Genomic DNA, 72,089 nt, shown 5'->3' with positions numbered 1-72,089 from the left:
GTCCAGAGTGCAAAATGTTCGCTAATTTACACCACCTTCCACCATCCGAACTATACAACCTCACTTCCCCTTGGCCTTTTTCAACCTGGGGAATTGACATAATTGGTAAAAATTTCTCCAACAAGAGCAAGAGGGCACGAGTATATGTATTAGTAGCCATCGATTACTTTACCAAGTGGATTGAGGATTCTTCTTACGTGAATATCACTTCTAAACATGTCGCAAAGTTTCTCGAACTAAACATATTTAGTAGATATGGAGTTTCACATGAACTAATTAGTGCTCAAGGAACTCAATTCAAAGCTGAAGTTGAGACCCTCTTAACTCGTTATAAAGTAAAACATCATCACTCAACTCCATACAGTCCTCAAATGAATGGAGTTGTAGAATCGGCAAACAAAAACATAACAATCATCACTAAGAAAATGGTAGAAAATTATAAAGACTGGCCGAATAAACTATACTTCGCATTGTGGGGTTATAGAACATCCATACACACATCAATAGGGGTAATTCCATACTCCTTAATTTTTGGAATGGACACAGTTCGATCAGTTGAACTGAAAATACCATCCCCACGCATCGTACTCGAAAGTAAGCTACTGGAAGCTGAATGGGTAAGAGAAAGGTATGAAGAGCTTTTATTCCTCAATGAACGACGATTAAGACCTTTGCATCATGTACAAGTCTACCAACGGCGCATTGCGCGTCATTTTAATAAAAGCGTAAAACCCAGAAATATCAAAGAAGGTGACTTTGTACTAAAGGAGGTTAGGGGTCCACCAACCGATCCAAGAGGGAAATTCAAGCCTAATTGGATAGGTCCCTACCGCATAATTGAAATCCTATCAAGAGGAGCCGTCAGATTAATGGATATTGGAGGAGATGAAATTCGCCGATTAATATACATTGATCGACTTAAAAAATATTACATATGAAACCCAGATAAACTCGTTAATTCATTAAATAAATCATTTTTAGCATTCAATCGAAAGATTCTTAGTGTTATGCACTTTACCGAATATCACGGCAAAGCACATAACACTTGGGGGGTAATTTAAATTAATAAGATTATTCTAAGTGTTAAGTTTTTTTTCGAACATCACGAAAAACTCTTCACACTAGGGGGGTAATAGTTGCGCGCGGATGTCACGCGCAATAAATTTCGTTGCGCCCAAGAGGCTCGCGCAACCTCAGATGTTGCGCGCGCCGCCTGACGATGAACTACGAACCCGAATTTTGTATGCTTGAAAAAAGTTTTGACTTTTACTCGCGAAAGAAAGAGGGCGTTTCTTAAATATAATATATACTCGGGAAAATAAAAAATTAAACTTTGATTTGAATGTTTTTTTTAAACAATGTTTGATTAATTTTTTTCATTTAATTTCTATTCAAGAGATTAAAGAACAATTTTAAAAAATTAAAAAATATATACAATAAACAAAAAAGAAGAACTACGCAAAGACCTGATTTCGTATTACGAATACGTGGGCAATCTTTATGATTCGGTCATATCAAAATAAAAAAATATAAAGCTCAATTTTATTTCATTCAAAATCCAAAAGAGAGAGACATTATTGCATTAGATAGTGAAGTAAAAAAAACATAGTAATGATTACACTTTATTCAAATTAAACTACTGATAAAATTGTGTAACACTCTAAGGTTTTACTATGTCCTCGATTGTCATGGATGATGGAGGAGTAGTGTAGACATCTACTATTAGCCTCATGTCCCGACAGAAAGTACAATGATGATAAATAAACAATCTTCGTGTTGGATCAAAGTGAAGAATGCTTATGGATAACTGGTTAAGCTACAAAACACAAAGACTAGCCCAAATTAAAGATAAAAGCCAAAACAAAGGTCCAATTAACTAAACCCGATCATAATTAGGCTTAATCCCGTGCTTAAAACCTAATAATGACGGATTTAGGAGCGCATAGGTTAAATCTTAGTGATGCCACAGAAAAAGCCGCGCGCAACTAATTCAGTTGCGCGCGACACCCAGTGCAACCTCCAGAGTTGGGCTGTGGAAGATTCAGAATTATACGGAAAACATAAAATCGAATCTTACCATAATGTCGCGCGCAAGACAATTAGTTGTGCTGCCCATAGCAGCGTAACCCAATCACTTGCGCTAGGATGCCGCGCGCAACTCATCCTGTTGCGCGCGACACCTGCTGCGACAGAATGCTCAAAACTCTAAACCTAATCATTTCCTATGAATAAGAGCTTAAACCAAGGCTTAGACAGACAAAAAATAACCTAAAACTCTGGCGAAATACTTGTGAACTTGTGCAACCTAGCCTCTCTTGTCCTAAACACTCACCTTTTTGGTATTTTGTTACTACGGTACCGAGGTTCCCCACAAGAAGGAGTCCATAAGTGTTCTAAACGGAGATCTAGCAAAGAGAAGTTGTAAATTCTCGAGCACTTAGTTAAATCATTTTTATTTTCTTGTTTAAAAGAACCTTAATTAATTAATTAGTGTTGTTTGATCACCTTTAAAATAATTAATTTATCAATTCCACATAGTATCTTGCATTAAATAAAGATTAGAATTGAATTAAATATTTGTTGGTTGATCACTTAAGCTAAGGCGAACATTGTTTATTTTCTTGTCCTCTTCACGAATTTGATTAAATAAGAATAACGACATTACGATGTAATTCCTGCGCGAATTAATGCTTGTAAATAAAATCAACTAACATAGTTTTAGGTATCGCGTTGCATATATTGTTTGGTGATGAAATTGTAAAAAAGGATGAGTTAGTAAAGGCCGCACTAGGGCTAGGATAACTATTTCCCTCTAAAAGGAACGTTATTTTAGTACCCTCGCTCCCAAACTCATTTCTGGTTTATACACCAATTTGGGCATGGGTAAACTTATGATTCGTGCTAATTATTCCATGAACTCCACATGGAAGAAAGGCATGAACGAGGTTTAAGAGTTTTTCCTCAAACACATTGGTGACTCCCTACTTGTTTCTTACAAAAAAGCGTAATGATTGAATCAATTCTAATTCAAGGTCCCCCAAACAGTCAGGAATTCAAATCCTACTACACCCTAACAAGTGTAAAGTCCTAGGCTTTTAAGTGGCCATGGGAATTTAAGGAAAGTACCCCTTACGATGGGATCACCCTCCTTACAGTGGCGACTCCACTGGGGACTTAGAGGTTACATGATTAATTCGTAGTTATGGTCCAAGGTTTCCAACACTAGGTTGCCTATGGGTTGTAACGAGAATTAACTTGGATAATCTCTAATTAGAGAGCGAGACTTGAACGCATAATATGTTCCTTTTGCACAAGATTAAAAACCAAACAAGCAACATTGCATCATGCATAAGCATAGCACACTTAAAGCATTGGGGATTGGCTCATTGACTAGGGGTCGCCAACACTAGGCTTCTATCCCGAAATCAATAACAATCATCCCACCCATATCGCCAACAAAATGTTGGGAGGGCGATGTCATGAGTCAACACGTTGGGTGATTGATTTGTGCGTCGTTTCTTAAGATATGGTACCTTTGGACACCCAAGCCTTTTTGACCTTAGAATGGCATTACGTGAATCTTGACTTATAGCATGCTTATGTGACTATATGCAACGTGTTAGGATAGTCTTCTTTTTCTCTTTTTAGTTTGGTCTAGGTTCCCAATTATGAAGTTGTCTCTTCGTGATTTAGCGTCATATTCAAAGGATAGCATAAAAAAATCAAATTAAAAAAAACATAGAATAAATAAAAACGATGACAAAAAAAAATGCTCGAATTAAAAAAAAATTCTACGAGCAGGTGGCGCGCGCAGCGCGACCTTTCCCAGCGCAAGTGATTCTGTTGCGCGCGATAGTCGCGTGCAACTGAGTCACTTGCGCGCCCACTGGACGAATAAATTTTGATTTCTCAAAAAACAAATTGACTCGTCCGAACAATATCTTGATTGAAGAATTGTTAAGGGTGATGTTATGCGTTTGAATATATTTTGCGTCCTTTTCTTTTTTTTTCTTTCTCCCTTTTTAAACAAGCGTATCGATTTACTTATCCTTTCGTACTCCTTTAGGGCCGGTTTCCAAACCTGGAAAAGAGAACCCCCGGGCACTCGCATTCTACGTTTACCACCCAAAGATCAACCCCTTCCAAACCACTTTTCTTCGCACTACAAGAAAAATGAGAATAGGCAAAACTTAAAATTGCAACACTTACAAAAATGATACTGTTAGTAATCTAAAGCGACAATATTTATTTGTTACCTTGAACTAAAGTAACAGATAAAAAGTGTTGCTCTAGACTATATAAGGCTACAGTCGCTTAAAGTGTTACCTTTTTCTAATCTAAGACAACAAACATTATAATTGTTGCATGAAAAGATAACAATAACAAAACTATAGCTTGAAAATGTAACATTAATATCTATGTTGCCATCTACGGCAACATTTATATATATGTATATATATATGTATATATATATATATATATGTATGTATGTATGTATATATATATATGTATATATGTATATATATATATATATGTATGTATGTATATATATTTATATATATGTATGTATATATATGTATATATATTATGTATATATATATATATATATATGTATATATATATATATGTATATATATATGTATGTATATATATATATATATATATATATATATAAGTAGTTTGGTGGAGTTGGTGTTGAAGTCACCTTGTGACTTTGTGGTCACAAGTTCGAGCCCTATAACCTACTAAATGCTTGGGAGTGGCAACATTTAGAAACATTTTTGAATTGTCTCCTTAGATGGCAACATTTTTCATTTGCTGTCTTTGTAAAAGTGTTGCCTTATATATCATTTTACCTTGGTTTTCAAAATTGTTGGCTTTGAATAAAAATGTGTTGTCTTATGAATAGACAACGGGGGCATATACTACGCCTCATATTTGTTGCCTTTGCTATAAGAAAACACTTTTTTTATATTAGGCAATAGTTTTTCACTGTTACCTTTGCTTTATTTTGTTGTAGTGTCGACAACTAATCCTAGTCCAACAACAATTCCAACCATCGAAGAACTTTAACAAGAGATTCTTCGTTTGAGAGAGGAAAAGGCTCAAGAGGCCGAGGAGAGAAGAATTAAGAAAATAGAAAAGGCTGAAAAGAAAAATGCTGAAACCTTAGCCTTGCAAGAAAAGATGGAACAATTATCCATCAAAAAAAAGTTGTTGGAGAAGCTAGTTCTTCGTTCTGCAATGGGAAACAAGTACTTTGACGCTGAAAAGTTTGCTTCTCCCCCAGGACTTGCTTTACTGGAAAAGTTCGTAGCTACGAACTTGCCAATATTTAAGGTGACCAATAATCCGCAAAATTATTTAATGTGTTTTATTGGCACTATGGCACTGAAGGGAGTTGATCCTAAGCTTTATGCTTTGACTTTCCCTTTATCCATAGACCAAACCGCGAGAGAGTGGTACTATGGGCTAGATCCAAAATTCAAGGCAACATGGGAAGATGTAGTTTCGGCTTTCATCATCCTTTATTGACGTATTTGCGACTTCCACGCAATATAATAACACAAGTCGATATGATGATCCTAGAAAAAGGTGGACAAAAGAAAGAAAATTTACTCCATTTCCTATAAGCTATAAAGAATTGTTAGAAAAATTAAATGAAAAAGGCTTACTTTCGCCAACAGGGCCAACACCACCCACTCCACCAGAAAGAAGATTTCCTCAATTGAATGGTAGTGCTTATTGTGCTTATCATAGAGGCGTTGGAAATGATACTGAACATTGCTATGTTTCAAAGCACAAAATACTAGATTTAGTAGACGATGGGAGAATTCCCACGCCTAAACCTAACAATAATGCATCCCCATTAGGGGTGTTTCACATCGATGAGGACCATATGGGAAATGATATGTTCAATCCTTTGGACTATATCACACCTATAGGAGAACTTCTATCCACAATAATCATAGGGGCAACTAATGAAGTATGTGGGCCATGGGACGACGACTTTCAAGACTTATATGTCTCTAAGTATGCCGCCGTCCCACCTCTATCATGTTTAAAAAATGAAACAAATGGAGCGCTTGATTGGGATCATTTCTTGGGGAAGTCGCAAGATTTATCGAATCTCTCCTTGGATGAACAACGGCATCAAGCACAACTCAGGGAACATCTTGAAATGGAGGCACATCCAAAGCCTCTAGAAGAAAGTTGGTTTGTGAGTCCTACAACTAACCCAAACGAGATAGATCATTTAACTCATTCTGGGCGAGTCTACCAAGCACCACCACCAAATGGATATTCGACCACACAAAATCAAACTCAAGGTCAAGTACAAAATCCGATACCACCTCCACTTGAGGTGGAAGATCCATTAGTCAAACAACTTTGCCAATCCAAGGCGAATGTTAGCATTTGGGAACTCCTAATTACTTCTAAAGAACATAGGAATTCGCTCATGAACGCTCTAACGGCTTTGTCTGTAAGCACGGACACAACCCCTCAGGATCTCGTTAGCTTGCTTACTAGCGAGAAATCCGACAAGTCAATCATTTTCACTAATGATGATTTGCCTTCAAAAGACACTACCCACAACAGTGCATTATACTTAACTGTGGGAAGTAAGGGATACAACATCCCTGTAACTTTGGTAGACAATGGGTCAGCTATAAACTTATTCCCATTACGAACGGCAAAATACTTAGGCCTAAATCCAGAAAAAGATTTTCAATCAACAACATAAAGCATTAGGGCCTATGACAATTTGGGAAGATCGGTGAGTGGAACTGTTAAGCTACCAATTACCACATGCCCAATTCAAAATATGGTTGAATTCCATGATATGGACATAAAACCTACATTCAACCTTTTACTTGGACGTCCTTGGATACATGAGCTTGGTGAAATACCATCCTCACTTCATCAAATGATTTGGTTGAACTATCAAGGGCTTCCTGTGACTATACATGCTTCTCCACTCAAAATAACAATAAATGATCAATCACTCTTAGAAATAAACCATGATAATGATGAAGAGGACATGTGGGGATTCGCCGTGGAGCCAATCTACACATTTTAAATGGAAGAAGACTTTAAATAACCATTCAAGCTTGATCCATATTCCACTCGGATAGTAAACAACATCTTACTCAAGAGTAGTTACTTTCCTAGGATGCCTTTGGGAATAGGAATGAAGAAATGCCTCTTACTTCCTATCCCAAAAAAAGATTTTCCTTTGGATTGGGATATAAACCAACCAAAGAAGAATTGGAGTCTCACGATGCAAAAAAAAAAAGCACGTAGAGACAATAATAAGAAAGGGATAATCACTTTACTCCAATCCTATCAACAAACCCTTAATGGGCAATTCATTAGGGAGGGAGAAAATTACCCATGCTACGACTTTCAAGAACCCTTAGTTCTGGAAGGAATAAAGAAGCCTGGATTTGAAATATTTCATGATTGCTACTTCTTGGATGACGATCTTAGTATCGTTAAGTCAAAACACCCAACTCTAGGGTGCTTTGATGGGCAAGAATTTAACTTGCTATTTAGAGTAGAGCAAAATCATGTCGCTACAATCACCAATCAAAACGCCATTCAAGATGAAGCTTTTGACCCAACCTCGTTGATCACCCTTTCAAATGAAACTTTTGAGCATGGATGGAGGAAATCTTTCAAATGGACCAATCTCGAAGGCGATAAGCTGAAAATTGTCACATGCGAAGGGAAGATGGTTGAAGAATTAGACGATGAATCTATCATAGACTCTAGGGAAGTTGAAAATCTAGGCCTTGTGGCCATTACTGAGTCTTTATTTTCTAGTTTTAAGGACAAAGATCCCAAAAAGGATTCTTCTCTTGATGTACTCTCTTTTGATTTTAATAATATGAGCTCTATTTCCGAGCATATGCCTTCTCTTGAATCTTTCGAATGTTATAACAATCAATCTAATGAAGATGACAACATTAATAAATTGGTTAAACTAATGAATGAACGAGAACAAAAGAACCCTATCGTTGAAGAAACTAAAATAGTTAATATAGGAACTAACGAAAATAAAAGAGAAGTCAAAATTAGCTTAACTCTAAATCCAAAAAAGCGATTGACCCTCACATCGACGATCAAAGAATTCGAAGACGTGTTCGCTTGGTCATACAAGGACATGCCTAGAATAGATAGGTAAATTGCGGAACATACCATTCCTTTGAACCCTACCTCTAAACCAGTAAAACAAAAACTTTGACGAATGAAACCTGATGTCGCATTAAAAATAAAAGAAGAAGTGCAAAAACAATTAGACGCAGGTTTTATTCGTTTATGTAATTACCCAGAACGGGTAGCGAACATCGTCCCAGTCCCTAAAAAGGATGGACGAGTTCGCATGTGTGTCGGATTTAGGGATGTTATTAAAGCTAGCCCTAAAGACGATTATCCTCTACCACATATTGATATATTGGTAGATAACACGGCTGAACATGCGATGTTATCCTTTATGAATGGATACGCAGGTTACAACCAAATTTTAATGGCAAAAGAAGACGAAGAAAACACATGCTTTATTACCCCTTGGGGTACGTATTGCTACACAGTCATGGCATTCGGTTTAAAAAATGCAAGAGCTACGTAACAAAGAACGGCTACGACTCTCTTGCATGATATGATGCATAAAGAAATAGAAGCTTATGTGGATGATATGATCGTGAAGTCCAAAGATAGAATGGGACATATAAAAGCTTTACGCAAATTTTTCACTCGCATAAAAGAATACAAAATGCGATTGAATCCACAAAAATGCGCTTTCGGAGTAACTTCTGGCAAGTTACTCGGATACGTAGTAAGCACACGTGGCATCGAGATCAATCCCTCTAAAATAAAGGAAATTGTTGACATGCCTCCCCCTTAAACATAAAAAGAAATTAGGGGATTCCTTGGTAAACTACTATACATTAGTCGATTTATCAACAAATTGACTATGACTTGTGCGCCAATATTTAAAAAATTGAAAAAAAAAGGAGAAACATGAATGGGACGATCAATGCCAAAAGGCCTTTGAGAAAATCAAAGATTATCTCAAAGGTCCACCAATTTTAGCACCACCAGTACCCAAATTACCTCTTAGGCTATACTTTACTGTTACAGACACAGCCACAGGTGCCATGTTAGCACAAGAGGTACTAAAAGTCGAGCGTGCAATATATTACATAAGCAAAAAATTCATCCAATATGAAACAAAATATAGCACCTTGGAAAAGACAAGCCTAACATTAGTGTGGGCAACCAAAAAATTACGACATTATATGTTTCCACACACTACTCATGTGATTTCTCAACAAAATCAGATAAAGTATTTGTTTGAACAACCACCTATACAAGGAAGGATATCTAAGTGGTTGGTGATTTTGGCCGAATTTGAGTTAAAATATATTCCTGAAAAATCAATAAAAGAGAAAGTAATTTCCGACTTTCTGGCACAACATCCAATTCAAACAAGTCATGCGGAAACTACTTATCTTCCGGATGAAGAGATTCTCATGACACAAGATGACAAATGGGTAATGTACTTTGATGGTGCGTCCAATCAAAAGGGATGTGGCGTAGGAGTGTTACTCATAAGTCCAGAGGGAGCACATATTCCAATCTCTGTTAAACTAGACTTTGAGGTTACTAATAATGCCGCAGAATGTGAAGCGGGCATTATTGGATTAGAAGCACCAACTAGCATAGGTGTGCAAAAATTAGAGGTATATGGAGACTTAAGTTTGATTATAAATCATATACTAAAAAAATGGAAAATAAAGAACTCTACAATGATATTATACCAAGCACACCTAGAGAAACTCATCGAGCATTTTGAGCATATTTATTTTAAATATCTCCCAAGGGATGACAATCAATTTGCTGATGCGCTAGCAAAATTATACTCAATGATCAACATTCTAGATCACTTAAATATGATGCCATTATGCGTTGATAGAAGAGAAGAACCAGCGTATTGCAACGTAATAGAGGAAATAAAAAAATGACATCGAAGGAGACAGTCCTTGGTATGATCATATCCTTCAATATATTACCCATGGCACGTATCTCGAAAATACTTCATCGAAAGACCAACGAGCCTTACGAACACTTGCAGCCTAATATGGTCTATTAAATGGTCAATTATGCAAAAAAGGATCTAATGGTCAAAGTTTATTATGTATAGACCAACCGGAAGCCGCACGCCTTATGGAAAATACTCACAATGGTGTTTGTGGACCTCACATGAATGGTAAAATGCTTTCAAAAAAAAATTCACGACAAGGATACTATTGGTCCACTATGGAACATGATTGCATACAATATGTTAAAAAAAGTCCAGAGTGCTAAATGTTCGCTAATTTACAACACCTTCCACCATCCGAACTATACAACCTCACTTCCCCTTGGCATTTTTTTACTTGGGGAATTAACATAATTGGAAAAATCTCTCCAACAGGAGCAGGAGGGCACGAGTACGTATTATTAGCCATCGATTACTTCACTAAGTGGATTGAGACTGCTTCTTACGTGAATATCACTTCTTAACATGTCGCAAAGTTTCTCGAACGAAACATATTTTGTAGATATGGAGTTCCACATGAACTAATTAGTGATTAGGGATCTCAATTCAAAGCTGAAGTCGAGTCCCTCTTAACTCGTTATAAAGTAAAACATCATCACTCATCCCCATACAGACCTCAAATGAATGGAGCTGTAGAGTTGGCAAATAAAAATATAACAGTCATCGGTAAGAAATTGGCAGAAAATTATAAAGACTGGCCGAATTAACTACACTTCGCATTATGGGGTTATAGAACTTCTATACGAACATCAATAGGAGTAACTCCGTACTCCTTAGTTTTCGGAATGGACGCAGTTCAACCAGTCGAACTGGAAATACCATCCCTACGCATCGTACTAGAAAGTAAGCTATCGGAAGCTGAATGGGTAAGAGCCAGGTATGAAGAGCTTTTATTCCTCGATGAACGACGATTAAGAGCTTTGCATCATGTACAAGTCTACCAAAGGCCCATTGCGCGTCATTTCAATAAAAGAGTCAAACCCAGAAATATAAAAGAAGGTGACTTTGTACTAAAGGAGGTTAGGGGTCCACCAAACGATCCAAGAGGGAAATTCAAACCTAATTGGATAGGTCCCTACCGCGTAATTGAAATCCTATCAGGAAGAACCGTCAGATTAATGGATATTGGAGGAGATGAAATTCGTCAATTAATAAACATTGATCGACTTAAGAAATATTACATATGAAATCCGGATAAACTCGTTCAGTCATACAACCAATTTTAATTAGCATTCAATTAAAAGATTCTAAGTGTTATGCATTGTACTGAATAACACGGTAATATATATAACACTTGGGGGGGGGGGGGAATTTAGAAAATAATAAACCGTTCTAAGTGTTCAAATTTTTTCGAACATCACGAAAAAATCTTCACACCTGGGGGGGGTAATACTACAGAATTTTAAGAAAAAAAATTTCGAGACATTCGTAGAACAAGTGTCGCGTGCAACCGGAATAGTTGCGCGCGGATGTCACGAGCAAAAAATTCTGTTGTGCGCGACAGGCTCACGCAACTACAGATGTTGCGCATGCCACCTAATGACGAACTGCAAACCTGAATTTTTACGTTTGAATGAAGTTGCGATTTCTACTTGCGGAAAAAAGAGGGTATTTCTTAAATATAACATATACTCGGGAAATAAAATTAAACTTTGATTTAATTGTTTTAAACAAGGTTTGATTAATTTTCCATTTAATTTCTATTTAAGAGATTAAAGAAAAATAAAAAATATACATAATAAAAAAACATTAGAACTACGCAAAGACCTGATTTCGTCATGCGAATACGTAGGCAATCTTTATGATTCGGTCATATCAAAATATAAAAATATAAAGCTCATTTTATTTCATTCAAATTTCAAAAGAGAGACATTGTTGACCTAGATTGTAAACGAAAAAAATAATGATTTACACTTTATTCGAAATAAACTAATGACAAAATTGTGTAACACTCAAAGGTTTTACTATGTCCTCGATTGTCACAGATGATGGAGGAGTAGTTTCCATTGCAGTATTTTCAGAAGACTTGGAGCTTTCCCCTACACTCTTCTTTTTCACCCAAACATTGTTTTTCAATTGGAGCCTTTGCAACCTGTTTTCCTTTCCCTTTGACTATTGGATCTTTTCTTGCGAGTATTTGGAGAAGGTTCTTTGATTTTCACACCTTGTTGCGCGAGTTTGGAGGGAGCTTTCCTTTTTGTTTCCTTCGAACGAGCCTTAGAGGATGAGAAGTCTAATTTTCTTCTCACTCGTTTGTTTTGGCCACTAGGAGTAGTAGTGGTTTAATGCATCAAAAGCTTAGGTGGATTACGAGCGGTGGCGGCTTGAAGTTGAGATCGACCCTTGTTTAATTCGCCCTTATCCGCCGCATTCATCCAAGATTTGTAAAAGGAAGATAATGCAATATTCATGGTTGGATTTTGTATTACCCACCTAGGAAGACTTGACCAATATTCCACCCAACGAGGAATTCTTTCGGGTTTAAAAATTACATCTTTAGGGGCATCACAATCTTGCGGGGGAATAAATTATTTCATCCCGTATTGTCTCATTACCGTGCAAGGAAAAATATAAGTAGTACTAGATAGGCCTAAAAGCCTAATGTAAGGCAATTGAGACTATTCCCAATCATACTATTTATGTTCCATCAAGGAATCACAAAATGTATGTTAGGAACCCCATGACAGAAAAACGACGTCCATTCCTCTTCGTTCTTATACTAATAAAGGATTCGACGTCCAGGGAATGTCCTTACTCCATTAGCCTCAAGTTTTGTGGCTGATTAACAATTTGCAAGCACTCCATGAGCCAAATCTGAAAAAAAAAAAAAAAAATAAATCAGTTTGCGATTTTTTACACAAGCAGGTGGCGCGCGCAACCAACCTAGTTGCACGCAGCGAAGAAGATTGGGCTGGTCATGCCAGCGCAACTTTGTAACTTGCGCTGATAAATGCCGAAAAAAAACGTACGTGTAATAGGAGTGACTTCTTGTGAAACCGTTTTAGTTAGGGTCTCCTCTAAGGCGATTCAAACATAGAACGGTTTCCGTCCAAGCCAAAGGAGCGGGTGAATGACATCCCTGTATTTGCTCTACTATGGACACCATGGAATAATCTCCGTATTCTTTGCCTGTCCTAAGTAAACAATTAACAACAAGACAATAACATAAAGCACGAATTTCAAAGCGTTATTTAGTCATGTTGTCACGAGGGGCGACGAAATGTTCAATAAATTGAATCAAATTCACCCCTTCTTCAGTTCCAATATTGGTCATATCATTGTCGGACAAGCCAAAAAATTGGATTGCAGAACGTTCTGAATCATTCTCCGTCCCTATCGATACTTAGACTTTTGTTTTCGAAACTTGCATATCTCCAAACTCAGTCAAAGTGGGGGCTTCTGTAGAAACCCATTTGTGTCTCCCCATAACCAAACCCAGTGATGAGTATCTTTTACGTCAAATCATTGTCGAATGAGGTGAAAGTAAGGAATGTCTAGTGTTGCGGATAGTTTTTATTTCTTTTCTTTCTCTCTGTTTTTGAAAACCTATTTTTAAAAAAAGTCAATCCGGTTTGGTTTGGTCCATGGAAAGGGTCCAATAATAGTGTAGTTGGGTTGGGTTCAAAAAGACCTTTCCAACGATATATTATAAGCCCAATTCCGATGAATAATGAGGAAGTTATGGCCAAATTACTAAACTGGGCCCGGTTTGATCTTTATATGCGGCCCAATGATCTAAAGGAGGGTCTAATATTGATTTATCATTCCTAATGCAATTAGATTGATTATAGTCTTCTATATACTTCTAGAAGGTTCTTTTCATTCCTAATTTAATTAGCATTGATAAATTGACTTTTGACTTTTTAGAGTTTTAATCAGAATAAAAGAAGTGTTTTTAAGGAAAATACGATTTTGCCCTCTGTACGACTAAATTTAATCAAAATTAAGAAAACGCGTGTGTAGGGAATATTTCAAGCGTTATCCCTAGCTTGAACCCCACTGTGATCACATACTAAAGTACGGTGGCGTCCAAAGGGAAAGAAGATAGAGCAAAAGAGTCGTCAATAAGTTTTAAGAACTTGTAAACCGTTCACGAGGTAAAGGTTACACCCCTTAACGATCCAGGAGATCGTCAACTCCAATAGGTCTGGAACCATGAATGGTAGTTCGGGGATGAAGATACAAATCCAACCTAAAAGAGATTGAACCTGCCTATTCTGATAATATTCATGTGCGCTTTCTGACTAACATGCAATCAATAGGTTAACCCTAAACCTGTTTATCTATGTTGGTTGAATATTAATGCACAAACAAAACTATTATTGGCGATCACTTGAATTATAATCAAACTAACCCTAAATAAGATTATTAATTATCTTAATAAGCGTGATTACAAGTACAAATTCCCTTTAAACATGCGTAAAAGGTGTGATCAAGCAATAACAATAAATGTAATTAAGCAACATAATAATCATCATCAAAATAATTATGATCATAATTAAAATAATAATAATCATAGAAATAAACATGTTCACGTTAAAGCATAATAATAGCAAGGTCATAGGCATGATACTAACAAGATTAATAACAAACCCTAGCATGTCACTAAACAATAAAGGTCAAAGCTTTAACCCTAACATGATACTAACACGAATATTAGGAAGAAAATAGGAAGCATCATAATAATCATAATTGTCATATTTGATATTAGAAATTATAGTTATTACCCTAAACATGATACTAGGAAGATCAAAACGCCCTAACATGATACTATGAATCAACGTAACAACCTAGACATGATTTCTAGGAATCATAATATCAATAAATCAATTAAAGCACTTACTTGGATGCCTCGTACCTCTTTCTAATAACAAAATACACGCGTTAGTAACTTCAAGGAAAATAATAATCAAACAATTAAATTAAATAATTGGAAGAGAGATTTGGGACCAAACCCTTAGAAATTAAAACCTTTCACGTCTAGGGCGAAGGCAACTTCGAACTTGGCTAGGTGTTTGTAAATCTTGTGAATGCGGAATTTTGTGTGAGAAAAGCTAGTTTAGAATAAGAGAGAGAGAGAATATCAAGAATTCTTGATGAGAGTTGGTGATTGAAAACGGAGATTTTAGGAGGCTATTTATAGAGAAAATCAGCCGCACGGATAAAAAAACAAATCAGATTTTCGAAGAGAATTAAACAGATTAGCGCCAGACGCTGGACATTAGCGCCAGGAGCCAAGCATTAGCGCCAGGCACTAATTTCACGCGTTTTCTTAATTTTGATAAAATTTAGCCGTACAGAAGGGCAAAATCGTATTTTCCTTAAAAACACTTTTTTTATTCTGATTAAAACTCTAAAAAGTCAACTAAAGTCAATTTATCAATGCTAATTAAATTAGGAATGAAAAGAACCTTCTAGAAGATTCTAGAAGACTAAATCAATTCTAATTGCATTAGGAATGACAAATCAATATTAGGCCCTCCTCTAGATCATTGGGCCGCACATAAAAATCAAACCGGGTCCAGTTTAGTAATTTGGCCATAACTTCCTCATTATTCATCGGAATTGGGCTTATAATATATTGTTGGAAAGCTCTTTTCAAACCTCATCCAACTACACTATTATTGGACCCTTTCCTTGTACCAAACCAAATTAAATTTGATTTTTTTTTTAAAAAGGTTTTCAAAAACAGAGAGAAAGAAAAGAATTAAAAACTAACCGCAACGCTAGACTTTCCACACTTTCACTTCATTCGATTATGTTTCAACGTGAAAGGTACTCATCACTGGGTTTGGTTTTTGGGGAGACACAAATGGGTGTCTATAGCGTGGAAATTATTTTCTAGCTCCCGACGACAGGATTAGCGCCTGGCGCTAATGCTTGGCGTCTGGCGCTAGCCTTAGCGTCTGGCTCTAATGTCTTCCATCTGGCGCTAATTCGTTTTATTCTCTTCGAAACTATGATTCGTTTTTTTTATCTATTCGGCTGATTTTCTCAATAAATAGCCTCCTAAAACCTCTGTTTTCAATCATCAACAATTTTCAATTAATTCTCAATTCTCTCTCTCTCTTCAAGAAACTCTTTATTACTCTCTCTCTCTCTCTCTCTCTCTCTCTTTTCTCTCTAGCTTTTACATACAAAATTCCGCATTCACAAGATCTAGACACACCTAGCCAAGTTCAAAGTTGCCTTCGCCCTAGACGTGAAAAGTTTTAATGTATGAGGGTTTGGTCCCAAATATCTCTTCCAATTATTTAATTTGATTGTTTAATTTATTATTTTCCTTGAAGTTACTAACGCGTTATTTTGTTATTAGAAAGAGATATGAGGCATCCAAATAAGTGCTTTAATTGATTTTATTGATATTATGGTATAAAAATCATGTCTAGCTTGTTATTATGATTTCTAGTGCCATGTTAGGGCGTTTTGATCTTCCTAGTATCATGTTTAGGGTAATAACTATAATTTCTAATATCAAATATGACAATTGTGTTTCCTGCGATGCTTCCTATTCTTTTCCTAATATTCATGTTAGTATCATGTTAGGGTTAAAGCTTTGATTTTTATTGTTTAGTGACATGCTAGGGTTTGTTATTAATCTTGTTAGTATCATGCCTAGGATCTTGCTATTATTATGCTTTAACATAATTTATGATGATTATAATTGTTATGATGATTATTATGTTGCTTGATATATATTTATTGTTATTTCTTGATCACACCTTTTATGCATGTTTAAAGGGAATTTGTACTTGTAATAAGATAATTAATAATCTTGTTTAGGGTTAATTTGATTATAATTCAAGTGATCGCTAATAATAGATTTATTTGTGCATTAATATTTAACCAACATAGATAAACAGGTTTAGGGTTAACCTATTGATTGCATGTTAGTCAGAAAGCGCACATGAATACGATCAGAATAAAGTAGAGGCTTATTAATTATTAGGGCATGTTCAATCTCTTTTAGGTTGGATTTGTACCCTCGTCCCCGAACTACCAGTCATGGTTCCAGACCTATTGGAGTTGATGATCTCCTGGATCGTTAAGGGGTGTAACCTTCACCCTGTGAACGGTTTACAAGTTCTTAAAACTTGTTGGCGACTCTATTGCTCTATCTTCTTTCCCTTTGGACGCCACCGTACTTTAGTGTATGATCACAGTGGGGTTCAAGCTAGGGATAATGCTTGAAATATTCCCTACAGTTAGTTGCTTGGATGTGACCCGAAGGGTTCAGTCAAGATTAAACTATAATATCAATTATTCATTAATATTATTAATCGGAAGCGACCTCCACCTTGGCATTCCGATCACTTGAACTTACTGAATAAATAGCTTTCCAATAGCTCTGAACCCTCTATCGGAATAATACACTTGTTCGAAGGACACCATTCCTATCACTCCACACACTCTAATTTGTCATCCTCTTGTTATGAATCTTCATATGTGAGAGTGTCAAACAAAGTGTTCTTATGTGGAATGAAATTTGCAATTAGGAGTTCTGATTCAGCAAAAAAATTTCCTCATGAGGAAAATGAGGATTTTAGAGAAAGAAAGTGGGTAGAGAGAGAATGAGGAAAACCTTTTTTCTTCATTATTGAAAATGCCTCTAAAATACTACTTAAACTCTAAATCATATTAAAGCACTTGTTTAAGCATTTCTGAATCAATGTACAGCCTTATTTAAAAGATTGTATATGCATGGATAATGGCTAGTAGGAAGATAAAACCTTGTTTTAAAAACCCATATCCAATTTAGGCGTTTACCAGTTAGCCAATGAAATGAAGAAAAACACTAGAGTACAATAAAGAAACATTCATATATTAACCTTTCTCTCACTTCTTCCGTAACACCCCAATAATTCTCTCTTAAAAACCTGTGAGAAACCTGTATATAACCTGAACAATTTCAAGAGAATTACTGCCGTGCTACCGCCACGTGTTCAAACGATAAGGCTATCTCAGAAATTAACAGCGGAAAACCAAAACAGTTATAAATAAACTTCAAAACAAAAGAATTAAATCAAAATAAGTGTTACAAGTTGGAACCATTAAGGCCCTTATTCAAAACCCAATAAAAGTAGTAAGTGATTAAATCCAATGCTCAAATAAATTCAAACCCAAAAGAATTAGTGTCAAATAAAATCGAACTAAAATAAATTCAACTTGCAAAAGAAATAAGATGCAAACAACCAACTCTCTACTCAAGATCCCACAACCCTTATGAATGATGCATGTATAAGAACCTGTGGTTATTCTGCTCCCCAATATTACAAGTGTAAAAATTGGATCGTCACAGGGTCATTGAAAGGCGAAGGCCATGACCAAAGAAAGACACACAGAAAAGCACGCAATCAGCAAAGCTGAGTACATACAAGCTGCGAAATAAATTAAGAAATACCTAACATGCTACTATTAATCAAGCATAAGCATCATTAAAATTATAGCCTCAACACATGACTCAATTATCAAATTTATTAAGACCTCACTAGTTGATATTAACTAACTCATTTATTTATTTCATTGGATTTAGCAATAGACAAGGTTGTCCAACCCATGTCCCATTTGGAACATAAATAAAAGAAAAACCCCATGCCTCCTTTTGGAAACATCAATAAACATCCAACGACAATGGGCGCGACTCCGTGACCGTAATTAGTATGAGATCTCACCTAACTCCTAGTTTTACAAAAATAATATTTGAAATAGGAGACTTGTAGATCAGACGACCTCGATAAAAGTACACGGCTAATACCCCATGCATGTACCACAACCCCTGATTGTCATTACTCCAGATGTGCACCAATCCAGAGTTTTATTGCTCATCCATCTTGCACTTTACATGATTTACAAGTTTAGACTTGGTGATGACTCATATACATTTCAATAAAAACATCCCAAAAAGAATTCAATCAAACATGGCAAATTCTCAATTTAGATTCTTGATTTATTAGTGATAAACAACATTTATTAATTATTCCATTACTACCTCAATGTATAAACACCTTGAGTGCATAAGGCACCCCAAAACCTTAACCTCGTCTTACAACACTTGAATTTCTCCTTTACTCATCCTGTTTACATAATCATGAATGAGTAATAATTTGATCTTTACACCAATCACATACCTTTGCCTTTAAGCGCACCTTGCATAATTAAAGCACAAATAATAATTGCATTATAAACTAGTGCACATCATGTGAAATTCACAATGTAAAACCAGACAATTTAACCCAGTCAATCCTATACATGATACTTTGTTCTCGATCTGTCATTAAACATGCACCTACAAGCAAGGTTTCGTAACTTGTACGTACCTTGTGTAAACAATTCGGTTGGCCACTTTAAAACTAGAAGTCGCCTTCTATAAAGTCCTCTCCTAAACCAAACAATTAGAAATAAATCAATACCAAAGCAATTAAAATTACAGCAATACTAAACTACTTTAAAACCACTTAAATCATCAAAATAAAGCCTTTAAATTGTCCCCAAAAATCAAAGTTAGTAATATAACATCCCAACTTTAAGTTTATATGTTAGAATTATGAAAATATAGTGTTTTATATCAAATCACAGCAACTTTAAAGTGGGTAAATAAATCTGGAAATTTGTTTTAAGTATATAAAATAACCCCATAAGCATAATTACTTGAAATAGTCATTATATAGCAAGTTAGTGTGTTAAAAACCCAAGAATATACCAATTCAATGCAAATAGAGGCTTCAAAATTTAAAGGTATGAAATCTGATAATTATTTTTAAAGTTAGAAATTAAATTTCAAAGCTTTTTCAATCACAAAATACTCACAATAATTATTTTATAGGTTTAGAAGCATAAAAACATGAAATTAACACTACTTGTTCATAAAAATGAAACTTTAATAAATCTGAAAATTTATATATGATTAAAATAATTATACTTTAATGTAAATTAAACATAGTATGATTAGATAGTTTGATTAACACGTTATCAAGCCCTAAAACATGAAAAATCAATGCTTTAAACCCTAAAATATACAAAATACATAATCTGAAATTTTATTTAATAATTTAGACATACAAAACCCATAAATTTATAATCATCTCTCCTCTTCAAGTCAGCATAACACTTCTGCCTATCTTGTGCTGCCTTGATACGCGACTGGATTAGTCTCACCTTGCTCACCATATCCTCAATGAAATATGTACCCAAAGTAACCCATTTACTGTAAGCATTCCAGCAAACTGGGCTTCTGCACTTCCTTCCATACAATGCTTCAAATGATGCCATCTTGATGCTTTCATGGTAACTGTTATTGTAGGAGAATTCGATCAAAGGTAGGTGATCCTCCCAATTCCCTTGGAAGTCTAAAGCACAAGCTCGTAACATATCCTCCATGGTTTGTTTTGTTCTCTTAGTCTGACCATCCGTTGCAGGGTGAAAGGCAGTACTCATCTTCAATGTTGTTCCAAGGTTCTCTTGCACTTTTTGCCAAAACTTTGATAGAAACCTAGAGTCTCTATCTGACACTATGTCCTTGGGAACTCCGTGCAACCGAACTACATTCTTCACATAGACACTTGCTAGCTGCTTCTTTTTCCAGGTCTCTTTGATAGGAATGAACATCGCTGACTTAGTAAGTCTGTTTACAATCATCCAAATCGTGTCATTCCCAGTACGAGTCTTTGGTAAGCCTGTCACAAAGTCCATGAATATGGAATCCCACTTCCAACCTGGTATTTCTAATGGTTGTACCTTTCCCATAGGTCTTTTGTGGTCTATCTTCACCTTCTGGCACCTCAGACACTTGGATACAAACTCAGCCACTTCTCTCTTCATATTCGGCCACCAATAGAACTTCTTCAAGTCCTTATACAATTTATCACCCCCAGGGTGAACTGAATATGGTGTATTATGGCACTCCTCCATGATTTTCCTTTTAATATCCTCACACTTCTGTGGTATACACCATCTCTCCTTATATCTCAAGCTCCCATCCTCATGAATCTTGAACTCAGTCTCCGCACCACTAGTCACACGATCCCTAATCTTCTGAAACGACTCATCCTCCAGTTGCTTTTCTTTAATCTCCTCAAATATGGAAGATTGGATGGTTAAAGCACTCAGTAATCCCTCTAACTCTCCTTGGTTGATAACATCAAGGTTCAATCTCCTCATATCTTCACACAACTCATTGGCCACAATCAAAGCATTGACATTATGAATCGACTTTCTGCTGAGGGCATCCGCAACTACATTCGCTTTCCCCTTGTGATACTGGATGTGGACATGGTAGTCTGTAAGATACTCCATCCATCTACGTTGCCGCATGTTCAAGTGATCTTGGGTAAAGATGTACTTTAGACTTTTATGGTTTGTGAAGATCTTACAAGAAACACCGTAAAGGTAGTGCCTCCAAATCTTCAAAGCGAATACAACAGCTGCAAGCTCCAATTCATGGGTAGGGTAGTTGACTTAATGTTTCTTCAGTTGTCTCGATGCATATGCGATCACCCTTCCATTCTGCTGTAGGACACATCTTAGACCATGCTTCGAGGCATCACTATACACTTCGAATCCTTCTATCCCATCAAGTAATACCAGCACTGGTGTAGTGGTCAATCGCTCTTTGAGGGTTTGAAAAGCTGATTCACAAGTCTCGTTCCACTCAAACTTGCTCTACTTCTTCATAAGAGTAGTCATGGGTCTGGCTATCCTCGAAAAATCCTTGACAAACCTTCTATAATATCCATCTAATCCCAAGAAACTACGAACATCAGTCACATTCTTAGGTGTAGGCCACTCACTCACCGCCTTAATCTTCGCAGGATCCACGGATACACCCTCCTTCGAAATGTAATGCCTCAAAAATGCAACTTTCTCCAACCAGAATTCACACTTGGAAAACTTAGTGTAGGGAATAAATTTCAAGCGTTAACCCCTAGCTTGAACCCCACTATGATCATACACTAAAGTACGGTGGCGTCCAAAAGGGAAGAAGATAGAGCAAAAGAGTCGCCAACAAATTTTAGGAACTTGTAAACCGTTCACAAGGTGAAGGTTACACCCCTTAACGATCCAAGAGATCGTCAACTCCATAAGGTCTTGAACCAAATAAGGGTTTGGGGATGAAGGAATAAATCCAACCTAAAAGAGATTGAACCTGCCCTAATAATAGGCCTCTACTTTATTCTGATCGTATTCATGTGCGCTTTTTAATTAACATGCAATCAATAGGATTAACCCTAAACCTGTTTATCTATGTTGGTTGAATATTAATGCACAAATAAATCTATTATTGGCGATCACTTGAATTATAATCACAATTAACCCTAAACAAGATTATTAATTATCTTATTAAGCGTGATTACAAGTACTAATTCCCTTTAAACATGCATAAAAGGTGTGATCAAGCAATAACAATAAATAATGTAATCAATCAATAATAATAATAAGTAAATAATCAATATCATGAATAATCATCATAATAACAATCATATTAACCATAATAATAATATTCATAATCATCAAAACAATAATCATCATAAATAATAATCATTATAATCATGTTCATGTTAATATTAAAGCATAATAACAATAGCAAGATCCTAGGCATGATACTAACAAGATTAATAACAAACCCTAGCATGTCACTAAGCAATAAAAATCAAATCTTTAACCCTAACATGATACTAACAAACATAAGTATTAGGAAGAACATAGGAAGCATCGTAACAATCATATTTAATATTAAAAAACCCTAGACATGATACTAGGAATATCATAATAACAATTTAAACATGATTTCTACATCAAAACATCAATTAAAACTAATAAAGTACTTACTTTGATTCCTCGTACCTCTTTCTAACAACAAAATACACACGTTAGTAACTTCAAGGAAAATAATAAAATCAAGCAATTAAATTAAATAATTGAAAGAGAGATTTGGGACCAAACCCTCAGAAATTAAACCTTTCACGTCTTGGGCGAAGGCAACTTCGAATATGGCTAGGTCTTTCTAGATCTAATGAATGTGGAATTTTGTATTTGAAAACAAAGTTTAGAAAAGAGAAAGAGAGAGAATAATCAAGAAAATCTTGATGAGAATTGGTGAATGATTAAGAGAGAATTAGAGAATTAATGATTGTGAATGAAAACTGATTATAGGTGTATATTAATTAAAACTGATTGTTGATGAATATTAATTAAAACTGATTGTTGATGATCAAAAACAGAGTTTTTAATACGTTATTTATAGAGAAAATCAGCCACAAAGATAAAATATCAAAACAGAGCACTTGGTGCACGTAAAACAGAGCTGGCGCCAACCATGGCTAATTGGCGCCAGGCGCCAATGGCTAGCACCAGGCGCCAAAGTCTGGCGCCAGGCGCCAGGCCTGGTTTCAACGCGTTTTCGAAAATCAGATAAGTTTTTCGTACTGGAGGATAAAATCGTATATTTTCCTCAAAAATGCTATTTGATTTTAATTAAAACTCTGAAAAGTCAACAAAAGTCAATTTATCAATGCTAATTGAATTAGGAATGAAAAGAACCTTCTAGAAGAATCTAGAAGACTAAAACCATTCCTAATTTCATTAGGAATGATAAATCATATTAGGCCCTCCCCTAGATCATTGGGCCGTATATAAGGCTCAAACCGGGCCCAATTTAGTAAATTGGCCATAACTTCCTCAATATTCATCGGAATTGGGCTTATAATATATCGTTGGAAAGGTCTTGTCAAGCCCCATCCAAATACACTACTATTGGACCCATATCATGGACCAACCAAACTGGATTGGCTGTTTTCTTAAAATAAGTTTTCAAAAACAGAGAGAAGAGAAAAGAAATTAAAACTATTCGCAACACTAGACTTTCCACACTCTCGCTTCATTCGATTGTGATTCGACGTGAAAGGTACTCATCACTGGGTTTGGTTTTGGGGAGACACAAATGGGTGTCTACAGAAGCCCCCACTTTGACTGAGTTTGGAGAAACGCAAGTTTCGAAAACAAAAGTCAAAGTATCGATAGGGACGGAGAATGATTCAGAGCGTTCTGCGATCCTAAATCATTCTTGGAACGTCGATACCTACAAAACTAGCGTTAGTTAAACAGATAAAAGATTTAAGAAACGCGTATCTTGCACCGTCGAGCACACGTCTCTGAAAGTAACCGATTATTTTGATGACCTTTTGCAAGCTAGAGAATGCCATCCCGCTTGAAAACCGCTACGCCTGTAACTGCTTCCAAATTGGAAGATTGCTTCGCCTGAAACGATCCTCCTCCGCTATGATAATACTCCATGTCCAAGGGAATACTATCGAAGATTGCTCCTCTTGAAACAATCCTTAGTTGTTTGTGACAACTCTCCACAATCTAGGGGACGCCACCTTGGTGTTTCGATTTCACTCGTCTCTGAACAAAGAGCTTCCTTTTGATATGTTCACGCGCCTCTGAGCAAAGAGCTTCTTTTCTTTTTTGGTATGCCCACACGTCTCTAGAGCAAAAAAGCTTCCTTATTATATTCTTTTTTAATATGAACTTCTGAATGATGTGTCCACGCGTCTCTGAACAAAGAGCTTGATAATAGGATGCCCACGCGTCTCTGAGCGAAAGAGCTTGTAGGAAATGTCCACGCGTCTCTGAACAAAAGAGCTTGAAAAGGATTGTCCACGCGTCTCTGAACAAAAGAGCTTTAATGATATGCCCACGCGTCTCTGGAGCAAGAGCTTAATGGAAGAAATGTTCACGCGTCCCTGAACAAAAGAGCTTTGAATGAAATGCCCACACGTCTCTGGAGCAAAGAGCTTTGATGGAGATGTTCACGCGTCTCTGAACAATAAAGCTTCGGTACTTGAACGTTTGTTGCGATAATATTCTGAAGAAAAATTTCCAAAGACCAACGTTTGTCGATCTCTAAAACTCGCCTGAACTTTGCTTCCGCTAAAACCAGTATGTCGGTGTTTCCGTGATCAGGCGCTTTAAGCTAAGTGAGACGATCTTTCATCAGGTCGACCACTTATTGTGATTATAATCAAACTAACTACTTGATCATGTCAAATTGCTTATAGGGGCTAACTAGCGTACCAAGGAACCCGAAATTGTTGTATGAGGTCGAAATCACCTTTCTAAGAGGCTTCGATCTCTGTCGCTGCTTGAAATATCTCTGGCGCCAAGAAATGACTCTATCGCCGAATGTTGTGATAGGGTCTTCCCTATTCTGCTGCACCTGTATTTATTTTTTACTATAGAACTTTGCCAATTTCTTTAACCATCTTAGGGTTGACCTAAGGCTTAATTATCTTAGGGTTGACCTAAGGTTTAACGTCGCTTGACTCATTGACTTGACACGACTCAAGGTATAAACTTGACTCACTATGATTGAATCGAGGTTGACTCGACTCGAAGTGAAATGACACGTGTGACTCATGACCCGTGTGTGCATTGTGTTGACTCAATGTGACTCAAAAATGCAAAAAAGCAAAAATTTTCCGTCATTTTTGTGGAAAGTACCGACTTTCTCCCGAAAAAGAAAAGCGCGAAAAAAAAATCAAAACTTTGAAGGCGCATGCTGAATGAGCTTAGTCAAATGTCATTTGATACCATCTCTCAAGGTTTAAGGATTAACCCATCCTAGGCTATTTCAATGGTTGACTCAATGATGAAAGCATTTGGATAACTTAGGCACAGAGGCTAAGCACTTCATACTTCGTGATGCAATGACAATTATGACTGATGAGTGATTTTGACATGACAAGGCATGCTTCAGCGTTGTGTTAAGATTCCATGACAAAGGGTTCCTAAGGGAAGTATATTTGGTCATGTATCTGTGATGTGTGTGAAAGTGACACTAAAGTTAGGCCACAAGAGCTAAGTGTGTGGAAAAACATATTGAAAATAGTCAAATGGTGGTGACTCTTAGACTAGGTAAGCTAATGATGTAGGGATCAAGCCCCCAAGTCTAGCTCTAAGTGAATAGGGATGAGCACAGGAGATCCCTTGATATGATCATGGTGCGAGTGTGTGAATGTGAATATGAATGCATTTTTATTACGGCCGCACCTCGATGTGAGGTTGCCTACGTATCCGTTAGGAATCAGGCCGAACGTAGCTCTAGCCGAACCTCGCACAAATGTGTATACCTCAAAAAGGTCTTTTAAGGGTTGTAACGTGGTTAGGCTAAAGGTTATAGAAGAAGGAGATAAAGGCTTAAGACCCTAGATAAGCCCCCAAGATGTGCAACCTCGCTTTTGAATCTTTATATTTTTTGCTTGAGGTTTTACTCTTTTTTAGCTCTCTTTTATCTTTTTCTTTAGCATCTATTTTATTTTTATAAGCGTGGGCAATCCCGATCATGCGGTCTATCACTCACTTGGCATTCATGTTTCTCAGGCAAGGTACCGAGCACTCGATAAGAGACGCAATCTGAGACGTGTTCTTATCAAAGATATTTTCATATCAAAGACATTAGAACACTTGCCCTTTTGTACACTTTATTTATTTATGCTTATTTTTGCTATTTTAATTTTTTGAATTACTCAAGCTTAGAATTGCATAAGTTACACACCATCCCATCCCAAGGTTAGGTAGATGTAGGTTGAAAAAAGAAGAGTCTATCGTTAGACGAGGCTCAAAGTGGTTTATGAAGAAAGGATGTATAATTGAAGGGTGAAAGGCGATATGATGTGGCTACAAAGGGGTGCCTCAAATCATTGGTATACCTTGTGCTTAATTCGACATTTTTTTTAATGCAATATAATGAAATGATCATATATAAGGAAATAAATGCTCATTTTATTAAAAAAGAAAATATATAATGATCCTACAAAATAAATCTAAGGAAAAAGAAAAGGTGCCTATGCTAGACTTATTGGGGATGGGAAAAGATGAAAAAGAAATAGAAAAAGAGGTCATGAAATCTTGTCGTTGAAGCTCGCCTCTTGTCTTGTGTTGTTTCATTTATCATCACTCGCTCTTCTTGTTAACTGGAGGCATGGGAAGCTTGTTATTATCAATCAAATATTGGATAGCCTCCTTTAGCTTCCAACAGCTCTCAGTAGCATGACCCCTACCTTGATGGTACTTGCAGTGTTCGTCTGGATTCCAACTAAACGATCTATTCTCAAGTGTGGGATCCGGAATAGGTCCAATGGGAGTAATGAGTCCTTTGGCATGGAGTCGATCGAAAGCATTATCGTAGCTAATTCCAATAGGGGTGAAATCCTTTCTCAGTCGATTACCCATGGCTAGGATCTCACTAAGGTCAAAAGTACCAACACTATTACGAGAGTAGGTGTTTTCGGAAGAAGAAGGATAGTCGTTCTTTTTCCCTTTACAGCCACTGTTTTTATTATTACTAATCTTGGCCTTCTTGTCGCACAGGGGAACATGAAGGAGATTTGAATCAATGAGGTCTTGGACACAATCCTTGAGGGCGAGACACATTTCGGTAGTATGACCACGACCTCTATGGTATCGACAGTAAGAATTTGGATCCCAATCGGGAAACCGTTTTTCGGGCGGAGGGTCGTGACTGGGACCAATGGGGTGAATAAGACCTTGATCGTGAAGATAGTCAAAAGCTTCATTGTAAGTCATTCCTATTGGTGTGTATTCTTCAATGGTCCGTTTTGCTAGTGGCTTAGGAGCATTGAGTTCTTCATTAAACTCTTGGCGAGAGTTTTGTTCGATGGCCATCACCCGATTTGCTAATCCTTCTACCACATTCAAGAGCATGGCAATGACATCTCGAACTTCCTCTTATAGACTTGACGAGTCTTCCTTGGTATTATCTAAGAAAAGACTTTCGTCCTCCCCAATCATGGCCACTTCATCGAGAGAGGTTATATAAGTTGTCTCGATCATGGGCTCTCCTACAGGTGTGATAAGAAGTGATGGATTGAAGGATGCTTGGTCATCTTCGATGGCTAGAACCTCGGAAGTTTCATTGTCATCGATCAGATCTTGAATAGCTTCTTTGAGTTTCCAACACTCTTCAGTGTCGTGACCTTTTCCTTGATGATATTTGCAGTGCTTATTGGGGTCCCACTTAGATGGCCTGGCTTCTGGAACTGGATCTTTGATGGGCCCTATGGGCATGACTAGTCCTTTGTGATGAAGCTTCTCGAAAGCCGTTTCATAACTCATACCAAGTGGGGTGAACACCCTCTTTGATCTTTGGATTCGTGGTTTAGAGGCGTTCGTGGCATGTACTTCATTAATGGGAGAGGAAGAAGAAGGATGGTCGTTCTTCTTTCCTCTCACACCATTATCTTTCAGAAGGTCATCTTCAATGGCAATGCCTATATTATAGACGGCTTTGAAAGTATTTAAATTGTGTTGGTACTTTAAGTGCTTTGAATACTTCCCTTGGAGATTCTTGATAAACATCCTCACAGATTCTTTTTAGGTAGGAGCCTTGACCATATTAGCAGAAGTTTCCCTCCATTTGTTGAAGAAAGAAGTGAACCCTTCGTTTTCTTTTTGTTTTAACATCTCAAGTTGTCTATGGTCTGTTTCGTCCTGGATGTTGCACTTATATCTATCTATGAAAGCGTTTGTTATCGACTCCCAAGAAGAGGTCTTCTCTTTCTCGAGGGAAAAGAACCATTGTTGACAAACGGTCTCAAGAGATAGTGGGAACAGAGAGGGGAAAACCTTCTTATCGATACCCTTGATACTCATTATTGTTTCGAATGCTCTTAAATAAAAATAAGGGTTATCAGTTGCCTTGAATTTAGGGATGTTAGTGGCGTTGAACTTATGAGGAAGAAGTTCCTTGTCCAGCGAGACCCCTTGTGAACTCATGCCTTGAAATTTATAGTCACTAGTTAGCTTGCTTAGACTTTCTTGCATGAGGTTCATTTGTTGTTGCTTCACAGGGTCATCAATCTTGAGTGTGAGTAGCTTTAGTGTCTCAGTCACGCTAACCAGTTGGTTCCTAAGCTCATTGACTTCTTCTTGACTTGCCATTATCTTTTTAGCCTTCCTCTTTTGACGAATCGGTTTATCGAAAAGCGAGACCTGAATAAAGAGGTTGTCCTTGATTAATCGCTCTTCTCTCCTCGACCAAGTACTGTGGAAAAGGAATTTGGGGATATTCATTGTTAATTATTTGACTCAAACTCTATTCAATATGCAATGGGTGGAGGAAGTGAAGAAAAATTGGAATAGAATGTGAAGAAAAGTGATGTAGATGGAGGGATATGAAGAATTAGGAATAGAATGTACCCCCCAACTCAAATGACGGAAAAAGACCGACTCATGCACGAACCTAAGACATGGTCATGGTGATATATACTCAAAGTGTGTGCTAAGACTAGTGAGTGTAGATGGTGCGTTAAGACTCGTTTCATGACCATGTGGCTAGACTATGTGACTAGACTCAAGCAAAGACTAAGTTAAGACTTCACGTGTATGCATTAAACTTGACAGACTGCGGTATTTTAGTCATAACATTTTATCTGTGACTCTGATTTGGATGAAACCAACGCCAAATTAAAGATAAAACTCGGGGCTACAGATTCATAGGTTTAATGACTCGTAGTTCTTCCTAGAACTCCGGCTATGACCAAAACAAGTTGACGTTTGTGCAATATACAGGAATAAAAATCCGAGTTGAATTAAAGGAACTATGACTCGATTTTATGTTTATTTATTAGCTCAAATTAATTAATTTATTAATTAAACAAAGTCCTTTAGTCATTAATCAGTTTATTTAGTTTTAACACAAGTCAAACAAACGGTTAGGAAAAATCACATAGAGTATGCACAACAAATAATGCACAATTAGTCAAGTAGGCACAATATGATGCAATGAGTTTGCAACCTAACCATGGCTCTAGTTCTCTAAAGTTCGGGATATGGTATAGTCAATATAGGGTCCATGGTTAATTGTCCGGATGCACCGCGCGGAAGCCTAACCTGTGAAGGGTTGGCGCGAGTGGATGGGACACCACGAGTTTTAGAAAAAACTCGCTTCCATGGTTTGGTGAATTCAACATCTCGGATGTACCCTTTGTTGCACGGAGCGTTCAATCAGGTAGATGGAGCATGAATTCCCAGAGGGTTATATCCATATGTAGAACATATATGGGTTTCAGAAAAGTGAGAAAAAATTCAATCAGGAAGTAGGATCGAACAAACAATATGAAAAACCGGTCGAAATTAGAACGCATATTTCTGGCTCGGTATTGGGGGAAATTGGCGCCAGCAAACAGAGACTGGCGCTAGCTTTTAACTGTAGCACCTGGCGCCAATACTGGTGTCTGGCGCTACGGCTAAAATACTGGCGCCAAGCTCTGGCCCCTAGCGCTACTTCCCACATACCTTAGCAGCTTTCTGTGCTCGATAAAATTTTCCAGTTTCGAGCGGTGTTATTTCGGTCCTAGTTGTGAAAGATATTTCTCAAATTTCCAACGTGTAAAATCTTATGTTTTTAACTCATTACGGATGGTCTTTCCAATGAGATCTTTTTTATGCATATGACAATAACGTTAATCAAAATTACGCACATGAAATACTTAAAACGTTTCGAGTCTCATCCACTCATTCTAAATCATTGCCGAAACAAATTCAGGAATTAAAATAGAAATCCTCCCCAGCGGAGTCGCAAAAAAACTGTAGGGAATAAATTTCAAGCGTTAACCCCTAGCTTGAACCCCACTGTGATCATACACTAAAGTACGGTGGCGTCCAAAAGGGAAGAAGATAGAGCAAAAGAGTCGCCAACAAGTTTTAGGAACTTGTAAACCGTTCATAGGGTGAAGGTTACACCCCTTAACGATCCAAGAGATCGTCAACTCCATAAGGTCTTGAATCAAATAAGGGTTCGGGGATGAAGGTACAAATCCAACCTAAAAGAGATTGAACCTGCCCTAATAATAGGCCTCTACTTTATTCTGATCGTATTCATGTGCGCTTTTTAATTAACATGCAACCAATAGGATTAACCCTAAACCTGTTTATCTATGTTGGTTGAATATTAATGCACAAATAAATCTATTATTGGTAATCTCTTGAATTATAATCACAATTAACCCTAAACAAGATTATTAATTATCTTATTAAGCGTGATTACAAGTACTAATTCCCTTTAAACATGCATAAAAGGTGTGATCAAGCAATAACAATAAATAATGTAATCAAGCAACAATAATAATAAGTAAATAATCAATATCATGAATAATCATCATAATAACAATCATATTAACCATAATAATAATATTCATAATCATCAAAACAATAATCATCATAAATAATAATCATTATAATCATGTTCATGTTAATATTAAAGCATAATAACAATAGCAAGATCCTAGGCATGATACTAACAATATTAATAACAAACCCTAGCATGTCACTAAGCAATAAAAATCAAATCTTTAACCCTAACTTGATACTAACAAACATAAGTATTAGGAAGAACATAGGAAGCATCGTAACAATCATATTTAATATTAAAAAAAACCCTAGACATGATACTAGGAATATCATAATAACAATCTAAACATGATTTCTACATCATAATATCAATTAAAACCAATAAAGTACTTACTTTGATGCCTCGTACCTCTTTCTAACAACAAAATACACACGTTAGTAACTTCAAGGAAAATAATAAAATCAAGCAATTAAATTAAATAATTGAAAGAGAGATTTGGGACCAAACCCTCAGAAATTAAACCTTTCACGTCTAGGGCGAAGGCAACTTCGAATATGGCTAGGTGTTTCTAGATCTAATGAATGCGGAATTTTGTATTTGAAAACAAAGTTTAGAAAAGAGAAAGAGAGAGAATAATAAAGAAAATCTTGATGAGAATTGGTGAATGATTAAGAGAGAATTAGAGAATTAATGATTGCGAATGAAAACTGATTGTAGGTGTATATTAATTAAAACTGATTGTTGATGAATATTAATTAAAACTGATTGTTGATGATCGAAAACGGAGTTTTTAATACGTTATTTATAGAGAAAATTAGCCAAAAAGATAAAATATCAAAACAGAGCACTTGGCGCACGTAAAACAGAGCTGGCGCTAACCCTGGCTAATTGGCGCCAGGCGCCAATGTCTGGCGCCAGGCGCCAGGCCTGGTTTCAACGCGTTTTCGAAAATCAGATAAGTTTGTTGTACTGGAGGATCAAATCGTATATTTTCCTCAAAAATGCTATTTGATTTTAATTAAAACTTTGAAAAGTCAACAAAAGTCAATCTATCAATGCTAATTGAATTAGGAATGAAAGAACCTTCTAGAAGAATCTAGAAGACTAAAACCATTCCTAATTGCATTAGGAATGATAAATCATATTAGGCCCTCCCCTAGATCATTGGGCCGTATATAAGGCTCAAACCGGGCCCAGTTTAGTAAATTGGTCATAACTTCCTCAATATTTATCAAAATTAGGCTTATAATATATCGTTTGAAAGGTCTTGTCAAGCCCCATCCAAATACACTACTATTGGACCCATATCATGGACCAACCAAACTGTATTGGCTGTTTTCTTAAAATAAGTTTTCAAAAACAGTGAGAAGAGAAAAGAAATTAAAACTATCTGCAACACTAGACTTTCCACACTCTCGCTTCATTCGATTGTGATTCGACGTGAAAGGTACTCATCACTGGGTTTTGTTTTGGGGAGACACAAATGGGTGTCTACACTTAGCATACAGCTTGTTCTTTCTAAGAGTTTCAAGGGTAGTTCTCAAGTGCTCAGCATGTTCTTCCTAATTCTTTGAATACACCAAAATGTCATCAATAAACACAACTACAAACTTATCCAAATACTCATGAAACACTCGGTTCATCAAGTCCATAAATATGGCTGGTGCATTGGTTAACCCAAAAGGCATGACCGTAAACTCGTAATGTCCATACCGAGTTCTAAAGGCTGTTTTTGGAATATCTTTATTTGCAATCTTCAACTGATGGTACCCCGACCTCAAGTTAATCTTTGAAAACAAGCTTGGCCCTTTCAGTTGGTCAAACAAGTCATTTATCCTAGGTAGAGGGTACTTATTCTTTACAGTCACATTATTCAACTCTCTATAATCAATACATATCCTCAAACTTTCGTCCTTCTTTTTCACAAATAGCACAGGTGCTCCCTAAGGTGATGCACTGGGCCTAATTAACCCCTTGTCTAACAACTCCTGCAATTGAGCCTTTAGTTCACTCATCTCAGCTGGTGCCATTCTATACGGTGCTTTTGAGATAGGTGCAGCTCCTGGAACTAAGTCAATGGTAAACTTAACTTCCCTCTTAGGTGGCATTCCCGAAATCTCTTCTGGAAAGACATCTAAAAACTCATTCACAATGGGCACATCCTCCATCCGCCTACTCTCACTCATATTCAAATCTTGAACACAGCAAAAGTATAATGGACATCCCTTATTCACTAGCTTCTTCACCTTCATAGCAGAAATGATCCCAAAACCTTTAGGCTTCCCTAACCGTCTATAGGACACCTTCTTACCCAAAGGATCACTCAGTTGCACCCTCTGCATCTCACAGTCTATCTTAGCCTTGTATAAAATCAGCCAATCCATCCCCAGAATTACATCTAAGTCCCCTAGGTTAAACTCAATAAGATCTGCTGGAAAGATGGCTTCGCCTATTTTCAAAGGCAAGCCTTTGAATATTTTATTACAATAAACAAGTTTGCCCGTAGGCAGACTGACTGACACATCAACATATATGACTCGATTCAGTTAAGTTTAACTTGCGCACAACAAAAGTAGAAATGAAAGAATAAGTTGCTCAAGAGTTAAATAGAGTGTTGACAGAGACAGATTGGATAGAAAAAGTACCAGTAACTACATCCGAGGACCTTTCAGCTTCTCCCTTGCTCATCACAGACAAGCGTCCGGGAGTGTTGTTTCTTGCCTGATAACCATTGTTGTTTTTGCCTGAGTTGCTGTTACCTGAGTTGTTGTTGTTGCCATTGCCAGACCTGTTGTTATTGTTACTACCATTCCCAAACTTCCCATTTTGACCATTTCCCCTATTCCCCTAGGTGTTGAAATTGTTAGGCCTCTGCTAGGTGTTCCCACCATTCCCACCATTTCCCTGTTGTTTCTGCTTGGTGTAACACTCATACACCTTGTGTCCCCTTTTGTTGCAGAACCTACAGGTCACCAAATTCCCATCACAGTCTCTCCCAGGGTGGTTCCTTCTACACTTCTTACAGTGGTAGGTTCTCTCTCCATTGTTAGAATTGGAAGAACTGCTAACATTCTGGTTACCCCTATCAAACGAGTTCCCATTTCTACACCTCTTAAAATTACCCTAGTTCTCAGATTTCCCAAAATCCTTCCTTTTCTCCCCAGCTTTAGCACTCGCACTAACAGTCCTAGTATTCAGATGGTACAGATGGGCAGCTCTCTCATAGACCTTGTCAAGGGTTTTAAAAACTTTTCCGGCTAGGTCCTTCTGTAACTCGTTAGTCAATCCATGCTCAAATCTCTGAGCCTTCAGCTCTTCAGTTGGTACTACCTCAGGAGCAAACCTAGAAAGGGTCATAAACTTATTATAGTACTTAGAGATTGACATGTCTCCCATTGCCAGGCTTATAAACTCCTGAGCCTTCTGTTTCTTCAAGAACGGGGGGTAAAACTTGTCTCTCAAGGAGGTCTTAAACACTTCCCACCCAAATTTAGGCTTGGCCCTAAGAGTCACAGCATTGTCTCTCCACCAGATATCAGCTTCGTCCTTAAGGTACATAGCGGCCTGGTCCACTTTCATACCCTCAGGACAGTTGAGTGCCACAAACAGCTTGTCAAACTCTCGAATCCAGTTTTCTAGGAAAGTAGGGTCAGCACCTCCCCTAAAAACTGGTGGTCTAACCTGGGCCAGCTTCTTTAACATTTCAGCTTGGGGGTCGACTTGGTCTCCTCGTTTGGATCACATTTTCAGCCTACACACGAATAGCATCAGCTAAGGCAGCGTTCTCAGCCATTCTAGCTCTACGCCTGAAATAAAATAAGTATGCACTCCATTTTAAACGAAACCCAAATACTATTCACACATATTCATTGAATCACAATATTACATTTGTCACATAAATTGGTTCAAAAGGGTACCTTGAGATTGCACCCCCTTGTCCCAAGCAAAACCACACAATATAAGCACGATTCATACGCAGGATTAAATGAATTTAAAAAAAAAAATCCCATCCCGCGACACTCTTATTAAGTTTGATCATAGACAAAGAGATTTCCCCAAAAAGTATATGATTACAAAAATTAAACTTGCTTTTGCTCACAAATAAAATTAAAATGAAGCTCTTAAAAACAAAATATCAACTTCTTATTATAACTTATATAAAGGTATCAATCCCAAATAAAGACTCTGTAGCACTAGCTACTTATTAAAATTAATCATCCTAATCAGACTATAATGAGGTTCTAATAACTATTACCAATGGAAAATTCCTTATTCATGCTAACTCCACCCTAACAAAAATAATCCTCAAGGTATCACATTACTGTTCTTATCTTTCTTCTCATTATAATTATTAACATCAAAATCAAGGTCATTTTCGTCATCTGAGTCTTCAATAATAATTGACTTGTAGAGCGGATTCGGATTTCTAGTAGATCTCTTCCTAGCATTTGGATCTTCAGGTGGTGGTTGTAACCATTCAAGCTCACCCTCATCTGGAAATTCAATAAGAGTATAATCATGGATCATTCTTTGGTAGGTTTTAATCTTATGCTTCTTATTCTTTGCTGTTTTAAACTCATGTAAGTACTGGTAGTCTTCCTCATCTGGATTAGTTGGCGTCATAATCTTTTCAAACCTTTCCACAGTATCGTCACTTCGAGTATCATTCTCATCTTCGGACACAATAATGGGGTTGTTCCTAATATCATTACTCACGCTTTCATATGTGATTACTGAGTCGCTCATCTCTTTTCTACGTTAACCCAACGCAACGAACATTCAAAAAGCATAACACAAGCACATCATAAAAATAAATCAATTAGAACATAATTATAACATGTTAAATAAATAAGAAAATAACACTTCATGTGATAATTAAATGCAAGAAAAAAAATATATGTATGATGTATGCATGCATTCCTTCTTAAGTCTACCCAAAACTCACCAAGTAGACAAAATAAACTTCAAAATTGTTTTAAATAAAATGGTTTAAAACATACTTAGTTTCAAATGAATAAAATTTTGTCATTAAAATTCAAAATTTAAATCATTGAATAGGCGCCTAAGTCATACTAAGCTAATTGGCTTTAGTGGTAATTAAATCTAACCTAAGCTCCCAGATACCACTTCGTAACACCCTAATAATTCTCTCTTAAAAACCTATGAGAAACCTGTATATATCCTGAACAATTTCAAGAGAATTACTGGCGTGCTACCGCCACGTGTTCAAACGTTAAGGCTATCTCAGAAATTAGCAGCGGAAAACCAAAACAGTTATAAATAAACTTCAAAACAAAAGAATTAAATCAAAATAAGTGTTACAAGTTGGAACCATTAAGGCCCTTATTCAAAACCCAATAAAAGTAGTAAGTGATTAAATCCAATGCTCAAATAAATTCAAACCCAAAAGAATTAGTGTCAAATAAAATCGAACTAAAATAAATTCAACTTGCAAAAGAAATAAGATGCAAACAACCAACTCTCTACTCAAGATCCCACAACCCTGATGAATGCTGCATGTGTAAGAACTTGTGGTTATTCTGCTCCCCAATATTATAAGTGTAAAAATTGGATCGTCACAGGGTCATTGAAAGGCGAAGGCCATGACCAAAGAAAGACACACACAAAAGCACACAGTCAGCAAAGCTGAGTACATACAAGCTGCGAAATCAAATTAAGAAAATACCTAACATGCTACTAATAATCAAGCACAAGCATCATTAAATATAGACTCAATTCATGACTCGATTATTAAATTTATTAAGACCTTACTAATTAATATTAATTGACTCATTTATTTATTTCATTGGATTTGGCAATAGACAAGGTTGTCCAACCCATGTCCCATTTGGAACATCAATAAAGAAAAACCCCATGTCTCCTTTCGGAAACATCAATAAACATCCAATGACCATGGGCGCGACTCCGTGACCGTAGTTAGAATGAGATCTCACCTAACTCCTAGTTTTAGAAAAATAATATTTGAAATAGGAGACTCGTAGATCAGACGGCCTCGATAAAAGTACACGGCTAATACCCCATGTACCCCAACCCCTGATTGTCATTACTCCAGATGTGCACCATTCCAGAGTTTTATTGCTCATCCATCTTGCACTTTACGTGATTTATAGGTTTAGATTTGGTGATGACTCATATACATTTCAATACAAATATCCCAAAAACAATTCAATCAAACATGGCAAATTCTCAATTTAGATTCTTGATTTATTAGTGATAAACAACATTTATTAATTATTCCATTACTACCTCAGTGTATAAACACCTTAAGTGCATAAGGCACCCCAAAACCTTAACCTCGTCTTACAACACTTGAATTTCTCCTTTACTCATCCTGTTTACATAATCATGAATGAGTAATAATTTGATCTTTACACCAATCATATACCTTTGCCTTTAAGCGCACCTTGCATAATTAAAGCACAAATAATACTTGCATTATAAACTAGTGCACATCATTTGAAATTCACAATGTATAACCAAACAATTTAACCCAGTCAATCCTATACATGATACTAAGTTCTCGATCCGTCCTTAAACATGCACCTACAAGGAAGGTTTCGTAGCTTGTACGTACCTTGTGTAAACAATCCGGTTGGCCACTTTAAAACTAGAAGTCGCCTTCTACAAAGTCCTCTCCTAAACCAAACAATTAGAAATAAATCAATACCAAAGCAATTAAAATTACAGCAATACTAAACTACTTTAAAACCACTTAAATCATCAAAATAAAGCCTTTAAATTGTCCCCAAAAATCAAAGTTAGTAATATAACATCCCAACTTTAAGTTTATATGTTAGAATTATGAAAATATAGTGTTTTATATCAAATTACAGCAACTATAAAGTGGGTAAATAAATCTGAAAATTTGTTTTAAGTATATAAAATAACCCCATAAGCATAATTACTAGAAATAGTCATTATATAGCAAGTTAATGTGTTAAAAACCTAAGAATATATCAATTCAATGCAATTAGAGGCTTCAAAATAAAAGGTATGAAATCTGAAAATTATTTTTAAAGTTAGAATTTAAAGTTCAAAGCTTTTTTAATCACAAAATACTCACAATAATTATTTTATAGGTTTAGAAGCATAAAAACATGAAATTAACACTACTTGTTCATAAAAATTAAAACTTTAATAAATCTGAAAATTTATATATGATTAAAATAATTATACTTTAATGTAATTTAAACATAGTATGATTAGATAGTTTGATTAACACGTTATCAAGCCCTAAAACATGAAAAATCAATGCTTTAAACCCTAAAATATACAAAATACATAATCTGAAATTTTATTTAATAATTTAGACATACAAAACCCATAAATTTATAATCTTTTGTAATTTATACATAATATTAAAGCCTAATAACAATAATTTTATAATTGAAATCAAATAAAAATTGTAGCTTTAATCAAAATAACAAGAAAATAAAGGAAGAGAAATAAGAGGAAGGAGAAGAGAGGAAGACGAACTGCTGAGCAGCTGCGGCGCGGCGGTCAGGGGGGTGGCGGTAGGTGGTGGCGCGGCGGCAGGGGCGGCAGCTAGGGGTTTGCAGCAGTTTTTTTTTTCTTTTTTTTTTCTCTTGTGTGTTGTACGTGAGAGAGGAGGAAGGAGTGAGGGAAATAAGGTGGGTATGATTAATAAGAATTGGGTTTGAGAGTATCCTAATCCAAATATAATTAGGATAACTTGTTTGGGCCCAAATATATACCAAAGCTTAAAAAAACATGTGGTGTAAGGTTGGGCTTTGAGGTAACTTGGACTAGGCTCTTAGTTTGTATAGGTAAAATGATTATTGTCAATAGTTAGTAATGGCTAAATAGCTTAAAACTAATTTATTATTTTTGAAATATTCATAAAATTATACAATTATCGTAAAATAATCATATAATTAATGATAAAAATATAACTATTATAATTACAAAATTATGGGGGATTACATCTTCCAATTGCCTAACTCTCGTGACAATAGCTAGCAGAAAGAACAAATAGAAGTGGAGGTAGTACTATGTTGTAAATTAGTCACAATGATAATTTGATATTATACTATTATTTTTAATTTGGGCTATTTGGAATGTGTTTACTATAGAATTTCAACATATAGTTCGTGTTTCTGTATGTTTTATCCAAGTTGGACTCGATTCCTTCTATTCTGGTTGTTTGGTTGTTATGTTGTGATTTCAGGATGAAATAGAGCATTTGGAGTGATGATGAATATGCTATTACATTTTGAAATGGATTGGTGAACTTCATAAGATGATTTAAAAGTCATAAGTAGTCATATGTTGGAGTGAAGATGATGACAATACTACATGACCATGTACCTCTAACTACACGATCATGTGATATTTTCCAAGTACGATTGTTTGCTACATGGTCGTGTACCATGTGCTACAAGGTCGTGTGATGACATCTCCATATGAACGCAACCTACACGGTCATGTACCCCTTAGCTACACGACCATGCACATACATGATGGAATATGGAATCAAGTAGAGACTAGCTACACGATCCAGCACCCATCAGCACACGGCCGTGTACGTGTGCGCAAAAGATATAATTATTTTTTTTATTTAATGTTTATTTTTAGGAAAGTATAAATAGTGGTTTTAACCCTATTTTAAAACATCTAATTTTTATTATAATTTTTTTTATTCTACGTTGTACGTTTTGTGAGAGAACACATAGAATTCCATTGAAGCATTCATCTTAATTGAATTTCAAGTATTTCTCTTTCATCCTTAATCTCTTTAATTTTCAATTGTTATCATGTTTTCTTTAATTATTTGTCTTGTTATTTCTATTATCATGTGTGAGTAGTTTCGTAATCTAGGGTTAGGTTGAACCCTAATATGGATTGATGTGTTGTTTGATTCCCAATTTCCAATTTAATTAATTTATAATTCCTCTTTGTTAGGGTTGGTTATATTCTCAATGATTAACTAGAAATATTATTATTGGTAATTAGGTTTACAACGAAAGTTTATTCTTAATTGATTTTAGAACCCTAATTAAAAGTAAGAGCTTTTATGCATGAAAATAGCTAATTGTTCTTGCTAGGACTTATAGGATATCGTTCTCAATGTCTTTAATATGTATGATTCCATGAAAATAGGTATGATTGCATGTTAGGGAAGCTATTAGTTCATCGAAAGAAACTCTTAGTATTGTTTCAGGGAGCATGCGTCCTGCGGAATATTTATTGATTTGATTGAGGGAAAGGGATCGTTCTATTGCATTGATTCATCTTTGTGGGGATACATAATCTTAGATTTCTTTTAGTTATTGATTAATTCTATATTATTTCCATTGCTTATTAGTTAATATTTGTTTTAGTTTAGATTTCTCTATATTAATTGGTTACTTGCTTAGTATTAATTTGAGTCTGTTTAATGAGATAGTCCTTAGTCTCTTGGGATTCGACCCCTACTTGCTCAACTACATAGTAGAATTAGTTTGGTTATTTTTGTTAGGTACGCGACACACCTATCACACAATTTATTCCATATATTCAAAAGTTGTTTATTGCTTATTGTAGGTTTTTGTGTTATAGGTGAGCGTTAAAACAAAGTAATAAAGTAAAAGAAATTTTTATAGGTAGACAAGTGTGTATCATTAAGGCCTTGTTTGGTAAAGAGATTTTTTTTATAACTTTTAGCTTATTGTGCCATATGAGAGTTTTGACTATTTAAAAAAGCTAATTTGGGTGTTTGGTAAATATCTTATTAAAAGAGTTTTTTTAGTGTGCTTTATAAAATGTTCATTATAAGAGATTTTTTAAATGAGCTTATTGAACAATTAGTTTTATGGGCTATTAAATAAACTAAAACAATTAACAATAATCAACTATTTACTAAATACTTTCACACAATTATTTATTTACAACCAAGCTAGTCAAACGACTAAAACCAATTAATATAACCAACTAGTCAACTCAGCTAATACAACGTGCAATATCAATTACTCCGTAGCTATTACGCCATAACTAATTACTCCCTCCGTCCCATAATACTTAACACAGTTACCATTTTCGTCCGTTCCAAAATACTTGCCATGTTATCAAATGTGGAATTGGACCACTTAATAAAAAAAAAATACTTTCTTATACTCTCTTTGGGACTACAAACCCCCAAAATCCAATTAAATCCTACGAAGTACATATTCTCTCTCCTCACTACCTCCACCTCCCTCATCTTTTGTTTTCTTACAATACAAAAATACAAAAGAGAATTTCTTATATAATAAACAAATGTTTTAAATGGACCAACTTATATTTTTCTTAAACTACGTGTCCACCCCAACGTCTTAAATATTATGGGATGGAGGATGTACCAAATAGGAATTGAGTATATCTTGGAGTGATTCTACTTTTTTTTTTTTTTTTTAAAAATTTGTAAATAATAATCTCAACTTTGCTCCATTTTCTTTTAATAATCTCAACTTTGGATTATTCTGAAATAATATCAATCTTGGAGGCTATTTACTTTCTTCAATCCCAAACCGGTCAACAAACGTCAATGACCTGCTATCACAAGTTACATGACATGTGTCACATTGTGATTGGTCCAAAAAAGAAAAAAAAACAAAAAAAACTTCAAAAAAAAAAGAAACCCCACCAGCCCATCCACCACCATCCATCGAATTACCAAACCCCAGTCGCCCCAATCTCCCTTTAACACATCGGAAAACTTACTCCAATGCCCTTTACCCCACCAGCGAACCCACCCCAACCCTCCTGTCGGCTAGCCGCCACCTCTTCCCTTCCTGTCAACCCCCTCTCTCCTCGAAACAACCATTAAAAACCTCCTTCGCGGCTCCAAAAGCCCACAAAACTCTTCCCCCCATCCACGAAACACATGTCCCAGTTGATTCGAGGGTGTGGGGAGGGGTTTTGTGGGCTTTTGGAGTGGTGGGGGAGATTTTAAGTGCTTGTATCAAGGAGAGAGAGGGGGGTTTACGGGGATGGGCGTGGTGATTCAAGGGGAATGAGGGGGAGGGGCGAGGGGACAAGAGGAGTGGTGGCAAGGCGGGGGGAGGAGGGGTGTTGTTTTCCGCCGCGGGAGGGGATTGGGGCTGCTAGGGTTCCGGTGGGTGGTGGGGGCTGGGTGGTCAAGGAAAGGGGTGGGGCTGGGATTTCTGAATTTTTTATTTTTATTTTTATTTTTATAATTTTTTTTTGGCTAATTAGATCTCAACATGTGGCATTTATGAAGAAAAAAATAATAACCTTTTCAACCTATAACCGGTAAAAGGAATTGAAGAAATTATTTTAGAATAATTTAAATTTGAGATTATTAAATAAAAATGGAGCAAAGTTAAGATTATTATTTACAATTTTTTTTTTGTTATTTTTATTTTTTTAACTAGTGATTCTACATCTTGCATCCATGTGTATATTTCCTCCGTTCTTTTATTATTGCACCACTTGTCATTTTAGGAAGTTTCACAAATATTGCACCATTTCTTCTTTAGGAAAAAAATTATTTGTGTTCACACTACAAATACTCAACATACCCTTCCTTTTTCACATTTACTTTTTAGTTTATTAATATGCCACATGGACAATTTTGTATTTTTACCTTTCTCTCTCTTACTTTTTTCCACTATCAAAATATTTGTACCTAACCCGTATGTGCAATAATAAAAAACGGAGGAAGTATAAGAATATTGGAATCATTTTGGAAGTCCGCACTATTGTATCATTGATTTCGTAATTTTCCCGTAAAGTCCTTTTCTCTTTTTAAAACAAGCATTTTCTTACCCAAAGTGGACCGTATACGGATTTGACGGTTTTCACAAATTTCGCAACTTTTTCAAGAGACTTCTCTTCTTCCTACTGCTCAGTTCTCTGTGCAACTTCGCATCTACTGTCAGGTACTCTGAATCTTCTCTATCTCTTTCTCTTTCTTCCTTTTTGAATTTTAGCATCTTTTACTTTCTGCAATCTTCCTTTCTTGATTGTTGTCTAATTGTGTTCATAGTTCTTCTGCTATTCTTACTAATTTTAGTCTTCATTTTGTTTTTTGCTTTATTTGTGATTACCCCATTTTTCTTGGTTTTGTTATTTGTTGATTTGAATATTGATCTATGTTTTTCAATTTTAATTGGTGATTATAGTTGCTTATTGATCATACCCCTGAAAGTCAAACCCTCATTTGTTTTTTGAGGGAGTGTTGTATGAATTTTTGGATGTGCTTGTGTGTTTGAATGATAGATTGGGTCAAAATATGTTAGGATGCCTTTTGATTTGATGCTATTTTTTAATGTTCATTTCACCATAGTTCCCGTGTGGAACCTTCGACACTTGACATGGGTATAGATACTCGGACCCTTAATTTTGGGTCAAAATCATGAAAAAATAGCTGAATCAGACATTAAAATCATGAAATATCTTTTACAAATAGCTGAATTAGACATTTGGACAAGTACTCATGTCCAACACGAGTACCCTAGTCAGTATGAGTAACACAAGGCGTCACATGAACAACAACATTTGATGAAATGATAAATCTGAAAAGAAAAAAAAAGACGAAAGAAGGTGTACAGAATAAGAGAATTATGGACGAACGGAAGGAGAGGAGCTATGATTTGGGTATGGGTATGTTTATTTGTTAATAGATATTATGTGGCTTTTTAGAGCTGGCCAGGTGTGGGGGCCTTGGGGGGTGTTATCATACTGGCTTGAATTGCATTTTGCTGATTAGTTTTGTTAATACATTCACTCATCAATCTACTATGTAGACATGTACTATATGTGTTTTAAGCCTTTTGTAGTATTGTGCGGTTATGATTGAAGAAGATGTTTTATTTGCTAAACTAAACACAATGTTGAGGAGGTTTAAGGAACTAAGAATCTTTGTATAGGGTTTAGGGTTTTATGAATCCGCAAGGACCGCAACCCACTGCCAGTCCCAAGCCTGGATATAAAGGAAGGTTAGACGTAAAACTTTGTCACATTGCTTGACATGAGTCACAATGATTAAGAGTAGTAGTAGGATGAGTGACCTCCTCGGAAGTCCTCATGTTGGTTCATGTAGCCGACCCAATCTATGGGACTAAGACAATTAAAAAAGAAGAATAAGAAGAGAAGGGTTAATTTAAGGTTGCTTAAATCTGGATATTAAATCTAGATTTTTGCTTTGAAGATAGGAGCTTTGGATTGCAGTTAAAAATGAATGGGTCCGCTCTTTACCAAGGTTGCTTTAGTTCTTTGAGCAAGAATGGATATTTTAACATTATATTAAGTATACTCAGTTGTAGATTGGAATTGTGAAAACAAACTTTGGAATCTCAAGGCTTTAGGATGTGTAGAAGTAAGACGAAATAATACATGGAGTGTATTGGGGTTAGAAGGTAGGAGGCGTAGACAATCACCTTGGATGGACTGATTGATGGAATCAAAGTTTTGATTTTTGTAAAATTATTTATTTATTTAACTATTTATATCCAGGATGTATTATCAACTCCGTTTGTGAGTGCCATTTTGTGATATTATCTTGGATGTATTATTATATTTCAAAACAGGTTGGTTGGTTGAAGTAGAAGAGTTTTATGGGATTTCAATGTGGCATGCCCCATAGGTTGAAAGGAGAAGTCTATAGCAATTAGGATTACATATCTATATGGCATGGAATGTTGGGTTGTGAAGAAATTTCACGTTCATAAGATGAATGGGTTGGAGATGGATATGTTGCGTTGGATGTGTGGCCATAGAAGAAATTATGTTAATAAATGACATAATTAGGGGGGGTGAAGGGTTACATTTATTGACAATTAGATGAGGGAGTCACTTAAATTGGTTTTTCCATGTAAGATGAAAATATAGTGATGCACCAGTTAAGAGGATTCAGATGAGATTGCGATGGGTATTAGAAGACCTAAGAAAATTTGGATGAGAGTGATTGAGATTGATGAGTCTTTTGGGGGGTTGGGAAAATATGCTTAAGAGCTTTAAATGTAACAATGAGATCTTATAAAATACTCTTTCATTTTGCCTTTTCAAGTTTTCGTGCATTGAAAATGCTATCATCTGGGAAACTAATTTTCTGAATCCAGGAAGCTAATCTTAAAATTTCCAATAGTTTGGTAAAAATTGGTTGCAGTGCATTTATGCTGATTCTCACTAAAATGATGGCATTTCAGTTAATCAATGTAAGCTTTGAAATAGAGGTCTAATTGAGTAATTGGGGGGTTTGTTGAAAATTTGCTTAAGAGCTTTTAAAGTAAAATTGAGGTTTTCTGAAATACTCTTTACTTTTGTCTTTTCAAGTTTTCGTGCATCAGCTAGGAAACTAATCTTTCTAATTCAGGAAGCATTTTTTAAATTTCCAATTGTTTGGTAAAATTTGGTATCTGTACATTTAATGCTAATTTTCATTAAAATTGTGGCATGTTAGCTAATCAGTACAAATTGTCAAATAGAGGGGCTTATTGAGTAGTTTTACTATATTCATTTTAACTTTGTCCTTGTTAGTGGAGCTATCTGTCACCCCTTTGTTTTTTTTTTTGTCAATGCAAGTTATTGACTGCCAATTTCATAACATGTCTCTTAGTACCTCAGTTTTTAAAAGAGCGACTTTGCCATATTATAATATATTGATACCCTGCTAAATTTTTAATCACTTATAGTCTTAATAGAAGGTGCAAATTTCTACTAAATTGATTTTGCAGGAAGCTCTACTAAGACTAAGGCATCTGATATTACTTTACTGAGAACAACCAATGTATCCTGGTGGGTATACTATTGAGGTAACTACCCTGTCTCCCAGAGCAACAGAAAAAGATGTTCGTGACTTCTTCTCACATTGTGGTGTTATTGAACATCTTGAAATCATCAGGTATCTTTCATGTCCCCTGCTCTTCTAGTCTGGTTATATATTACAGTAGGCTAATTTGCTGAATCATCCACGATATTGTTTGCCTATTTGGTATCATATATATTGAGGTTATACTTCTTAGTGCTCTTTCGTTTGGGGGGGGGGGGGAAGAAATCTTACAGAAACTGTCACTTATATTAGATCTGCAATTTTTTGTTTCGTGTTTTGGTTGTCTTTTGAACTATTAGCTTTAGCCTGCAAATGTAAAAAAAAAAAAAAACGAATAATACTAATAAAATATGGTAAATAAACTAATGAAGCCCTTGGTGAAGAGGCTCAATACGTCTTTGGCAATTACATCTCAATTAAAATCCTGTACGAGACTTGGGCTGATAAAAAAAAGTTTATATCTTTCTTCCTTCAGCTCTCTGGGCCCAAATAATCAGTTTGAGCCAGGTTCTGATCCCCACATAGATACCTGGTCTAGGTCTTAAAACAGACTGGATGGCTCTCCTAAAATCAGCAACTAATGTAGGGTGACTACACACAAGTTACGCAATACTTCTGCTGTTCCTGCTCCATTGTTCCTATACTGCAGGAAGAAGAGGAACATTTTTTTCTTGTTTATTCTTCAAAAATTTTCCCCTCTGACCCTGTCAGTTTGACAAATTAGTTTCTCTCATACTTTAATCCACAACATCTACCAGGAATGCTTTGTCGAGTGTCATAGACAAGGATTGATGAGAGATACCTGATTGGATAAAATGTATTTGGTCCTCCCTGCTTTATTTACAGCGGAATGACGCACTTTGAAAAGTTGAAAACATATCCTCCTGTACACCTCTTTGTTGTGTCAGAGCAGCAAAAGAAAGTTGAAGGAATGCATGGCTGGACAAAAAATGTTCTGTGAAAAAAAAGAAGAAAGAATTAATCTGATGGTAACCATGCATTTATAAGACACCTATATAATAGACAGTCAAGGTTAATATACTTAAAATACGAAAGGCAGCATGTACAAACGCAGTGAAATATACGACATGAATCATATGATTACTCAATAGGGCTAATTAATATTATCGTAGATGTGAATTTTGTCTGTGTTTTGAGAATATGCATGAAGAGACTAAATAGTCTTGAAGATGGGTGCGATGGATTGGGAAGCACATAAAGCTGTACATAGTATTCCAAAATAACCACAATTAACTGGAAAGAAGATAGCAATTAAGCATTTATGTGAGTTGAGAAAGACCTATCCTTATGCTTCTTGTATGGAACTCCAGAAACTAAGCTGCAAAGCTGTCATGTTTGACTTCTTATCTGACCCTAAATGCAACATGCAAACCACAATGGGAGATTATTCCTTTTCTTCAAATTTATTACCTTCAAATATTTCTTTGAGCTTTTATAGTATCGAAGTGAGAAATTGCACTCTTGACAAAATTTGGGAAGATACCAAATACATGCAATGTAACCATCAGAAAAATAAAGTGCCCTACTTTTTGTGTTTTCCTTGCTGCATATTGATTCTGTGGGTTACTTTTTCTTGCATGTATCCATTTTCCTTTTCTGAAGGATATTTATCACTCATTGCTTAGCTCTATAGCTAGCAATTCTGATGATTGTAGATCATCATTGCCCTTTGTACTTGTCTTGATATGCCAACTATTACAATGATCCAGGTCTGGTGAATATGGAAGTACTGCTTATGTGACATTCAAAGATTCTTATGCTCTGGAAACTGCTGCCTTACTCAGTGTACGTATAGCTTATCAAAACTGAGTTTTTCTTTAATGGACTGCTTTGATTAATATACATATTGCATGGTTTTTTGGTTGCTTATGTTATTCATGTAGTATAGAACTACGAGCTTAATATTTGCATTGCAGGAGTGCTTAACAATATATAGCTTGTAATAATGTGGGTATCTGGTTCTAACTTCTATGGAAATTCATCATAAGCTTTCATGCTTGTTTCGCTTTTTATTTTTTTTAGTATATTGAGGTGAACAAGATGAGTTTTGGACTTTTATACAGTAATAAATGATGCCTTTTTTGATAGGCATTGGGGTCTGGAGGAAATTGAATTTCACATGTAGCATGATTTTGAGCTATCCCACTAGTTCAGTTTCTCAAGATATTTGTTCTATTTTCATTCCTTATACTATAACCTTTTAAAAATTTCTAATAAATTGGATAGAAATTCTTTAATATCTACTTGTATAAGCTATTCTTGCCTATAAGATTCTTAGATTGCTAAGAAAAAAAGAATTATAATGAAGTTACATGGTGTGCATGGATTCACCTATCCATTCATACTTCGTCAAGGCTATAAGATTGAGCACTGAGAGTGAAGAATATCTGAATTACTTGAAGAGATAGTGCTGCCTCTTCAATCCCTCCCCCCTTTTTTTTCTACCTCGACATGAGGCTGCGTAGTTACCCTCAATCATTAAATCTTAAAGCTAACTCCTTAACGGGCAGTCTTTGGAGACTTTATGTTTCAGTTATGTGATAGACTTCATAATACATCCCTTGGCTTGGCTTTGTGATAAAGATATGTGACAGTGTTGAGGGACAAATTCTATTGAAATAAATTTATGGAACCTTTTTCATATGTGTAAAGCACCTATGTAAGCAACTTAATTACTTGGCTGCCATATTCCAGTAGCATTTTAACTGATCAAAATTCTGCAAGTCATACATATTACACTATTTTCCTAGTCTTGTAGTTTTGGGAGGACATTAAATTGATTGGAATTGCTATTATGTACTGCCTTTGTTTCATAATATTCTCCCCGTTTGGTTTAGAGTGTCAAAGTGGGTCTTTTTTTTTATTTTATTATTATTATTATTTTTTTTTTATTAAGAGAATGTGGCTGTAAGAGTGGAAAATTAAGTGGGGTTTGTAGATTAGAAAGGAATTTTTTTTTTACCAAATAAGTTTTAAAGCAAGACTGTTGACTTTAAGAAACAAAGGAAGTATGTTAATATATTTATTTATATGCTTAGGGGGCGTTTGGTATCAAATTAGTAAAGGTAACGGATTGGAAACAAATTAGGGGGGGGGGGGGAAGGGTAATATATTGTGTTACCCTGAGTAGGGCTGTACACCGGTCCAAAACCGGATCGGCCCTGTTAGGACCGGGACCTGAATCAGCCAATTTTGAGGACCGGGGACCGGACCTGATTCAGCAGGTCCGGGTCAGGTCCAGACCTGAGCAATCAGGTCCGGGGTCAGGTCCAGACCTGAACAGACCTATTTTGTGTGTTTTTTTTATTTTTAAAAGAAAATAAATAACTTGTTGGACCTGTTTATGGACCTGTTTACATAAAACCTAAAAATATCAATAACAAAAACTACATAAAATCTCTAAGTCTCAAATATAACAAATAATTCATTAAATTACATGAAGTCTCTAAGTCTCAAATACTATAAATACATTAATTATCCAAAGACAACTTGAAATTTGGCGAGTTGCTTTCCCTTTGATTGCGTGATTCACACTAATGAGTATAATCCGTGGTTCTTGTTGATCCTAAACATATAAAATGATAGAATTCAATTACAATTCAAATTGAATTCACAAAATTAACAGAATACATACAAAATATACAATACACTAGCATGTGGTACAAACCGTGCAATACACCATTTGATTAGTACACTGTCCCACAAATTTACAAAAATTCACAGAATACTACATTGCATATATTCTGAAAATATAAACAGATTTTAAACTGTTCCATAAGTTATACAACAAGTAGAGTAGCCTATCCCTGATTTATCAATCTACTCCCAGCAAATTCACAATATAAACAGATTTTAAACTCACAAATCGAAAGAAACCAAAATTCAACATGAATTCGAAACAATTGAACTAAAAAAATTCAAAAACAATTACTTTAAATAAATAAAAAACTCAAAAAAAAAAACATGAATTCGAAAAAAATGAACTAAAAAACAGAATTTCAACATGCAAACATCAAACAATCATTATTAGCAATTGAAACATGAATAAACATATGAATGCCTCACATTTAATTCAACATTTCAAATTAAAAAATATCCAATTCAAATATAATTCGATTTAATTAAAAAAAAAAAAGAACTTACAAATCCCAACGTGAAGGAGTTCGTGCAGGTGGACGAAGATGGTAGTCTGGCTGATGCAGCGTGTAGAGGTTTCCGTGCTGCTGGTCTGGTGGGCGGTGGCGACTGGTGTCTGGGCGGTGGCGTCTGGTGTCTGTGCAGATCTGCTGCGTGAGGGAGTGAGTGTTGGTGTGGTGTCGGTGTCGGCTGAGAGAGAGAGTGCGTGAGTGAGGAGTGAGTTAGGGTTAGTGGGTAAGTGGGTTACAAAAATGAACAGACTTGTTTTGAAATTTGGATTTTTTTTTTTTTTTAATAAAAAAGGCATTTTTACCGGGTTTCAGGTCCTGAAAACCCCGGGTTTGGACCTGATCCGGACCGGGACCGGGAACCTTGATTTTCAAGGACCGGGACCGGACCTGAATCTACAGGTCCGGGGTCAGGTCCGGTCCAAACAGGTCCGCGTCAGGTCGGTTTTCAGGTCCGGTCCTGTTTATGTACACCCCTAACCCTGAGTAATTGTTTGGTATTCTTAAGGAAACGTAAACGATTACCACCAATCCGTTTCCTCTTGTTTGGCATAGCTAACTTGGAAACAAAAAAGAGCAACAATGAGCCTAGTATATGAGCAACAACAGTTTTCTACTTACTGATCTTCTTGATCATTTTAGCCAAATCTTCTTGATCAACTTAAAGATAGGATATTGTTTCTTCTTACTAGGTTCTGTATCTTCCCTTTATCTTATGCTATCCCTTCATTAATTATAGAGTATTAGGGAGTCAAAAAGATTTGCCGAAGTCAATAAAGTGGATAGAATCAAGCATTTCTGGTTCTGATCATTTACAATAAGCAATAAAATGCTACCATTTATAATTTTGTATAAATGCAAGAACAAATTTTGTATTATAACATAGACAAACTATCATGTAGTTAAAATTTCAACTAGGCTTTTTATCAAACAGGTTATGAGCACCCAAAAATGAATTCTAAATCTAGGATTGATCAAACATGTAGAGATTAGTGTATACTGTAAGCGATTTGCATTTCAGTTACAATCATATAAAACAATATCATTAAACTATATACTATAATGTTACAAGACTGATTACAGAATTTTGTTCATTATTAAAAGAGAATACCTGGAAATTGGATAAACGTTGGAAGCATCAAGATTCAAGCATCATATTAGCAATAATGTCATGAAGCAAAAAGCAGGAGATACAATTGAGAAAAAGTAAAACTCAAATAAAACAGAAAAATCAGGACAGAAAACCCTAGAAATTAACAACATAGATGGAAAATAGCAATCAACAAATAGATCAAAAACTCAAATAGGAAACTTTAACAACTTGAGCGAAATCTGTTGCTTCGATCGATCCAAATTGGGATTCTTTTTTGGAGATCTTTCGTATGAGAGCCTGAGAGGAGAGAGGATAGAGAAGAGGTAGAGTTGTCTTTTTGAGTTAGAGGAGAGAAACGGGATTTGTTTCCCCATGTTTTACACCGGAAACAAAGTGGTGGAATGAATTAGAGGAAAGAAATGGTTTATGTTACTATACTCATTAACCAAACATGTTCTAACGGAAACGGTAACACGATTCCGTTTCTAGCCCTATAAAAATAGCATACCAAACACCCCCTTAATGCTGTCTCCTTGTATGATCTCGATGAGTTTATTTTGTACCATAAATGTTTTTCTTTTTTTTTTTAGCTGTTAATTAACTTTGTTTTGTCATTCTGCCTCCTAGCTTATTCTCTATGCCTTTCTTTCTCTAGGGAGCCACAATTGTTGATCAACGTGTGTGCATCACTCGTTGGGGATCTTATGTAGATGAATATGATCCTTTTAGTGATGCTTCATGGAGAAGAGCAGATACTTCCACTGACTCGGTATGTGCTGTCGATTGTAGGTATTTTGGTATTATATTATACCTCTTTTTGTTTGGTTGTTGCCTCTTGAAGAGTACCGCAACATTTAGTCTGCATTTGATTTGGCTGTATATTATGATGTCCTTTTGTGTGTTTGGTCGATTAATTTAGAGAAATCACGGTTTGCATATATCCCAATGATATCTTGGTATTAATTATGTCTTTTTGTTTCTTTTGGGTCTATAAATTCTTCTTTGTTCTGTATTTAACCTCCCTTGTTCCTTTTTTGAGATGTTCTGAAATAATCCTCCCTTTATTTGAGTTAAAGTTAATTTTAGTCTCCCCTAATCACTCAGTTTTTGGTATTATTTTTAATCTATGCATATGTTAGAATTGGGATTAATAAATACACGGAATGGGATGTATCAATTTTCCACATCGAGGTCACAAATTCTATTTCATTGATTAAATTATGATTATAATTATGATTTCCATAATTTTTCTATGCATTGATGTTATATATTTGCATGTGTATAACATTCTCACTCAATCTGGTCAGGTATCTCAGAGCAACGCATTTGTTTCTACCCCAGGAGAAGCTGTGACAGTAGCCCAAGAAGTTGTCACGACCATGATTGCTAAGGGATACGATTTAGGAAAGGATGCATTGAGTAGGGCGAAAGCTTTTGATGAGTCTCATCATGTTACAGCCACTGCAGCTGCAAAAGTAGCTGAGCTGAGCAATAAAATTGGGCTTACACCAAAACTTTATGCAGGTATGGAAGTTGTCAAGTCTGTGGATCAGAGGTACAATGTTTCTGAGACAACAAAATCCGCTGCCTTGTACACTGGAAGAACAGCGGCTTCAGCTGCCACTGCTGTTGTTAACAGCAGCTATTTCTCTAAAGGAGCTCTTTGGGTTTCTGATGCTCTCAGCCGAGCAGCTAAAGCAGCAGCTGATTTGGGTAGTAACGCTGGTAGTAGATAAACGTATGTCCTGTATGTAAAAATGTATAGGCGTATAGCATTCCCATATTGGATTTGAGGGAGTGCTAGTTAGTCATCAAGATTTGTGAATTGTGCAAATGACACCTCCATATATCCCCAATCACCCCCTCTTCCTTTGTACTCATCAACGAAAACCCTCCTATTAAATGAAGGAAGTTATACGAGATGGCACCATGGTACAATATTTTTTTACCAATCTACGGTTTTGATTATTGTTGGCTGAGCTGCGAGAGCATGTTGGAATACAGTCCAATTTGTTAGTAAATATTGCCATCAAAATTGGACAATTAACGACACTTCAGAATGTGTATAATTACTTACTGTGCTACAGAACATTTCTGTATTATAATAGAGATTAAGAGGTAGCATTCCTGCACAGTCATCATCCCAATGGAAAATAGGCTAATGGTCAATTAATTGGCTACCCATGGCGAGCATGACCAGATGCCCCTGAACTCAATCCTTTGATGCACACTCATGGCTATGGCGCTGGTGTTGCGTTACTAGAGTGTAGAGTCTAAGTATCTAACTCAAGCTCAAGCTGTCCATCGACCACGAGTTGTTAGTAATAGATTTATTACTTCACTTGAGCTATAGAAAATAATTTTAGTTCCTAGGTATTGAATAATTACATGGGTTATTTGATGTGCATGTTCATTCTGTCTCTTTGTATCCTTGAAGCTGTAGGCGATTCAAGTACTCTTCTAATAGCCAGTAAAACCAATCAAGTTTGAAAAAAAAAAAAAAAAACTTCAGACAACAAATTAAACTTTGTCCTTCCGTTTATTTTTAAACATTTTCATCCTTCACATTTTTTATACAGATTCATCCTTCACATTATTATTCTTATTGAATTTAGATTATTTGTCATAAATTACCCTAGAAAATTAGGTATCCAACAAAAAAAATAAAGGTTTATTTTAGAAGATAAATAATTTTAGGACTAAGCTTTATATATATCATACAACTTTCCTCTTCTCTTCTTCTTCCTTTTTCATATTTTTTAACTTCAAATTTCGAAACTTTGTTAGTGGATTTTCCGCTACCAGTCTCTAATGTGGATAAAAGATGAGAGTCACACCAATGATAGCCAGTGTAAAACTTTGTCATATTGTTTGACATGAGTCACAATGATTAAGAGTATGATTAGAATGAGTGAACTCTTAAAAGTCTTTTATGTTTGTTCATTTAACAAATGGCACTTAGGACTTGAACCCTATTATTACACCATTTCAAATCATCATCACGGGTGGGCTTATACACGTATTCAATATCCCAAAATATAAAAAGGAGGAAGAATAGTGCGTGCATTAATTAAGAAATAGCCGACAATTTTAAGGTCTGACTCTCACATGGCTAACTAATTCCCTAATCATATATTCCCGCTTTACCAACTCACTAATTAAAAATACGCCGGCTATATAATTTTGCCTCTCAACAGGCAAATTGTTGCCCATTAACATTAGATTTTATAGACCATTAGAAATGAGACATGTGTTCTTTTATGCTTAACAAGTGGAGGAAGTATATTTGTAGGGTTGTGAGACAAAATAAAATAGGAGTAAGTATTACCCACTACCATGGTATGGGTAATACTATCCAATACCACAATTTTTTTTTTCTTTTTCCTTTTTTTTCCCTTTCCTCTTCATCTTCTTCCTTCCTTAAACCCTTTTCCCCACCTCCATGGATAGCTCCCATTGTCGGCCAAACCTCCGCCCACCACACCTTCACCTCCGACAACAAGAAGCCCACCCCACCATCTACTACCTTGGTCGAAATCCAAAAACACGCAACTACCTGCATTAAAAATCACCGGAAACCACCCAAAAAAACATAACCCAAAAATAAGAGACACAAACTTGTGGCTCTAGCCATTAAAAACGGTGAGTTCTATGCTGGAATTCGCTGAGTTCGGTCGAAATTGACGCCGGTAGTTTTTTGTCGGTGCTCAGTTATTATTAATTTCTATACTGTTATTTTTGGTTTATATACTGTTATTCTTGGTTTTTATACTGTTATTCATAATTTATATGTTGTTATTGATAGGAGAGAGACTGCATTTTTAGAACATGGGTAAGTTTTCCGTGAAATTACATTTTTGCCCCTGGTATGGGCCCAACGAGCCCATACCTAGTAGTGGTCTATCACTACTCAATAAAATAGGGCACCAAATGTATTAGGAAGAGAGAGATAGAGAGAGTGAAAAAACGGTGAGGTATGGCCTATTTTTTCGTCAGAATTGGTTTCATGTGCAAAAAGGACAAAAAAAAATTGGGACCATAACTAATGAGAGTATATTTTGTACCACTGATGATTTTTATAAGTACTATTAAAACTACATTGAGACATTGAGTACCATTGGGAGTATATTTTGTACCACTGAGCTCTAATGGTATTATTTGATTTCCTAATGAGACATTTGAACCTTTTTTTAAATACCGCTGAAATTATATTTTGTACCGCTGAGTGTGTATTTTGTACCATTGAATCTAAAGTGGCAAAATTTAAATCCCGCATGAAATGACTAACCTACCTCTGTGAGACACTTCTAAATCTTACTCAACCCTCCGTATATATAACCTTTAAGAAGTGAGGTTAGACAAACAGTTTTGATACTAACTTTTGAATAGCTTTTAAGTAACTTTTAAAGGTTCATCATGATCAAAACATTAAATCTTAAAATAAATAAATAAATAAATAAAAATAAAATAAAATAAAATAAATAAAAAATTGAGTGTTTAATAAGTAAATTGCAGGGATAATTTTAGCGGTTGATGTAGTTGAAAACTAAAGTAGCTATGAGATTTTGTTCTACCTGGTATATTTTTAGGAAATGATATTTATTTTCACAACAATCATTTAACATCGAGCTAACCCCAGTTACTCATTTTGAGTAACAACATTTGTTACTCTAATGACACAATTATAAATATTTGCTTATTCTTCCTTCCCATCATTATGGCCTCCACAACCAGTCAACCACCACCGTCGCCACCATCACCACAACCATATCCGATCTTCTTCTTCCCTGTGGACCTCAAATCTTCTTCTTCTTCTTATTCTTCCGTCAACCAGCGATTTTCTTTCCCCGTCAACCTCCGATCTCCTTTAATTTCCCTCGTCTCCACCTTTGTTCCACCTTCCCCGATCTTATACTCCACCCGCATCAAATCTTCTTTCCCCCATCTCCATCCACATCCATCCATACATCTATCCCCGATATCCACCCACATCTGTTCTTCTTTCCCCATGTCTCCACCCACTCAAGGTTCCCCATCTCTACCTTCCCCGATCTCTACCCAGCTCCCCTGATCTCCACCTACATCTAAAAATTAAAAACGAAAACCCTAGGAATGAAGCGTGAAATTAAGGGCATGGTCAACCCAAAGGGAATGGGTGACCATGTCCTCCATTGAAGCTCCTTCCATTAATTATGGGTCGAGTTCTGTGGCAAATTCGTAGATAGGTCGAATTCAACGACTACAAAGTAATGATAGTGGTGGCCGTGATGATGGTGGTGGTTGTGGTGGCTATGATGGTTGAGGTAGAAGAGGAGTGAGGAGAGAGAAAGTTGAACGGTAGATATGAAAAAACAAGAATACCCCTTGAGTAACACATTTTGTTACTCATATTGAGTAACTTGGATTTACCCTTTAACATCTAATTTTTAAAACACTCACACTTTAATTATTCATACAAACTTTGTTTCGTATTATTTGCATTCTGCAACAAACTTGGTTGCACAATTCCTAAGATAAAATTTCTTAAGCAAATATTAGTAAAATAAGGGGCGTATGATTAATTGGATGAGAGAGAAACTGAACACCACCAGCATCCACCTTGTAACCCTCCTCTCACCACCACTTAGATCTCAAACTCCACCACAACCACCCAAAAATTAACCCACCCAACCACCTCGTAACACCGGTAACACCCTACCCCGTAACCACTTTCTCCCAATCTCACCACCACTAAGATCTGAAACCCCACATCACTGTCCCTAAGATCAAAACCCCACCTCTTCACCACCAACCGAAATCCCACGTCATCAGCCACCACCAACGAATAGAAACTCCATGTCACCAACCACCACCAACGAATAGAAACTCCATATCACCAGCCACCACCAACGAATCGAAACCCCATGTCACCGGCCACCACCAACGAATCGAAACCCCATGTCACCGGCCACCACCAACGAACCGAAAACCCATGTCACCAGTTACCAGCCACCACCGACGAACCAAAATCCCAACTCACTACCACCAACGAATAGAAACCCTACCTCACCACCACTTAGATATGAAATCGTGGTGGTGTGGTAGTTGTGAGAGACGAGGGAGAAGAGAGGGAAAAGTGTTGCAGCTACTACTGCTAGTGGTTTAGAGGGAGAAGAGGGAAAAGTTAATGATGTTGGTTGTGGTGGTGGATGTGGTTGTGAGGTAGGAGAGAGAATGTGGTTCTGGGTTTAATTAGGGATACATTAATTTGGGTAAATAAGTTAATATGTGGTTGATTGAAGTTAATATAAATTAAGTAAGGGGATGGTGGTAATTTTGCAAAAAAAGGTTTACTAAAAAAAAAACTTTTAATTTGTTGCAGATTGTGTGTAACGTATGTTTTGGGTATTTTTGTCCCTGGGGAGAGTTACAACACAAAGACTGGTCCGGTGCGCCTGTACCTGCAAAACAAACGGAGACACCGGTTGGGTGGTGCTTCGCCTCCGACGAACAAGTTAGTAACTTGCAGGGAGAGAAAAAGGTGCGGAAATTTAGGTGGGTATCTGCTCGGATTCCAAGCTCAGATGTCTCTATCACAGGGACAGTTTGTAATAAATGGTAAAACTTGCGCTCCAAAAGAGGGGAATCTCCCTATTTATAGGGTCCTCGGGATTTGTGCCCCTGATTAGGTCACTGAACCTTAATCATTGGTGGGCTGCGCCGCATTGCGGCTTTCTTGGGATTTGGGCCTCAAGGCCGCCATATCCCCCAAGTTTTTGGAGTGACACGTGTCAAGCAGGAATAGGTCCACTTTGGGCCATCCTGGGGCTGACACGTGTCATCCTCTGATTGGACCACGTGGCGGGGTAAAATTACCCTAAACATTTGCCCCTCACAGATGTGACGTGGCACGCCGCGTGGCATCTGTGACACGTGTCACGCTCCGGTTGGTGGTAATTTTATCGCCAAAAAGTAACCGTTCAACTTCTGAGTAAATTACGGGGATGCCCCCGTATTTACCCTCTATATATAGCCGTTTACCCTCATAATTTTAGTACGTTTACAAAAAATTTTCAAGAGTAACAACTTTGAGAGAGCAGAAGTCATCTGTCTGAGTCAAGCGCAAGTAAGAAAACTCGTTCTCGTCAACCCAGCCGGACCCGTCTATCTTAAGATATCAAATCTAAAGGTACCGTCTCTGCCTCTCTCAGCTCTTTTTCATGTTTCACCGCTTGTACATATTTCTTGCAATAAATGGATGCATCACCAACACACACGGCACAACCTAGGTTAGAGTCCAGCCGGTCACCAGGGACGGCTGAGTCTAGGACTGGGAGTGCCGTCTTGGGGTGTTGGGACCACCCTTTTTCTTGGATTCCGACCATTTATGTGTCTATGCAAGACACAATGGCTCGGACTATGCAGACGGCCCCCGAACCGGATTACAGAAGCGAGGGCTCAGGCGACCAAACGCCTGAGGGAGAAGCGTCTGGTCAGAGAAACCAGACGGCTCTAGAGAGATCCCCTCCGCGTGCCCCTTCAACTCCCGCAGATTCCTTTTTGGAAGAATGCGACCAAGGAGGCGATGAAGCCGTCTCAGCTCCTTTTTCACAAAATGAGGAGGAGACGGAGAGCGACAGCTCCGCCTCCACTTCTGAGAGCAGTGACGACTTGCCACCGCTTGTAGATAGTGAGGAGGAAGAGAGGAAGAAGTGGAGTGAGAAGGACGACCCCTTCCAAATCCATGTCTCAGCCAAAGATAGGGGTCACATGGAGGACAACTTGGAGAGATTTAAACAAATGCACCCGTTAGGAGACGGGTACAAAATCAGAGTGCCGCCTGAGGACGGCACCATCGCCTGGGAAGACGATCAACAGAACGCCAACGGCTACTTCGGATGTTATGAGGCGGCGTTCAAGGCTGGTCTTCGCTTTCCCCTTCACTAGGCGGTGAAGGCAATCTTGAGAGGCTACGGCCTCGGAGTCTGGAAACTTACCCCCAATTCTTGGGTAAACATCTTGGGGTATGTTGCCGCCTGCGAACTCCAGGGGCTCCATCCCGGCTGGGAAGCTTTTGCTAAGATGCATTATCTTAGCCGAAGCCCAGGCGGCTGGAGGGCGTGGTATACTTTAACCACGTATCCCCAATACATGATGACCTTAGACAAGGTCTCTAAATTTGACGGCTGGAAGCACAGGTTCTACCTATTGACGGCTCCCAGCAGGCGGGAGAACTATGAGTTCCGCCATTATAATAAGAAGCCCGAACTGATGGGCCGGAAGTGCTGTCTTCCCCGGATCCCAGATGAAGACTTTGACAAAATAATTGAGGCAGACTTTTTCGGCCTCACAGACGCAACCTTGTCAACCGGGGAGACAATAAAAGTCCCCAAGAAATGGATCCCTAAGAGCGCCTAGTTCAGGGACAAGTGTTTCTTAGCCGCCTGCGGGCTAGGAAACATGTTTACCAAACGTATGCGCCTTAGTTCATATCCGCCTGTAGTACTTTTGTATCAAAATTGCTTGATGATATATTGATCAACTTTTTTCTTTTTGTAGAAGAAGCTTTGAGCATGTTTCCAACTGAGAAGACACCCAAGTGGTCCTCTGCAACCATCCGCAAGGAGCTTGGGAAAAACAGGCGGCCGCGCTCAGGACCAAGGTAAAAAACGCTTGACTCTTTCTTAGGTTGGCCGTAAAGTTTATTTTCCCCGGATGCTAACTTTAACTTGGTTATTTTCACAGGCAGGAGAGGTAGGGAAGAGAAAGACGTTTGAGAAAGATCTCAAACAGGCCAGGGAGGAATCCGCCTCCACCCCCAACAAGACCAAAAAATCCAGCTCCGCCATGACTCCTGGCGCCTCAGCCGGGAATAATCAGATGCAGATAGGGGGGCGAAATGAGAGGATAGGAAGCATTCTGGGCCTCGACCTCGCCAACCCCCTATCAGCAGTCGGGGGGTTCACCACGCTTGCAAGCGGCTCCCTCTTGGCCGGTTCTGAAGATAAGAACCCATTTGAATCCCCGCCTGAGCTGGGGTGGCCTTTGCGAGTGAAATCCCACTCCCAACAGATGTCATCCTCAGACGGTCGGCAACAGATAGGTGCTGCCTCAATTTCGCACTCATCACCTATTGATTATGATGCAGATCAATCTCCTCGCTGGCCAGACGTCTAGAGGCATGCTAAGGCCATGCTGGAGGCGGTGAGCAGGAAGGACAAGGACGCTATCCCTGGGATAGAGACGTTCAATCTGGAACGAATCCTGTCCCTTCTGGCTGAGGTAAGATACTAACTTGATTCGCTTTTGCAATACTAACTTGATTCGCTTTTGCAGGCTCTGCTGCAGGTAGACGGGCTCAAGCGTCCTTATACCCGCAAATGGGAAGAGGTAAAAAGGGCCAAGAAGTCTGCCACAGACTCTGATAATGTTGCTTTATACTCCACTATCGTAAATGAACTTGAAACTAAAGCAATCACCATGACACAGGCGTCGAAAATCCAGAAGCTGGAGGCGGATCTGAAGACGGCCAACCAGCGGGTGAGCGACGCAGAGACGGCTCAGAAGAAGGCGGAGGAGGCTCAGAAAAAGGAAAAGGAGGGCCTCAGGAAGGCTGATGAGGCGCTCAAGAAGGCCCAGATTGCAAAGGACTCAGGCTCTGGCTCACCTTTCTCTCTCAAGTACACCACGTCTTCGGCGTACCTGTGAGCCGGTGCCCAGACACCATAATCCTTGTCTGGGTACAAGGCAGCCCAGGAGATCTTCATTCTGGTGTCATTGTCAGCATCGCTTTCAGCAACCAGGCGAAAACAATCCCCACGGACGGCGCCAAATGTTTTGGGTATTTTCGTCCCTCGGGAGAGTTACAACACAAAGATTGGTTCGGTGCGGCCTGTACCTGCAAAACAAACGGAGACACCGGTCGGGTGGTGCTCCGCCTCCGACGAACAAGTTAGTAACTTGAAGGGAGAGAAAAAGGTGCGGAAATTTAGGTGGGTATCTGACAGGGTAAAGTCGTATCCCCTAATCAAAAGTAATACCTTAATCCTCTAACTAATGTAGATAGGGAAGTAGGGTCGATCTCCACAGGGAAACAAGTCTTTCTATTCCTAATTAACTAAACTAATCTAGATTATGAAGTAACTAATATTTATATTTGAGTATGAAACTAAACTACAAAGAATGAGAATAGGGAGAAAACAATATATAAAAGGATCTAGGGCATAGGTTCACCAATAAATAATACTCCAGGGTAAAACATAATAATCAATCATTGACATTGCATAAATAACATGATTAATAGGCTCTCGCAATTTATTAATCAACATAGATCTAACAGGCTCTCGCAATTTACTAGATCTAAGTTCTTATTGAAAATAGCCTTTAATATCAAATCAACATCTGCTCGATTCATCAATTCAATATTGCTATACTTTTACAAGCCGCAATTGTAAAACGTTAAAACAATTCAATAAGAAATTATCATGCAATACTAATAATCAATAATAGTCAACCATCCATGCATCAATTAACCAGATTGTAAAGGGCTTTCGCTACGTATTACAATCAGACAATTAATTTACCGGTATTAAATCTCATCTCTCGAATCTCGACTTAACCATTTATAAATTAATCTGCCTATTGAAATTAGACCCAAACATTAATTCTCATCTGTCGAATCTCGAATCAATGTTGTCAAACTCATGCATAAAAGATAGGCCTAATCTAGTCACAGAGCATCAAATCAATCAATAGGAAATTAATCCAGCATTGATAATTAACAACAATAAATTACCCCTTCATATTATTTATGGATCCCCATCAACCGTAGAAATAAAACTACTCACATATATTAAAAACTATACTAATCAAAGCAATAAAATAAGTCATGATAAAAGAAATAAAATAAACAACTAAGATTAAGAGAAGAGAAATCGTTACCAAAATAAATCTGGAATTAAGAGTAGATTAAGAACAAAGGTTTAGGAGAAAGAAATCTAAGAGAACAATTAAGAGAGTAAAGAAAGAGTAAAAAGAGAGAGAGGAAAGAGATTCCCTAAAATCGTATTACGGAGGAATATTTATACTCCGTACAAATCCTAAACTAAAACAAACTAAAACGACACTAATCGTCAACTAATAAATACACGCGCCCGATGGGGCGAGGCACCGCCTGATCGTTATGCTCCCTAATACTAATCTCGCGCCTGACCGGGAGCGTCACCAGGCGCCAGCCTTAGCTTCTCCCGCCCGGCCGGGCGCGCCTCCGGGCGCCAGTCTCTTTGGCCGGGTGTAGCGAATAATTTCAAGCCTTTTAAATCCCACTAGCTTGAACCCCACTGTGATCATACACTAAAGTACGGTGGCGTCCAAAAGGGAAGAAGATAGAGCAAAAGAGTCGCCAACAAGTTTTTAAGGAACTTGTAAACCGTTCACGAGGTGAAGGTTACACCCCTTAACGATCCAAGAGATCGTCAATTCCATAAGGTCATGAACCAAATAAGGGATTGGGGATGAAGGTACAAATCCAACCTAAAAGAGATTGAACCTGCCCTAATAATAGGCCTTTACTTTATTCTGCTCGTATTCATGTGCGCTTTCTGATTAACATACAATCAATAGGATTAACCCTAAACCAGTTTAATCTATGTTGGTTGAATTTAATGCATAAATAAACTATTATTTGCGATCACTTGAATTATAATCACAATTAACCTAACAAGATTATTAATTATCTTATTAAGCATGGTTACAAGTACCAATTCCCTTTAACATTCAATAAAAGGTGATCAAGCAATAACAATAAATATAATATGTATCAAGCAACATAATAAATAATCAATAATAATCATGAATAATAATAATAATAATAATAATCATAATCATCATAAAAATAATAATAATAATATTCATAATCATCATAAATTATAACAATTATAATCATAATCATATTCATGTTAATATTAAAGCATAATAAAAATAGCAAGATCCTAGGCATGATACTAACAAGACTAATAACAAATTCTAGCATGTCACTAAGCAATAAAAATCAAATCTTTAACCCTAACATGATATTAACATGAATTAATATTAGGAAGAGAATAAAAGGCATCATAGCAATCATATTTAATATTAAAAATACCCTAGACATGATACTAGGAATCATAATAACAATGTAAACATGATATCTACATCATAATATCAATTAAACCATTAAAGTACTTACTTGGATTCCTCGTACCTCTTTCTAATAACAAAATACACACGTTAGTAACTTTAAGGAAAATAATAAACAAAAGAATTAAATTAAATAACTGAAAGAGAGATTTGGGACCAAACCCTCAGAAATTAAAACCTTTCACGTCTAGGGCGAAGGCAACTTCGAATATGGCTAGGTGTTTCTAGATCTTGCGAATGCGGAATTTTGTATTAAAAAGCAAAGTTTAGAAAAGAATACTAGAGAATTAATATTATTGAAAATTGATGAAAGAAAGATGAAGAATGAATGAAGAATGAATTAAAAGAATTTGATGAATGATTGATGCTTGTTGATGAATGATGAAGATAGTTGGTGAATAAAGAGAGTTGATTAAAACTTAAGAATAAAGAGAATTGGTGAATGATAGATGTAGATGATCCATGAAAACGGAGTTTTTGATACGATATTTATAGAGAAAATCAGCCAAAAAAGATAATTTAACAAAACAGAGTCTGAAGATCACAAAAAAGCATTGGCGCCAACCGTGGCTAACTGGCGCCAGGCACCAGTGGCTAGCGCCAGACGCCAATGGCTAGCGTCTGGTGCCAAGCCTGGTTCCAGGCGCCAAGGCCTGGGGTTGGACGCCAAATTGGTTTTCAACGCGTTTTCGAAAATCTGATAAATTTCCTGTATTGGAAGATAAAATAATATAATTCCATCGAAAATGCTATTTGATCTTGATTAAAACTCTGAAGAGTCCTAATTGAATTAGGAATGAAAAGAACCTTCTAGAAAGTTCTAGAATACTAAAACCATTACTAATTGCATTAGGAATGATAAATTATATTAGGCCCTCCCCTAGATCATTAGGCCGTACTTAAAGCTCAAACCGGGCCCAGTTTAGTAAATTGGCCATAACTTCCTCAATATTCATCGGAATTGGGCTTATAATATATCGTTGGAAAGGTCTTTGCAAGCCCCATCCAACTACACCACTATTGGACCCATATCATGGACCAACCAAACTGGATTGACTGTTTTCTTAAAATAAAGTTTTCAAAAACAGGAAGAAGAGAAAAAGAAATAAAAACTTTCCGCAACACTAGACCTTTCCACACTTTCGTTTCATTCAATTATGATTCGACGTGAAAGGCACTCATCACTGGGTTTGGTTTTGGGGAGACACAAATGAAATTCAAAGTATCGATAGGGACGGAGAATGATTCAGAACGTTCTGCGATCCTAAATCACTCTTATAACGCCGATACCTGCAAAACTAGCATTAGTTAAACAGATAAAAGAGTTAAGAAACGCGTATCTTGCACCGTCGAGCACACGTCTCTAAAAGTAACCGATTTGCTACTGTTGTTGTTTTGATGACCTCCTACAAGCTAGAGAATGTCATCCCGCTTGAAAACCGCTACTCCTTGTAACTGCTTCCAAATTAGAAGATTGCTTCGCCTGAAACTATCCTCCTCCGCAATGATAATATTCCATGTCCAAGGGAATACTATTGAAGATTATTTCTCTCGAAACAATCTCCATCCGCATTGATGATCATCTTCCATGCCTAAGGGAATATGATCGAAGACAACTTCGCCCGAAATTACCTTTAGTTGTTTGTGACAACTTTCCACAATCTAGGGAACGCCACCTTACTGTTTCGATGTTCACTCGTCTCTGAACAAAGAGCTTCTTTTTTATATGATTTTCTGAATTATGTATCCACGCGTCTCTGAACGAAGAGCTTGATAATAGGATACCCACGCGTCTCTGAGCAAAAGAGCTTGAAAATAGGAAATGTTCACGCGTCTCTGAACAAAAGAGCTTGAAAAGGATTGTCCACGCGTCTCTGAACAAAAGAGCTTCTGATGGAAATGTTCACGCGTCTCTGAACAATAGAGCTTCGGTACTTGAATGTTTGTTGCGATAATGTTCTGAAGAAAAATTTCCGAAGACCAACGTTTGTCGATCTCTAAAGCTCGCCTGAACTTTGCTTTCGCTAAAACCAGTATGTCGGTGTCTCCGTGATTAGGCGCTTTAAGCTAAGTGAGACGATCTTTCATCAGGTCGACCACTTATTGTGATTGTAATCAAACTGACTACTTAATCATGTCAAATTTCTTATAGGGGCTAACTGGTGCACCCAGGAACCCAAAATTGTTGTATGAAGTCGAAATCACCTTTCCGAGAGGCTTCGAGCTCTGTTGTTGTTGAGATATTTCTGGCGCCAAGAATTGATTCTGTCGCCGAACGTTGTGATAGGGTCTTCCCTGTTCTGCTACACCTGTATTTATTTTTGACTATAGAACTTTGGTAATTTCTTTAATTATCTTAGGGTTGACCTAAGGCTTAATGTAGCTTGACTCATCGACTTGACACGACTCAAAGTATAAACTTGACTCGATATGATTGACTGACTCGAGGTTGACTCGACTCAAAGTGTAATGACACATGTGTTAGAATCAAATCAAAGTGATATGACACGACATGACTCAATGTGTACATGACTAGTGTGTGCATTGTAATGTGATCGTGTGCGACTCGAAAATGCAAAAAGCAAAAATTTTCCGTCATTTTTGTGGAGGGTACCGACTTTCTCCCGAAAAAGAAAGACGCAAAAAAGAAAGAAGCGAAGTTTTTGAATGAATGTTGAATGAGCTTAGTCAAATGTTTGATACTATCTCTCAAGGTTCAAGGATTAATCCATCCTAGGCTATCTCAACTGTTGACTCAATGATGAAAGCATTTGGGTAACTTAGGCACGGAGGCTAAGTACTTCATGCTTCGTGATGCAATGATGATTATGATTGATGAGTGATGTTGATATGATAAGGCATGCTTCAGCGTTGTGTTAAGATTTCATGACAAAGGGTTCCTAAGGGAAGTATATTTGGTCATGTATCTGTGCAGTGTGTGAAAGTGACACTAAAGCTAGGCCGCAAGAGCTAAGTGTGTGGAAAAATATATTGTAAGAAGAGCCAAATAATGGTGACTCTTAGGCTAGGTAAGCTAATGATGTAAGGACCAAGCCCCCAAGTCTAGCTCTAAGTGAAAAGGGATGAGCATTGGAGATTCCTTGATATGATCATGGTGCAAGTGTGTGAATGTGAATATGAATGCATGTTTATTACAACCGCACCTCGATGTGAGGTTGCCTACGTATCCGTTAGGAATCAGGCCAAACGTAGCTCTAGCCAAACCTCGCACAAGTGTGTGTATACCTCAAAAAGGTCTTTTAAGAGTTGTAACGTGGTTAGGCTAAAGGCTGAAGAAGAAGGGGATAAAGACTCAAGACCCTAGATAACCCCCAAGGTGTGCAACCTCGCTTTTGAATCTTTATAATTTCATGCTTGAATTTCTATTCTTTTTTAGCTCTTTTTGCTTTAGCATTTATTTTATTTTTATAAGTGTGGGCAATCCCAATCATGCGGTCTATCACTCACTTGGCATTCATGTTTCTCAGGCACGGTACCGAGCACTCGATAAGAGACGCAATCTGAGACGTGTTCTTATCAAAGATATTTTCATATCAAAGACATTGGAACACTTGCCCTTTTGTACACTTGTTTTCGTTTTTTATTATTGCTTATTTTTTTGCTATTGCTTTCTTTTGAATTTGCTCAAGCTTTCTTTAGAATTGCATAAGTTACACACCATCCCATCCCAAGGTTAAGTAGATGTAGGTTGAAAAAATGAAGGGTCTATCGTTAGACGAGGCTCAAAGTGGTTTATGAAGAAAGGATTTGTAAATTAGAAAGGCGAAAGGAGATATGATGTGGCTACAAGGGGTGCCTCAAATCATTGGTATACCTCGTGTTTAATTTGACATGGTTTTTTTTTTTATTTGATGCAATATAATGAAATGATCAAATGCAAGGAAAAAAATGCTCATTTTTATTAAAAGGAAAGGAAAAAAGACTACAAAATTAATCTAAGGAAAGGAAAAGGTGCCTATGCTAGACTTATTGGGGAAGGGGTAAAATGAAAAAGAAATGGAAAAAGAGGTCATGAAATCTTGTCGTTGAAGCTCGCCTCTTGTCTTATGTTGCTTCCCTTATCATTACTCGTTTTTCTTGTCAACTGGAGGTATGGGATGCTTGTTGTTATCAATCAAATGTTGGATGGCCTCCTTTAGCTTCCAATAGCTCTCAGTTGTATGACCCCTACCTTGGTGGTACTTGCAGTGTTCGTCTGGATTCCAACTAGGCAATCTTTTCTTAAGTGGGGGATCTTTAATAGGTCCAATGGGAGTAATGATTCCCTTGGCATGGAGTCGATTGAAAGCATCATCGTAGCTAGTTCCAATAGGGGTAAATTCCCTTTTCGGTTGCTTTCGACTACCCATGGCTAGGATCTCACTAAAGTCGAAAGTACCAACACTATTACTAGAGTAGGTGTTTTCGAAAGAAGAAGGATAGGCGTTCTTCTTCCCTTTACAGCCATTGTTACCGTTGTTACTAATCTTGGCCTTCTTGTCGCGCGGAGGAACATGAAGGAGATTTGAATCAATGAAGTCTTGAACACGATCCTTGAGGGCGAGACACTTTTCAGTAGTGTGACCGCGACCTTTATGGTATCGACAATAGGAATTTGGATCCCAATTAAGAGAACGTTTTTCAGATGGAGGGTCTTGGCTGGGACCAACGGAGTGAATAAGACCTTGATCGTGAAGACAGTCAAAAGCTTCATTGTAAGTCATTCCTATTGGTGTGTATTCTACAATGGTCCGTTTTTCCTGTGGCTTAGGAGCATTAAGTTCGTCATTAAACGCTTTGGCGAGAATTTTGTTCGATGGCCATCACCCGATTTGCTAATCCTTCTACCACATTCAAGAGCATGGCAATGACATCTTGCAGTTTTCGAATGTCCTCTTTCAGACTTGACGAGTCTTCCTTGGTATTATCTAAGAAAAGACTTTCATCCTCCTCAATTATGGCCACTTCATCGAGAGAGGTCATATAAGCTGTCTCGATCATAGGCTCTCCTACAGGTGTGATAAGAAGTGATGGATCAACGGATGCTTGGTCATCTTCGATGGCTAGAATCTCGGAAGTTTCATTGTTATCGATCAGATCTTGAATAGCTTCTTTGAGTTTCCAACACTCTTCAGTGTTGTGACCCTTTCCTTGATGATATTTGCAGTGCTTATTAGGGTCCCACTTAGGTGGCCTAGCTTCTGGAACCGGATCTTTGATGGGCCCTATGGGCATGACTAGTCCTTTGTGATGTAGCTTCTCGAAAGCCGTCTCATAACTTATACCAAGTGGAGTGAACACCCTTTTTGATCTTTGGATTCGTGGTTTAGAGGTGTTCGTAGCATGTACCTCATTAGGGGAAGGAGAAGGATGGTCGCTCTTCTTTCCTCTCGCACTATTATCTTTCAGAAGGTCATCTTCAATGTCAATGCCTATATTATAGACAGCTTTGAAAGTATTCAAGTTGTGTTGGTACTTTAAGTGCTTTGAATACTTCCCTTGGAGAAAACATCCTCACAGATTCTTTTTCGGTAGGAGCCTTGACCATATTAGCAGAAGTTTCCCTCCATTTGTTGAAGAAAGACGTGAACCCTTCATTTTCCTTTTTGTTTTAACATCTCAAGTCGTCTATGGTCTGTCTCGTCTTGGATGTTGCACTTATATCTATCTATGAAAGCGTTTGTTATCGACTCCCAAGAAGAGGTTTTTTCTTTCTCGAGAGAAAAGAACCATTGTTGACAAACGGTTTCGAGAGATAGTGGGAACAGAGAGGGGAAAACCTTTTTATCGATACCCTTAATACTCATTATAGTTTCGAAAGATCTTAAATGGAATTAAGGGTTATCTGTTGCCTTGAATTTAGGGATGTCAGTGGCATTGAACTTATGCGGAAGAAGTTCTTTGTCCAGCGAGACCCCTTGTGAACTCATGCCCTGAAATTTATAGTCACTAGATAGCTTGCTTAGACTGTCTTGCATGAGATCCATTTGTTGTTGCTTCACGGGATCATCGACCTTAAGTGCGAGAAGTTTTAGTGTCTCAGTCACAGTAGCCAATTGGTTCTTAAGATCATTGACTTCTTCTTGAGTTGCCATTATCTTCTTAGCCTTCCTCTTTTGACGAATCGGTTTATCAAAAAGCGAGACTTGAATAAAGAGGTTGTCCTTGATTAATCGCCCTTCTCTCCTCGACCAAGTACTGTGGGAAAGGAATTTGGGGATACTTATTGATAATTATTTGACTCAAACTTTATTCAACATGAAATGGATGGAGGAGGTGAAGAAAGATGGAAGAATGTGAAGAAAGATTTAGATGGAGGGATATAAAGAATTAGGAATAGAATGTACCCCCCAATTCAAATGACGGAAAGACCGACTCATGCATGGACCTACGACATGGTCATGGTTATGTGTACTCAAAGTGTGTGCTAAGACTAGTGAGTGTAGATGGTGCGTTAAGACTCGTGTCATGACCACGTGGCTAGACTATGTGATCAAGACTTGATTAATGACTTGACAAGGTGTTATTGACAACGGAAATTAACCGAATTAATTAGCAAACTGGTTAATTAGACATTAGGTGATGACACGACCAATAATCCGAACTGTCGGCCAAGCGACAGGACTGGCGTCACAATATGGTGATTGGCGCCAGACAATGTAGTTAATGTCTGGCGCTACACACTATACAGTGGCGCTACAGCTCAGACTTTGGCGCCAATAATGGAGCTTTGGTCTGGGACTGTTTTCAGTATTATTAGTCAACTGGGGTATGCCTAAAGTCGTACTAGGTCAATTCCGATTAAAAAAAAACTTTATTGACTCAAATTAATTAATTAATTAATTAATTAATTAGGCAAAGTTCTTCAAGTCATTAATTTTAATCTCAACACAAATCAACAAACGGTTAAGAGGAACATAGAATATATATGCACAACAAATAATGCACAATTAGTCAAGTAGGCACAATATGATGCAATGAGTTCGCAACCTAACCATGGCTCTACTTCTCTAAAGTTCGGGATATGGTTTAGTCAAATAGGGTCTATGGTTAATTTTCCAGATGCACCGCGTAGAAGTCTAACTGTGAAGGGTTAACGCGTGTGGATAGGACACCGCGAGTTTTTAGAAAAAACTCACTTCCATGGTTTGGTGAATTCAACCTCTCAGATGTACCCTTTGTTGCTAGGAGCGTTCAATCGGGTAGATAGAGCATGAATTCCCATAGGGTTATGTCCATATTTAGAACACATATGGGTTTCAGAAAAGTGAGAAAAAATTCAATCAGGAAGCAGGATCGAGTAAACAATACGAAAAACCGGTCGAAATTAGAATGCAGATTTCTGGCTCGGTATTGGGGGAAATTGGCACCAGCAAACAGAGACTGGCGCCAACTTTTAAATGTAGCGCCAAGCGCCAATACTGGCGTCTGGCGCTATGGCTAAAAGTTTGGCGCCAAGCTCTGGCCCCTGACGCTACTTCCTACATGCCTTAGCAGCTTTCCGTGCTCAATAAAATCATCCAGTTTCGCGCGGTGTTATTTCAGTCCTAGTTGTGAAAGACATTTCTCAAATTTCCTACGTGTAAAATCCTATGTTTTTTGACGCATTACGAATGGTCTTTCCAATGAGAACCTTTTTATTCATATGACAATAATTTTAATCAAAATTACGCACATGAAATACTTAGAACTTTTCGAGTCTCATCCACTCATTCTAAATCATTGCCGAAACAAATTCAGGAATTAAAATAGAAATCCTCCCCAGTGGAGTCGCCAAAAAACTGTAAGGAATAATTTCAAGCCTTTAAAATCCCACTAGCTTGAACCCCACTGTGATCATACACTAAAGTACGGTGGCGTCCAAAAGGGAAGAAGATAGAGCAAAAGAGTCACCAACAAGTTTTTAAGGAACTTGTAAACCGTTCACGAGGTGAAGGTTACACCCCTTAACGATCCAAGAGATCGTCAACTCCATAAGGTCATGAACCAAATAAGGGTTCGGGGATGAAGGTACAAATCCAATCTAAAAGAGATTGAACCTGCCCTAATAATAGGCCTCTACTTTATTCTGCTCGTATTCATGTGCGCTTTCTGATTAACATACAATCAATAGGATTAACCCTAAACCTGTTTAATCTATGTTGGTTGAATTTAATGCAATAAACTATTATTGGCGATCACTTGAATTATAATCACAATTAACCTAACAAGATTATTAATTATCTTATTAAGCATGGTTACAAGTACCAATTCCCTTTAACATTCAATAAAAGGTGATCAAGCAATAACAATAAATATAATATGTATCAAGCAACATAATAAATAATCAATAATAATCATGAAGAATAATAATAATAATCATAATCATCATAAAAATAATAATAATAATATTCATAATCATCATAAATTATAACAATTATAATCATAATCATATTCATGTTAATATTAAAGCATAATAAAAATAGCAAGATCCTAGGCATGATACTAACAAGACTAATAACAAATTCTAGCATGTCACTAAGAAATAAAAATCAAATCTTTAACCCTAACATGATATTAACATGAATTAATATTAGGAAGAGAATAAAAGGCATCATAGCAATCATATTTAATATTAAAAATACCCTAGA

At 37.0% G+C, this 72,089-nt stretch overlaps 1 protein-coding gene across 1 annotated transcript; it reads left to right on the top strand.

Moving 5' to 3' along the window:
* Positions 1–43,023: 43,023 nt before the first annotated feature.
* On the top strand, positions 43,024–53,710 carry LOC110688939 (binding partner of ACD11 1-like). Its single transcript, XM_021865687.1, has 5 exons — positions 43,024–43,153; positions 45,950–46,116; positions 47,775–47,850; positions 51,959–52,072; positions 52,611–53,710. The coding sequence occupies exons 2-5, from the start codon at positions 46,001–46,003 to the stop codon at positions 53,037–53,039; spliced, it is 735 nt and encodes a 244-aa protein (XP_021721379.1). The 5' UTR covers positions 43,024–43,153; positions 45,950–46,000; the 3' UTR covers positions 53,040–53,710.
* The last annotated feature ends 18,379 nt before the right edge of the window (positions 53,711–72,089 follow it).

Source organism: Chenopodium quinoa, unplaced genomic scaffold, assembly GCF_001683475.1.
Source record: "Chenopodium quinoa cultivar QQ74 unplaced genomic scaffold, ASM168347v1, whole genome shotgun sequence".
NCBI classification, from domain to species: domain Eukaryota; kingdom Viridiplantae; phylum Streptophyta; class Magnoliopsida; order Caryophyllales; family Amaranthaceae; genus Chenopodium; species Chenopodium quinoa.
This window is presented reverse-complemented; position numbering and strand designations above follow the sequence as displayed.

What these genes read in the sequence shown, in the direction of transcription:
- LOC110688939 (XM_021865687.1), top strand. Translation starts at nt 46,001, where the DNA reads ATGTATCCTGGTGGGTATACTATTGAGGTAACTACCCTGTCTCCCAGA. An exon ending in GAACATCTTGAAATCATCAG is followed by an intron (nt 46,117 to 47,774) that starts GTATCTTTCATG and finishes ACAATGATCCAG; the next exon opens with GTCTGGTGAATATGGAAGTA. An exon ending in CAGATACTTCCACTGACTCG is followed by an intron (nt 52,073 to 52,610) that starts GTATGTGCTGTC and finishes CAATCTGGTCAG; the next exon opens with GTATCTCAGAGCAACGCATT.